General features: G+C 43.9%; 2 protein-coding genes across 6 annotated transcripts in view; both read left to right on the top strand.

Annotated features, from left to right (window-relative positions):
- The window catches only part of SLC35E3 (solute carrier family 35 member E3), a 17,790-nt gene extending 12,057 nt beyond the window's left edge, over positions 1 to 5,733 (top strand). Inside the window, exon 5 of the mRNA XM_062203268.1 lies at positions 2,510 to 5,733. Within this exon, the coding sequence (XP_062059252.1) occupies positions 2,510 to 2,696 (187 nt within the window). The 3' untranslated portion in view covers positions 2,697 to 5,733. The remainder of the gene's footprint in view (positions 1 to 2,509) is intronic.
- Positions 5,734 to 32,403: 26,670 nt separating this feature from the next.
- Positions 32,404 to 64,575, top strand: MDM2 (MDM2 proto-oncogene). 5 transcript variants are annotated; one of them, XM_062203265.1, is made up of 11 exons: positions 32,404 to 32,744; positions 33,456 to 33,540; positions 36,535 to 36,609; positions 40,437 to 40,570; positions 45,501 to 45,550; positions 48,319 to 48,386; positions 48,522 to 48,618; positions 55,732 to 55,886; positions 59,807 to 59,962; positions 60,595 to 60,672; positions 62,496 to 64,575. In XM_062203265.1, exons 2-11 carry the CDS (start codon positions 33,460 to 33,462, stop codon positions 63,069 to 63,071), a joined length of 1,470 nt encoding a protein of 489 aa, XP_062059249.1. In that variant the 5' UTR covers positions 32,404 to 32,744; positions 33,456 to 33,459; the 3' UTR covers positions 63,072 to 64,575. The 5 variants fall into 5 exon arrangements, with proteins under 5 accessions (XP_062059249.1, XP_062059246.1, XP_062059248.1 ...); XM_062203262.1 differs by having other exon boundaries at positions 55,729 to 55,886; XM_062203264.1 differs by having other exon boundaries at positions 32,404 to 32,755; positions 55,729 to 55,886.
- The last annotated feature ends 341 nt before the right edge of the window (positions 64,576 to 64,916 follow it).

The raw sequence follows: 64,916 nt of genomic DNA, 5'->3' as shown, positions 1-64,916 counted from the left end.
AGGAAGGCAGACCACAGCAAGCAACAGTTGTAAATGTACATACGAGGGGCCTTCAAAAAGTTGGTAGAAAATGGAGTTAAAAAACTCAGCCTATTTTGGTGCAAAAAACTTTTGAAGTCCATGCATATGAAGGAGTCTTCAAAAAAAGTTCATAGGAAATGGATATTCTGAAAAAACTGCATGGACTTAAGATGGAGCAGGAAAGACTATGCAAACCACTCCAGTCAGGGCTGAAGGAGCAGGACCAGCGGGCTCACAGGGACAAAGGAAGAGGGGAGAGCATCCGGAGGCCCCGCCGTGGGGAGAGAGAAGGGGCTGGATTCGGGGTCGACTTGCCAGGAGAGCCCGCAGGTTTTGCTGAGCAGGTGTCTGCAGAGAGCAAGAGAGGAAACAGAGTGAGCTCACCCGGCTCTTGGCTGCAGCCCCTCGTCGAGCGGAGTGGCCATCCATGAGATGGCGGGGGTGGAAGGGCGGGCGCTCGGGTCTGCATTGAGTGTCCAGGCTCCAGGGTGGCGTTCTCCGCTGCAGGTGTTACAGTCCGCATGGTGCTGCTGTGACTTAAGGTAGTGAGATCAATCAGCGAGGAGCCGGGCCGGAAACAGACTATCCGGGCCTCATTGAACCGGCTCTTATCCAATATGGGATGTGGACATCCCAGCAGCAACCAAACCCACTGCACCGCGCGGCCACGCTGCCTTGCGTTTATTAATTTAATCTTCGCAGTCAGACCGTGAGGTGTGTATTGTGTTGTCCCCCATTTTGTAGATGAGGAAGCGAAGGTGCAGGGTGGTAGCTCTTTCTAGAGCTAATTTAGGAGTAGATAAGTTCATGTCACAGAGCACAATAACTACGAGTTTATATAGGAAGAACATTTAAAATGTGCTGAGATCATTGAATTATTATTATTTTTTAATTTGAGAAGCAGAGAGAGAGCTCCCATCCCCTGGTTTACTCCTCAAATCCCCACAATGACAGGTGAGCCAGACCCAGGAACTAAGAACCCAATGCCGGTCTCCATGGGAGTGGCAGGAATCCGGTAACCCGAGGCATCGCTGTACCTCCCAAGGTTCACTTTGGCACGAAGCTGGAGTCAGGAACCCAAGCCAGGAATCCTTCTTAAGGGGGAGGCTAAGAGAATTTGTAAATATGCACGTGGGCTTGTGTGCACACACGCGTGTTTATTTTTTAAATGAACATGATTAGTGAAACCTTTATCCAATACCAAGTTACTGGCAGTGTGCTAGATTAGCCCATGGACTTTGTAATTAAATACATCTACCCATCTGGACTCCAATTCTGCCACTTGACACTGCGGGGCAGGCGGATGACTCAGCAGTTAAGACACAGCTTGGGGGACAGGCATTGTGACTCAGCAGGTTCAGTCACCACTTGGGACACCCACGTCCTGTATCCAAGTGCCCATTCCACATGGCAGACCTGGATGGAGTTGGCGCCTGGCTTTAGCCTGACCCTGCCCCCAGCTGTTGAGTGAACTGGTATATGGGAGATTTTTCCCTTTTGTCTCTCTGCCTTTTCAAGTAAATAAGTAAACAATGTAAAGTAAATAATTAATGGAAAAAAGAAAGCCTGTGTAATCAGAGGCCAAATTACTTAAAATCCCTGAGCCTAGGCTGGATGTTTCCCGCCCAGTGGCTGGTTCAGGTCTGCCTGTCTGACCCAGCTTCCTGCTAATGCATGTTCTGGGGAGCAGGTAACTGCTCAAGCACCTGAGTCCCTGAGGGGGACCAGGGTGGCGGTCCCGGCTCCAACCTGGGCCTGGTCCAGCCCCGGCCATTGCAGCTGTTTGGAGAGTAAACCAGCAGATGGAAGATCCATCTGTGTCCCTTATCTCTCTCTCTGTTACTCTGCCTTTCAAATAAAGAAACATTAAAAAAAAAAAAAAAGGGAGCTCTTATAAAAAGCCTTTACCATGATCACGTGGGACGCGTGAGCCTGCAGTGAAGCTCAGTGCGCAGCCGCAGTCCAGGGGTGTTAGGTCAGAGTCCAGCACAGTGCCTGGCGTGCAGTTGGTGCTCCGTGTGACCCCCTCCCCCACTCTCCCTCTCCTCCCAAACTTAAGCATTCTGGAAGTGTTGCACTGAGTCAGCTCCCGGGCAGCCTACGTGTCTCATGGCAGGTGCCGAGGGACTGCTACTGGAAGTAGCGCTATAAAACATAGTCATCAGAGGGTCTACAAAGTATCTCCTCCGGGCCTCCTGCTGAATTTCTCTCCTAGCCTCCTTTGGAGAGGCCAGCCGGAAGAGTGGAGGCAGTTTCTTGTCATTGCTGGACCGCTGTCAGGGAAGCCAGGACCGACAGCGTTTCTGTGGCTGCCGTTCCTGTTGTACCGTAGGTGGGGTAGCGGTCGGGGAGTCTCTGTCCTTGCAGCTCTTCCAGCTACGGGAAGCCCGGATGTGTGTGCATGCGAGTGGGCACTTGGGTATACACGTGTGTGTACCAACATATTATCGAGCTTGTTAATCCTTTGTATCCTTAGCCAAAACCTCAGCTATAACATGTTTGGACACTTCAAGTTCTGCATTACTTTATTTGGGGGATGCGTTTTATTTAAGGATCCGCTGTCCATTAATCAGGGTCTGGGCATTTTATGTACGTTGTGTGGCATTCTCGCTTACACGCACTTCAAACTCAGTGAACAGGAAGGAAGTAAGAGTAAACTGGCACAGCGTCCTTGAGTGTCTGGGCAAAGTGGAAGCTGCCCCGGGGATAAAAAATGCACAGTGTGCAAGGGGAATAAGGAATTCTGGTGCCAAATGCAGTGACCAATTTAATGCAAGAAGTGACGCAAAGGAGATTTTATTCACAAATAGGACTTTTTTTAAAAAAAAGAACATTTTGCTTTCCTTTTTAAATGTAACTCTCTAAAGCCAAAAAGGTTTATGCTTTTTTTTGAAGATGATTATATGAAGTAGATGGGGTGGTTTGGTTGTACCAAGTAAGCACATGACAATGACAGTTCTGACGTAAGGACAAGGGAGCTGTGCGGCAGGACTGTGTGTGTGTAAGTTTGTATGACAGCCTACAGATGGTGGCTTTCCGGGTTCCTGCGCTCCTAAGGACAGACGGGAGTCTTCTGCCTGCTAGTAGATGCTTTTCCTTTCCCAGGGTGAGATGTTTTACAGCTCTGGTCAAAGTGTTCAAGTCAGAACTGAAACCTAGCATTTCTGTTTTAGTTTCATTTTTTACTTTGCTTTAGTTGGAATTTCTGATTATTTCATTTATAGAAATGAAATATCTATAGAAAGCAAAGTATAATGCAGAAGATGATCATTAGACAAAACAATTCTCAAAGTACTATTTTTCTATAGGAAATGGATGTCAGAAGTCAGACATTATAAAAAAAAAAAACGCTACTGTTTTATAGGTCTTCTCTTGTTTTGGGGCTTTCAGTGGATTCTGGAAAGTCCATGTGGAGTTAAGAACCAAAATAACACTGGTTATTTGGACTGGCTCAGAGCAAAGAGTGGATGGGATGGAGCAGGTTTCTCACGATCCCAGTAGCTGCCTTCCTGGCTTCTCTAAGCGTTTCAGGGTGATCACATCTTCATCTCACTCCCCCCCCACTCCCTGCCCCGGGCGTGTGCGGCATCCCTGCAGCGGCGTGACTTTGAAGAACTCCTTTCTAAAGTGACCGAGGAAGATCGCTACGCAGCAAGTGAGGGCCACCACCCTGCAGACCCTGGGCAGAAACTCCATGAAAATAGGAGGAAAGGTGTGGAGGAAGTGAAAAAATCAGTTAATATTTAACTGGTTCTATGAGTTTTTAAAGGGATGATTTTTTTAAAAAATTGGGGTGCAGAGTCTGGTGCTGTGGAGTAGTAGGTTAAGCTTCTGCCCATGGTGCCGGCATCCCATATGGGCACCGGTTTGAGTCCCAGCTGCCCCTCTTCTGATCCCGCTCTCTGCTATGGCCTGGGAAAGCAGTAGAAGATGGCCCAAGTGCTTGAGAGACCCAGAAGAAGCTCCAGGCTCCAGACTCCAGGCTCCTGGCTTCAGATCAGTCCAGCTCCAGCCATTGCAGCCATTTGAGTAGTGAACCAGTGGATGGAAGATCTCTTTGTAACTCCGCCTCTCAGATAAATCTTTTTTAAAATATTGCAGTTCAAGAGAAATCCAAGATTTCCACTTAAGGAAATCTAGTGCCACCTATTTAATGGTGAACTGTATTTCTGCCTTCGGATCCTTGACATTCAAACATTAAAAGTAGTTGTTGATAATCTCACAATAAATTGATCAAAACCATTCATTCATTTTATAATAAGTAATTCCTTTTCCAAATATTGTTTATAAACTCTCGATGAGAAAATAGCTTAAGATGACAAAGAGCTCTACATGTATGATGCTCAATTCTATGTTATGTGTTGTTTATCACAATAAAAACACCCACAGAGACACCATTTAGATTTGTAGGATTTTTTGCTCCCCGGCCTATTTAAAATGAAAAGTCTTACTGAATATCTGTTTTTCTTTGGTTCTTCTCTATTCATAAAGGTACTTTTTATTGTCCGGAACAATTTGTGTTTTCCATAGGAACTCCTTGCATCACGTTTGTGGTGTATGTTTAAATTAACGTGAAATTATTTCTCCAGCTCCCGAGAGGAGTATCTCAGCACAGTGCGGATGATTTGATTTCTGTGCGCTGCAATCTGAGGGAGAGGGTTAAAATAAACGTGGGGTTGATGATAAATGCCTGGTGTGGAGAGGAATGTGGTGAGGAAGCCGGAGCGAGACGCAGCAGGGTGCACGTGTGAAAGGCTGGTAAACATTCTCTGTGTGAGCATGGCCCTCCCACTGCAAAGAAAGTTCTGAAGGAAGACACCCTATGACAGGAGCCAGCACAGGCCAGCCGGCACAGTGCTTTGGAGGGACGCATGTTTCTCACCAGTGTCCCTGCACTGACTTTTTCATCCTGCGTTCAATGACTGACGCTCAGTGTTGAGCACCTCTTGCTTTTGCTTTTGTGTTGCACATCAGAGCTGCTGGGGTAGGGGAGAGGTGCCTGATCTCGCTGGCAGGTGCAGCACCCAGGGAAACAGCTTCGTCTCCCTGTAAGATGGCAGACAGCAGACATCTGTGGAGTGAAGCAAGCTCTCTCCTGGTTCATTTTTTTTTTTAAAGTATTTATTAAGCCTTGTGGCTTTTGTCTTCTCTTTTTTATAATTTATTTCAAAGCAGCAGCATCCAACAAACATTCCACATCCACTCTACCAGTAAATACTTGTGCAGTGAATGACCATGCAGAACAGCCAAAGGTGAAAGTCTAATTTAGAAAATGAAAGGGCTGGCGTTGTGCTGCGGTGGGATTGGCCACCACTTGGGACACCTGTCTGCCGTCTCCCAAGTTCCAGTTCAAGTCTCGGCTGCTGCTCCGCTTCTGATCCCGTTCCCTGCCAATGCACCTGGGAACCAGCAGTTGATGGCTCAAGTACTTGGAGTTCCTGCCACCCACGTGGGAGACCCACGTCTCCTGGCTCCTGGCTTCAGCTTGGCCCAGCTGTTGCAGCCATTTGGGGAGTGAACCAGTGGATGGAAGAACAGAAGTTCTGTCTTTGTCTCTTTCTCTCCCTGTCTCAATCTGCCTTTCAAATAAGTAAATAAATCTTTTTAAAAAATGGAGAACACGTTCATTAATGTATTCTCTTTTTTTGCCCCCAAATTTAAACTGAATTAAGCCTGCTAACATCGAGAATATAATCATAATTTCATTTACTCAACAGATTTATTGAGCATATGCTTGGTGCCAGGTACGTGGTAGGCACTGTGGATATTAAAGATGGTGCTTTTAGACAAAGGTGGTTTGTCTTCTTTTCCTTATGAGCTTAAGGAATATTTGTCTTAAAAGATAGATACCAATTAAACAAAAAATGAAGTGAATTTCTTGTTATAAACTCCAATAAACGTTAAAGGGAATGTTATTCTCTGTAAGCAAATCAGAATCTAGCCAAGGCTTGGCGGTTGAGGAAGCTGTCCATAGAAAGGTAGGCTCAGCTGACATCTGGTGGATGATTAGAAGTTAGCCAGGCACAGGGAGGGAATTGCATTCTGGAAAGGGGGAACAACACATACAAAGGTCCACTGTTCAGAGGAATCATGATGAGTTTAAAGACATGCAGAAAGGATGGATGAGGCTTGGGCTGGAATGGTGTGATACGAGCCTGGGAAGCTTAAATGGGCCTCAGCCCATAGGATACCTGTACACAGTGCTAGAAGTCTTCAGTAAGGGCAGGGGGGAGTGTTGCGAGCATTGCTACAGCCAGCCCCTTAGATGTGAAATAATTGCAATAGAAACAGAGATGCCAGGAGACCCAGTGGGAGACAGCTGTAGGGGGAGATGGTGGTGTGAAAGCGTAGTGGTGAGAAAAGTGAATATTAGGAGAACTTAGTAGGTGGGATCAACTAGATTGCAGGTGGATCACACATGGAGGATTTGGGAAGGGCTGAGGTCAAGAGCCACACGTTGCGGGGGAGGGTTGTCTGTCTATCTGTTAAGGTACTGTGTAGGCTTCCGGATCCCACATTGTCGTACCTGGTTTTGATTCTGGCTTGAGCTCCTGACTTCAGCTCCTGGCCAGTACAGGCCCTGAGAAGCAGCGTTGACAGTGCAAGTAGTTGGCTTGCTGCCAACCGCGTCAGAGACTTGGCGTTTCCAGCTCTCGGTTTCAGCCCTGGCCCAGCCAGGGCTGTTGACATCTGGGGAGTGAACCAGGAGGTGGGAACTCTCTCTCTGCACCTGTCTCTTTCTCTCAAACAAATGTTTTTAAGAACGATTACAAGCCCACTAGGAGTGATCAGTCACGTGCTTGCTTCCTGTTCCTGCCATGAAGAAGGCCAGTGTCTGGGAGCGAGTCCGGCACAGGGAACGGCCTGGCCTGGCTGTCAGGATCTTGACTTCCAGTCCAGCCTCTGCTGTTAGCCAGCATCACCTTTAGCAAGTCCCTTTTTAAAAAAAATTACTTTTAGGGCCGGTGCCGTGGCTCAATAGGCTAATCCTCCACCTAGCGGCGCCGGCACACCAGGTTCTAGTCCCGGTCAGGGCGCCGGATTCTGTCCTGGTTGCCCCTCTTCCAGGCCAGCTCTCTGCTGTGGCCAGGGAGTGCAGTGGAGGATGGCCCAGGTGCTTGGGCCCTGCACCCCATGGGAGACCAGGAGAAGCACCTGGCTCCTGCCTTCGGATCAGCACGGTACACCGGCCGCGGTGGCCATTGGAGGGTGAACCAACGGCAAAGGAAGACCTTTCTCTCTGTCTCTCTCTCTCACTGTCCACTCTGCCTGTCAAAAAATTAAAAAAAAAATTAAAAAATTATTTTTTATCTGCTAATGCACCTGGGAAGGCAGTCAAAGATGGCCTGAGTGCTTGGGGCCCTGCACTCATATAAGAGACCCAGAAGAAGCTCCTGGCTCCTGTTTCATCCTGGCCCAGCTCCAGCCATTGTGTTCATTTGGGGACTGACCAGTTGATGGAGGACCCCTCTCTCTCTGTCTCTCCTTCCCTCTCTCTAATAATACCTTATAAATAAATATTTTTAAACTGTAATAAAAAGATTTTATTTACTTGAAAGGCAGAGTTAGAGAGAAGGAGAGACAGAGCTCTTCCATCCACAGGTTCATTCCCCAAATGGCCACAAGGCCAGGGCTGGTCCAGGCTGAAGCCAAGAGCCTGGAACTCTATCCAGGTCTACCACATGGGTGTCAAGGATCCAAGTACTTGAGGTGTCACCTGCTGCTTTCCCAGGCGCATTAGCAGGAAGCTGGATCGGAAGTGGAGCAGCCTTCTTTTGGAGCAGCGCCCGTATGGGATGTAGGCAGAGGTTTAACAGCTGCACCACGACACCGGCCCCAACCTTTAGCAAGTCTCTGAGAAAGTTATTCCGCCCTTATTTCTGCTTCTTCATCTGTGAAAGGAGAGCTCTGATCCAGATGATTTCCAAGGGACCTTCCAGCTCCAAGATCCCCTGATTAGGCCTTTTCAGATTAAAGTCATAATTTCTCTGTTGCTTATATTAAGAGTAGATCTGATTAAATTAATTAGATTAATTTGGCCCTTAAAGGATCTATTTTGTTTATGTGCATTTCTTTACCCATTGATTGTGTTTCTGGAAAGTACATGTAAAATAATACATGTGATTTATTTTCATATTACTTTGTTACATTAGAAGACATTTCTTTTAATTTAATCAAAGCTGCTTTATGCTTCATATGAAGTCATTAGGAGGCAGATTATTGCCAGCTCAGTGACTTATTTGGGGGTGTTTGGGGAAAGTTTTTGCTAGGCTGTTTTTATTTTTCTTAAAGATTTATTTATTTATTTGAAAGTCAGAGTTATACAGAGAGAGAAGGAGAGGCAGAGCGAGAGGGAGGTCTTCCATCTGCTGGTTCACTCCCCAATTGTCTGCAATGGCCGGAGCTATGCCAATCAAAAGCCAGGAGCCAAGAGCTTCTTCCGGGTCTCCCATGTGGGTGCAGGGGCCCAAGGACTTGGGCCATCCTCCACTGCTTTTCCAGGTGCATTAACAGAGAGCTGGATTGGAAGTAGAGCAGCCAGGACTTGAACTGGCACCCATATGGGATGTTGGCACTGTAGGCAGTGGCTTTACCTGCTACACCACAGCACAGGCCAAAGGCTGTTTTTAATTTGAAAAAGGGCACGTTACCCATCCCTTAGTAATTCACATTTTTCTATTTAGCTAAAAATACCACCTAGATACTACATTTGTCACAAGAACAAAAGTGTGTGTTTATTTAAACAGCCAGGACTATGCATTTCTAAATTTGTAATGTTTTTACTAACTCCTGGAAACTTATTTTTAAAGTCAAAAGATCTGTGCCAACCACATCTTTATTTTCCTTTTCCTGTTTGTCTTACTCTCCCCACAAAAGAAGTCCATTTCCTGTTTTCTCAATTCCTCTTTTCCCAGGTTAAAATTAGAGCCTACCATTTGGTGCAGGGGAGGGATGGGTGAGCCTTGGCTCAGGAGGCGGCAGGTTCAGCAACATCCGTTATCCTGTGAGGCAGGGGCTCCCCTGGACCCTCGACAACCAGGGCCTCCTGCAGGAGCGGCCGGGCCTCCCAGTCTCTCTTCCTGGAGCGGAAAAGCAAGACGAACCTCGGTGGGCTAAAGTTCTTAGAGAACTATAGACTGACTCATGGATCATATTTGTTCGAATCAGAAAGTTGTAGGCAGGGGCCGGCCCTGCTCCACTTCTGATCCTGCTGCCTACTAATGTGCTTGGGGAGGCAGCTGAAGATGGCTCATGTACTTGGGCCCCTGCAACCGACATGGGAGACCCAGATGGAGATCCAGACTTCTGCTTCCTGACCATTCTGGCCATTTAGGGAGTGAACAAGCCAGCAAATGGAAGATATTCTCTCTCTCTCTCTCTCTCTCTCTCTCTCTCTGCCTGTGCCTGTCTGTAACTCTGCCTTTCAAATAAGTAAATAAATCTAAAAAAAAAAAAAAAAAAAAAAGAGAGAGAGAGAGAAATGGAGCAGCAGGGACTCAAACTGGCACTACAGGCAGAGCTTAGCCTACTATGCCAAAGCACCGGCCTACTAGGCTCCCTCTTTACCACATTGCCTTGTAGTCAGGGGCAGCCATATGGCCTGCCACCAGGGAGACCTAAAAGCCTTTGCTTTGCTGCTAGAAGAGCTGTGGCTGGTACTGCTCACTTCCTGCCTTGAATGGAGCTGTGGGTGCCCAGAACTGCTCTGAGCATTGGGTGCCTGTGCAGGAGAGGCGGGGAGAATGGGATCCGAGGGTGGAACTGCTAAGGCAGTGCCAGCAGACACTCGTTGCCAGTTTCTTGCAGCTGCGGGCTGCCAGTGAGCTTCTGGGGGTGAAAGGGGGCAACAGCAGGGGACAGACGCCATCTGCAAGCTTAGGGCTTGCGCAGGCTCAGCCCGTCATCTGAGCTTTGCTCACAGCTCTCCCTCCCCAGCTACACATTCAGCTTACTGTCTCTTCCTAGCAGCCTTTCCTTTTTTTTTTTTTTTAAAGATTTATTTATTTAGGCCGGCGCCATGGCTCAATAGGCTAATCCTCCGCCTGCAGCGCCGGTACACCAGGTTCTAGTCCCAGTCAGGGCGCTGGATTCTGTCCCGGTTGCTCCTCTTCCAGTCCAGCTCTCTGCTGTGGCCCAGGAGTGCAGTGGAGGATGGCCCAAGTGCTTGGCCCTGCACCCCACGGGAGACCAGGAGAAGCACCTGGCTCCTGCCTTCGGATCAGCGCGGTGCGCCAGCTGCAGCAGCCATTGGAGGGTGAACCAACGGAAAAGGAAGATTTGTCTCTCTCTCTCTCATTGTCCACTCTGCCTGTCAAAAAAAAAAAAAAAGAAAAGAAAGAAAAAAGAAAAAAGAGAGAGAGATTTATTTATTTGTTTGAAAGTAGAGTCACACAGAGAGAGGAGGAGAGGCAGAGATGGGGAAAGAGAGGTCTTCTGTCTGCTGGTTCACTCCTCAATTGGCCTCAATGGCCAGAGCTGCACCAATCTGAAGCCAGGAGCCAGGAGCTTCTTCTGGGTCTTCCACACAGGTGCAGGGGCCCAAAGACTTGGGCCATCTTCTACTGCTTTCCCAGGTCATAGCAGAGAGCGGGATTGGAAATGCAGCAGCTAGGACTCAAATTGGTGCTCTTATGGGATGCCAGTCCTGCAGACAGCAGCTTTAGTCGATACGCCACAGCGCCAGCCCCATGTAGCAGTCTTTCCTTAAAACCTCACATTTTTTAAAAGATTTATTTATTTATTTGAAAGTCAGAGTTACAGAGAGAGAGAGAGAGGTCTTCCATCCGATGGTTCACTCCCCAATTGGCTGCAACGGCCAGAGCTGCGCCGATCCAAAGCCAGGAGCCAGGAGCTTCCTCCTGGTCTCCCACGCAGATACAGGGGCCCAAAGACTTGGGCCATCCTCTGCTGCTTTCCCAGGCCATAGCAGAGAGCTGGATGGGAAATGAAGCAGCCTGGACTAGAGCTGGCGCCCATATGGGATGCCCACACTTCATGCCAGGGCATTAACCGGCTGCGCCACAGCGCCGGCCCCAAAACCTCACATTTTTACTGAAGCCTGTCCCGCCCTTCTGTATCACTGTAGTCTCCCTGTTCAATTTACTCAGGAATGCATTGTTTAGTGTGTATCTCCCCCCACCGGAATGTGAGCTACACAAGGGGAGGGGTCTGTTTTATTCGCTGATGTATCCAAAGCCAGGCATTTAATAAATACTCCGCTAATGAAAGAGTGAAATCTCTCTACAGCAGGGGTGAATGCCCTTGAAGAATCCCAATGAGGGGCTGGCACTGTGGCGCAATGAAGCTGCTCGGGATGTCCACGTCCCGTATCTGAGTGCTGCTTCCAGTCCCGGCTGCTCCACCTCCAGGCTAATTCCCTGTTAATGCACCTAGGAAGGCAGCGGAAGATGGCTCAAGTGCTTGGGCTCTTGCCACTCACGTGGGAGACCCTGAGGGAGTTCTAGGCTCCTGGCTTCAGCCTGGCCCAGCCCTGGCTGTTGTAGCCATTTGGAGAGTAAAGCAGTGCATAGAAAATCTCTGTTTCTCTCTCTCTCTCTCTCTCTCTCTCTCTCTCTCTCTCTCTCTCCCTCCGTCCCTCCCTCCCTCTCTCTATCACTCTCTCTCTGCCTTTCAAGTAAACAAATACATCTTAAAAATAGATAAAAAATAAAGAATTTCCTGAACCTTGCTGCTACAACAGTGGAAGGAACGCAGAGGGAGGAAGGAGGAGGAATTTGTGGCTGTCAAAATGCAAGGTCGGTTACCCCCAGACAGCTGCGGGAGCTTGTCCTCTGGCATCACCTTCCCAGTCGCCCTTGTCTTCCAGTCCTGTGGTTGGGACAGAACCACACAGGTGACAAATAAGGGGTCGGAACTCAGCTGCTGACAAACTGGAGGACTTGTGCAGAGAAAGCAGGAGGCGCGCGTGAGTGGCTAGGCTGTTTCCCCCCCTTTAAACACGCCCTTGTGCACGGAGCTCCTGGCTTTTCTGAAGTAGAAACAGTTTGGTGAACAAAGGCAACCTCCAGAGTCTCCCTTCCACTTCTTCAACAGCGAGTGGAAAGGAGGAAAAGAGAAGCCAAGAGAAGTGTAGCAGAGAGAAAACACAAATTTGGGGGGTGGGTGGGCATTGTGGCACAGAAGGTTAAGCAGCTGCTTGGGACGCCCACATTCATGTCTGAGTGCTGGCTCGAGTTCAGCTCCTCTGCTTCCAATTCAGTTCCTTGCTTAGTGCCTGGGAAGGCAGCAGAAGATGGCCTGAGTGTTTGGTCCCCTGCACCCATGTGGGAGACCCAGATGAAGCTCTTGGCTCCTGGCTTTGGGCTGGCTCAGCCCATGCTGTTGCAGCCATTTGGGGAGTGAACCTGCAGAGGGAAGATTCTCTCTACCTCTCTCTCTCTCTCTCTCCATCTCTCTCTCTCTCTCCCACTCCGTCCCTCTCCCTCTCCCTCTCCCTTTCTTTGTGTCACTCTGCCTTTCAAATAAATAAATACATCTTAAAACACACACACATAAACTCAGACGCCATAATCCCATTCAAAGCTATTAGTAATCAGAACTGTATTTATATTCAATTCATATTAAATTAACCTACATAAAGACAAAGACTTCTAGATAGACAAAAATCTAGCCACACACACATATATATATGCAAATATATATATGTGTGTGTGTGTATATATATATATGTGTATGTATATATATATATACATATATATATATATGGAGACTTTTCTACAAAGAGAAGAAAAAAGGAAATCTAAGGTAGTAAGATAAATATAAAACAAACTACAATTTAAGGCAAAAAGTGTGAATAGGATCAAGTCGGGGTGTTTGGCACAGGCCTTAAGATGCCATTTGGGGTACCTACATGCCATCTCAGAGTGCCTGGATTTCAGTCCTGGCTTCACTCCCAACTCTGGCTTCCTGCTAATGCACACCCTGGGAGACTAGATGGTGGCTCAAGTACTTGGGTCTTGCCACCCATATGGGAGACTCAGAGTTCCAGGCTCTTGGCTTTGGCCTGGCCCAGCCCCAGCTCTGCCGGCATTTGGAAAATGAACCAGTAGGCAAAAGATCTCTCTCTGTCTCTCAAATAAAATAACTGTGCCTAATGCCGAACATTTGGTTATCTTTAATTAGTTATTACACTTTATTTAAATTTGTCCTAAAATTTTGTTTAAAAATCTGATCCTGTATTTCTGAAATCATGTTTTTATTAAATATTTTTTAAAAATGGGTGCTATTCTGAGAACCTTGCTTCTCTTCTAATGTGAAGATCTTCTCTGTCACACACAAGATTGAAGGAATGGAGTTTGCCACCCGCCAGCCTCTGAAAAGGAGGCTTGTCTTCAACAGCTCTGTGCTAGACAGAGTGCTGATTCACAGCGGACAGACCAGGAGAGTGAACACACAGTCCCAGACGGGAGGCAGGAAGCCCAGAGCCTTGTTTAAATGCTGGTTGGAGCGGATATCTTTGGGGAAGAAAAATTCAGACTGAGTTCATTAAGAACATAGCTTTTGAAAGCATAAGACTCATAACTGTAAGGGACACTGTAAGGGAAACCTAAATCTCAGAGAATGAATACAGCAATGTGCATGACACAGGGCCAAGTCAATCATCATCCGCATAAAATCAACCACGTGTTTGGAGTCGGGAACATCTGTGGGTAGTGCCACTGGCCAATTTATTCTGAATGCTCTGAGGTTCAAAGCCCTCTGGGTAAGCAAGGATTCTCCATAAAAGGAAAAAAGTCTTTATTGGTGGAAGTAGAATATCATTTTCCTGAATAAAGCCATTACACTTATAATAGGATTGTTCCTGCATTTTGGGATATACCCATAACCACTGTGGTTTGCAAAAATGTTTCTTTAATTAAGATATTGGGGAGGGTGAACCAACGGCAAAAGGAAGACCTTTCTCTCTGTCTCTCTCTCACTGTCCACTCTGCCTGTCAAAAAAAAAAAAAAATTAAAAAAAAAAAAAAGATATTTCCTCAATTGGTCTTTCTCCTCCCAGCCTCTGGCTCTTTCTTTAGCCTCTGAGTAGCTCCACGGGAGCAGAAGACTTGTCTGTGCCTAGTGGGCACAGAGTGTGGGGCACGTATTGGATGTTGTCTTTAATGATCATCTCCAAGCTGATAATTCTCACAACTGGGCCTTTGATTCTTGGCTCTTGGCTGTAGTTTATTGTTGTTTTTCAAGTAAAAATGGTTCATGAGATGCACTTTACCCCAGCCCACAATTCAATCACAAGAGGGATTTTCCTAGAGATGATAACTCAGGGTGCAGCAGTACACACGGGGTGTGTGCTTCCTAGTTCATACAGAGTGTAATGAGCATGCGCTTGGCAGCCAAGGCTAAATAAAGGTAAAAATTTTGATTGCTTCTTCAAGGACGTTCTTAAGTGAAGTTGGCTTTGTTTTTGTTTTGTTTTTACTGTTGAATATATAGTGATAAAATATATGAGGGATCTTCAGAGAGTCTAGGGAAAATGCCTATTATGACAACATTATGCATGGATTTCAAATTTTTGCCCTAAATAGACATCTTTCATTTTTAGTTACTTATTCATTTGAGCGGTAGAGAGAGAGCGCTCCCATCAGCTGATTCATTCCCTGAATTGCAATGGCAGGGGCTGGGGAACTCAATCCAGGTCTCCTAGTGAGTGGCAGGAAGCCATTACTGCCGCCTCCCAGGGCCTGCACTGACTGGAAGCCGGAGTCAGGACCTGGAGCCAGGGGAGGAACCAGGCACTCCAAGATGGAATGCAGGCATTTTTACCTTGAACTCCGTGGCCAAATGCCCACGTTAACTGCAGGATTTTTTATGGCTCTTAAAATTTCTTGGTTGGGGGGTGGAGTGGGTGGGAAGGTGCAGCTACCTACAATGCTGGCATCCTGTATCAGAGCAATGGTTTGAGTCCTGGTGCTTCTGATCCAGGTTCCTGCTAATGCACCTGGGAAAGCAGCAGAAGATGGCCCAAGTGCTTGGGCCCCTGCCACCCATGTGGGAGACCTGGATGACATTCCAGGCTCCTGGCCTTGGCCTGGCCCACTATCAGTCGTTCCTGGCCATTTGGGGAGTGAACTGGTGCATAGAAGATTTCTCTCTCTCTCTCTCTCTCTCTCTCTCTCTCTCTCTCTCTCTCTTTCCACTTCAAATAAATAATTAAAAAAAAATTTTTTTTTTACAGGCAGAGTGGATAGTGAGAGAGAGAGAGAGAGAGAGAGAGAGAAAGGTCTTCCTTTGCCGTTGGTTCACCCTCCAATGGCTGCTGCGGCCAGCGCATCTCGCTGATCCAAAGCCAGGAGCCAGGTGCTTCTCCTGGTCTCCCATGCGGGTGCAGGGCCCAGGACTTGGGCCGTCCTCCACTGCCTTCCTGGGCCATAGCAGAGAGCTGGCCTGAAAGAGGGGCAACCGGGATAGAATCCGGTGCCCCAACCGGGACTAGAACCCGGTGTGCCGGCGCCGCAAGGCGGAGGATTAGCCTGTTAAGCCATGGTGCCGGCCTAAAATATTTTTAAAAATCCTAAAGGGGGAATTCCATGTTGTTATCATTAAAATGGTGTTGGGTTGAGCCTTGTGCATCAGATGTTGGTTAGGATGCCTGCATCCCACTATTGGGTGCCTGGGTTCAAGCCGAGATCCTGCTCCAGTTGCAGCTTCCTGTTAATGCAGATCCTGGGAGGCAGCAGTGATGGCTAAAGTAATTAGGTTCCTGCCACCCACACTGGAGACCTGGATGAGTTCATGGCTCCTGGCTTAGTCTGGCCCAGCCCCAGCTATTGTGGTTTTGGGGGAATGAACCAGCAAATGGGAGCATTCCTTTCTCTCTGTGTCTCCGATAAAAAATTGAAATATAAAACAATGCTAACAACAACAGCAAAATGCTAACAGCATATTAGTAACTCATTTAGTACTTGAAAAGTCTTATTTTATAAAAATTTTATATAAAAGAGACAGATTCGATGTACTTCATAAATACAGTTTAAAGAACATAATGCTAGTTTCCACCCTTGCTCCCATCCTCCTTTCTCGTTTCTTCCTTATTTTCCTTGTAATTTTAACAATGACGCACTTTCAGTTTACTTCTAATCACAAACTTAACCCCCCACACAGTAAAGATTCATCATGTAGTAAGCAGGAAAAAAACCACTGTTTCTCAAGAGCATAGACGAGGGCCGTAAACAGTCACCAAATTTCAAAAGCAACAGCCTTATGATCAGCCCATTTTACAGATGAGGAAACCTGTCAGGACTAGAACGCCATTGAACCCACCCTCAGAACCCTTAAAGCCTCTTCTGGAGAGAATCACTGAAGGGAGCAAGGGTTCTGTGTGTGTGTGTGTGTGTCTGTGTCTGTGTGACATTGTATTTATCCTCCTTTGCTTTGGATCTGAGAACCAGAAGCTATGGAAGGCACCCTGACACCTCATTAGACTCTCCTGGGAGGGAGGGAGCACGAGCCATTGGGTTCGATGGAAAGGAGTTTAACTCGGTTCCCCTGGAGTTGATACTGAGCAGTCAGGGATGCCCGGATGCTCACTGAAGCCTTTGTCTTACTCTAAGGAGGGCGATGCGCTGTGTGACCTGGCTGGCTGCTCTGGGACACGGTCCTCCACGTAGGTTGGCTGTGAGTGGCTTTCCTCACTTCTGTGACAATCCAGCAGGGTGTTCGAAGCTAACACTATTGCCAGCTCTCCAGAGAGGCAGGGAGGTGGCAGCCTCCCTTTGTAGGCGCAGCCCTCCCCTGGGGCTTCAGGAACGAGGGGCCTAACTGCCCACTATGGGAGGAGGGAGAGGCCTTCTCCCTAGCAGGCAGTAGGAGCACAGTCACACTTCTTGACGTGTCTGTGTGGCTCTAGCGTCCTCCTTCCAGCCTCATCTTTGTGGAATCTTCCTCTCAGCCCGCCCCGCCCCACCCACAGGCACTGGGTGTATGGAAGCCAGCCCAGAAGGTAATTGTCACTGGAGTTCAGACAGCCCCTGGCTGTGAGCATCTGTCCCTGGCTTGCAGCAGAACCCAGAACTTCCTGCTTTCTAAGAGACAAGTCCCGTCCGTCCAGGGTTTAGGCACCCACACCTCAGTCCTCCTAAAAGACTCCAGCATCTGCTCACCAAGGAGCCTGCTCTGTCCTTTCAGAAAATCTGTGGTTAAATCAAAGTAAAGACACCTGCCCTTTCTCCTCTGATGATAAAGGAGCGACAGGGAAACGATAAATGTATGAGATGATGGATATGCTGCTTACCCTATATGGTCATTACACAGTGTACACATGTATCATTCTACCCTGTAAATATGTATAATTATATGTCAATTAAAAATAAAAATCAGGGGTGGGCGTTTGGTGCGGCAGTTCAGACACTGCCTGTGATCCGTGCGTCTCACGTTGGAGTGCCTGGGTTTGGTCCCAGCTGCCTGCTAATGTGCACCCTGGGAAGCAGCGGTGATGCTCAAGTACTTGGGTCCTTGCTGCCCCCTTCGGAGACCTGGATTGAATTCCTAGGCTCCTGACTTTGACCTAACCTAGCCCTGGCTGTTGCAGGCATTTGGGGAAGTGAACCAGCAAAGGGAAGATATTCTCTTTCTCTCTCTTTCAAATAAAATTTAAGTAAATAGGATTTTAATTTTAAGAACTGCTAAAAATAAAAACCCCAGGGAATCTGATTGCACCCCACCTCTGGCTTTTGCAGCACTTGCTAGATTGTTAAGCTCCACAAAGGCAGGGTCTGGTTGGTTTCTATCCACTTTTGTATCTCCAGCACAGACAGAGTGCATGGCACATGGTCCTGTACATGTTCAATGATTTTCTGTTGATGGATTGAATGATTAAGTGAGTGGCTTACCTGGCCATATGAAAGTGGACCTATCAGTGCAGTAAAAAATGTACTCATTCTCTTGGTCTTCTATTCGCTACTCTACTAATATTTATTGAACACCATTTATGTATAACAAGCACTCTGTGAGAGGCTAGGAATGCAAAATCCATGGATGGCGCAATCTAACAGAGAAGGCTACCCCAACACACTGGACTCCAGGCAATAGACCGGTACTCAGTTGGTGGCTGGAGCTGAGAGTCGCCTGAATGCAGAGCAGTGTACCAAGAAAGGGGAACGGAAATGGAGGACAGTTCCCTGTACAACAGAGCTCTCAGTGCAGAGACCAAAGAACATGACCAACTGCTACGATGCTCCGCAGTGACTAATAGACAAAGAGGAAAATACTAGCAAGGGTAGCCAGATGCTGGGCTCTGAGTCATGAGTGAGCATTACTCATGGGATGAGGACGAGCCTTCGTCAGTCTTGCTCACAGGGAACACAGTTCTTTTCCTCCTAATGACTTGTCTCAATTTGCAATTAAATATGTACTTGTCTCTAGTATTTCCCTTTCACGGTACCACAAGTTTGAAAAGGGAAAGACTGATGTCTGAGGGTTTGGGTCCTTTAAAAATTGAATGGAAATGGAGTTGAAAGATGAGTTTATTTTGGTGCAAAAAAATTGGAAATCCACGCACATGAGGGGATCTTCAAAACTTCATGAAAAATGAGTCCAATGAAAAAACTATGCATGGTTTCCAATTTTTTTTTGCACTGAGATAAACATGTTTCAACACCATTTCCCACAAATATTTGGAAGTATCTTTATGTGTTTTAATCAAGCTGTCTTTGGAATGCCTTTCACTGTATCAAAAGATGTTTGTTAAATATATGAATGAAGGGCCACAGTCAGATATTTTAACACCTGGCCAAGAGGACTGTAGTAATCTCTCAAGAAACGAATTGACAGCGTGCCCTGATGTGACTGGTCGCACAGGATTTCTTTGTGCACTGAGCTAACAGGCTGTTTTCATTTTTACTGGGCACAGTTCTGGTCTATGCTCTAATTTACTTTTTGTTTTCTTCTTTGTAACCAATATTTATCCATCTATTTATTTGTAACTATGGTAAAGACTCTAGTTTACTTTAGGAACAAAGTGCAAGCTACTTTTGTAATTATGCATTTTTGTTCATATTTTCCTAGGGTGTTTTTGGATATTTGTCTTTAAGTAACTGAGGTGTGCTGAGGATAGTTTTAAGTAAGGTGATGAATGATAAGAAACGTTCTGTCTTATCAAGATTTGTCAAGCGATGTGAGCTGCTCCTCTCAAAAACAAAACCTCAGATTGTGTCATTTTCTGGTCGTTAGGTGGAGCCACTGCTTTCTAAATCTAAACCTATTTTCGAGAAACTTCCTCTTTGGACATTTTATACCCAAAACTTCTTCTCTGACTTGTGGAAAGGAAAATTCCATAGACTAGTTACATCTAGTGGAGTTTATTTGACCAAAGCAAATCAAAACAAAAACAATTTGTGAACTATCAGCTCCCAGAGCCAGAGCAGGTTCTGAGAACTTTGGCTGCAATGTGATCAGACAGCATTTCTAGGAAAACTGAAGGGAGGCACGGAAAACTACTGACTTGACTACAGCTAAACCAGTTGCAGAGTCTCCTTCAACCAACCAACCAAGGCTGAGCTGATGCGACTAAACTCTACACTGGTTTAGTCCATTGGCCCCAGTGGAGGTGCCCAGCCCAGACCCTTTATTTTATTTTATTTTATTTTTAAGATTTATTTATTTGAAAGTCAGAGAGAGAGAGAGAGAGAGGTCTTCCATCCGATGGTTCACTCCCCAATTGGCTACAACAGCTGAAGCTGCGCCAATCTGAAACCAGGAAACAAGAGCTTCTTCCAGGTCTCCAATGTGGGTCCAGGGGTCCAAGGACTTGGGCCATCTTCTACTGCTTTCCCAGGCCATAGCAGGGAGCTGGATCAGAAGTGGAGTAGCCGGGTCTCGAACTGGTGCCCATATGGGATGCCTGCACTTCATGCCAGGGCTTTAACCCACTGCGCCACAGCGCCCGCCCCCTTGATTTGCTTTGTTTTTTGTTTTTTAAAATTTTTTTTTGACAGGCAGAGTGGACAGTGAGAGAGAGACAGAGAGAAAGGTCTTCCTGTGCCGTTGGTTCACCCTCCAATGGCCGCTGCAGCCAGTGTACCACGCTGATCCGTGGTCTCCCATGGGGTACAGGGCCCAAGGACTTGAGCCATCCTCCTCTGCACTCCCGGGCCACAGCAGAGAGCTGGCCTGGAAGAGGGGCAACCGGGACAGAATCCAGCGCCCCGACCGGGACTAGAACCTGGGGTGCCAGTGCCGCTAGGTGGAGGATTAGCCTGTTGAGCCACGGCGCCGGCCGATTTGCTTTGTTTTAACAATACTTAACATTACACTCTGTGAATTCCCTCAAGTAGGAAAGACCCTGAGAAGAAAAGATAGAAACCACGTAGTCAGTTCACGCACGTGCTAACATTCAGAAATGCTGCTTATTAGAATGTGAGTGCATTTTCAGATTTGGACAGGGCCCCCTGTGTGGAACCCACGGTGAAGGTTAGAGAACTGGGCAGGGGACTGTTGAGAAGGACCCATGACTAACGTCTGAAGGTCCGGGCAGTGTAACCGAGCGAGTTGCCACACATGGGGTTTCCCTTTCAAAGAAGAGCGGCTCGGGCTGACTTCTTGTTTGGGCCCGGTCATTACCCCTCAGCCTGTAATCGTGCTTGCTCTCTCATTTCCTCCTTGATGGCAATGGAAGCTGCAGTTGCTGAACATTTGGACAGAAAACATGGGACTGGGCCAACCCTACAGGAAAATGGGCAAGCGGGGCAGAGCCCTTGTGTCCGAGTCTGGGCCCTCTTGCAGAGCCATCACTCTCCCTTCTCAGTTTTGCTCGTTCATCTTCTGCTCTCATCTGATATGCTTCGCTTTGCTTTTCCCACCGCCTCTCGTTCCTGCTCTCACACCTCTCAAAGGTAAAGCACTGATGAGCATTTCCGTCCCAGCTCAGGAGTATCAATACAATAAAAAACAAGGACCCCGTGGTCACTGCAACAAGTGCAACGTGAATTCCTTTACTTCTATAAGGGTAACGTGCAGGTCTGTCCAACTGATTAAAGTTATTCTCAAATGAAAATGAAAAGAGTTTTATACATAGGAGGGAGGATGGGCATTCGGCGTAGCAGTTAACTACCACGTCCCATGGTTGAGTGCCTCTGTTTGAGTCCTGGCTCCGCCCCTGGTTCCAGCTTCCTGCTAATGTACACCCTTTGAGGCAGTGGGTCCCTGCTACCCATGTGGGAGACTTGGATTGAGTTGCTTGCTCCCAGCTTCAACTTGGCCTGGCCCCAGCTATTGTAGGCATCACAAACCAATGAACAGGAATTTTCTTCTTTCTCTCTCAAATAAACAAAAAAAATTTTACCAACAAAAAAAGTGGAAGATGGCATTTAAAGATGTTTATTTTTGTGCAAAACAATTTTCAAACCCATGCCTATGGGTAACATTTTGTTTTAATTTTAATAGAGACCTACAAACCCATCGTTTTCCAAATTTGTTCTAGCCAAGGATATAAGGCAAACGAGTACTCTCTTGTATCAATTCTGAGACTGTAAATAGAATAGCCTTTCTGGAAAGCATTTTGGCAAAACCCCAAAACACTCTGGACCTTTGACCAAGGAAATCCATGTGTAGTTTAACCTAAGTAAAGATTTATACAAGGATTTTTGTATGGGGAAGTTTATCACATTATTGAAAACAGAAAAAAATTGGAAAGTACCAGAATGTCCAGTAGTTCTTGGTTCACCCATCTGTGGGTTCCCCAGACTTCTGGGAAGGCCTGGGATTTTTACCTTGTACTTATTACTTTAGCTGGATGGGGAGAGCCTGGATGTCTGTGGACCCGTCCAGTTAATGATTGCTAGTCTTCCCGCATTTCCAAGTACAACTAGGTTTTCCCAACTTTTTCAACATGCAGCTGAAAGTAGCAGCTGCTATGCTTTCTACCTCATCCCTTCTGCCTTCCATTGTGATTAAATACAGCAACTGCAACTGGGTCTTGTTTTCCTTCTTCTTAAACGGTGTTATTAGCATCATGATTAATAGGCACTTAACACATTTTTGTTTTCAAATGAGTGAATAAATGAGTGAGATGTTTGCAATCTAATTTAAGTTGTAGGCCTCTATTCTTCTGCAGAAAGAAATCATTTACAGAGTAAAACTATGGGGAAAAAATGATTGTGGTTCATAGCATTTCAGATTTGTTTAAAGTTTATTTATTATTTGAATGGCAGAGAAAGAGAGAGTGCTTCCATCCATTGAGACACTTGCCCAGTGGCCATAACAACCTGGACAGGTTGAAGCCTGGAGTCAAGGCTCAATCGGTATCGCCCATGTGGGTGGCAGGAATCCAACTGCCTGAGCCACCACTGCTGCCTCCCAGGGTGTGATTTAGCAGGAAACTGCATTAGAAACAAAGATAGGACTCCATCTAGACACTCCCACATGGGATCCAGGTGTCCCACGTGGTAGCCCACTATACCACGATAGTTGCCATGTATATCATTTACTTTTTTAAATGTTTTCCCTTCATTTTGAATATTTTCATTTTGTATTTCTAGCATTAAAATTTTTATCCTAACAAAACAACGATGGTTTGGCCATCCGTTGAGCAAAGGTACTGAGTACCTCCTGTGTACCAAGCACTATGCAAGTCCTGGAGATAGAACCACAGAATTAGAAATTAAGACATTTCTATGGATTGATCTGTTTAAACTGTACAGTCAAACCCAGTTTCTCACTTCAGAAAGATAGTTACGGAGGGGCTGGTGTTGTGGCATAGCAAGTAATGCTGTCTGTAAGGCTGGCATCCTATATGGGCACCGGTTCGTGTCTCAGCTGCTCCACTTCTGATCCAGCTCCCTACTAATGCGCCTGGGAAAAGCAGTGGAAGATGGCTCAAGTACTTGAACTCTTGCCACCTATGTGTGACCTGGATGAAGCTCCTGACTCCTGGCTTTGGCCTGGCCCAGCCCCAACTGTTGAGACCATCTGGGAGTGAACCAGAGGATGGAAAATATTCAATCTCAATCTCTCTCTCTCTCTCTATCTCTCCCTCTCTCCCTCCCTCCCTCCCTTCCTTGCTTTCTGTAGGTTTGACTTTCAAATAAAGAATAAATAAAAATATTTTTAAAATAAAGATAGATAGGTACTTGAGTCCCTGAAATATTACTCTCCATACGATGGGCATCCCCTCCTTTGTATCAAGTCATGATCAAATTCTTACTATCTAATGCCCTTTTTATATACTTCCTGTACATAAACAGATCCCAGTCTAGCTCTAAAATAACTAAGGAACAAGTTTCATTTTAAGGCTCCATCCTGCTCACTTAGATGATAATGGGCTGTTGGCCTGATTCCAGCAGCTTGTGTGAACACCTTTCTTAACGTGGGTTATTCCTGCAGATGTCCAGGTTCACTCACATTCAGTGATATCTATCTACAATCCACATGGCACCCCCTGTCAGTGAGAAAGTACAAAGAATTCAGTAAATGATGTTAGGCAATTGATCATTTGAATAAAAAAATGATATGTTCTATCTCACCCCATTCACAAAAATTAATTCAGGAGTGATTAAAGACTCATAGGTCAAGTAAACAAGCAAATAAAGAAACATAATGCCTAAATATATCAGAAGAAAATATGGGAGGATATCTTCATAGCTGGGATATTGGAAGCCATTCTAGGCCAGACCCCAAATGCAAAAGACAGAAAGCAATAGATTGTTAAGTTTGCCTCCACCAAGACTGAAAAATCTGAACACATGTGAAAATTCTCTGCAACCAAAGTTATCATAAACACAGCTGAAAGAGTGCCACATTTGAATAACAAGTGAATGGTTTACGCAAAGTTAAGACAAATGACATATTAGAAGATAACATTTGTCACACATGGAACACTAAAGAGAACTGGCATTTAGATTTATAAAGTACCTCTGCAAAAAAGAAAAATTCATGGGAACATGGACACATGATAGTACAGATTTATAGGAAAACAATTACAATTGGCCAATGAAATAGCGCTGAAGGGTGAGCCTCACCAATTAGTAAGAAAAATTAACTATATGTCTAACACTGAGATAATTTCAACTATTAGCAAAAAGGAAGCGAATGGATTAAATGTGATGAATGGGTGTGGGAGAACAGACTGCTGGCCGTTCGGTAGTGTTGACTAATATAAACACACGTGTACACTGTGACTCAGCAGTTCCAGATACTGATGTCTGCTTCTTAAGATGACCGACACTTGTGCACAGGAAAACATGTCCAAACATGTCCATGACATGTCCTCCAAGGGGACACATTGAGATTATCCATAAGTAGAAGAATGGTTAACAAAATATACGCTCAGACTGTGTATGCAATGCCATAGCACAGGCAAAACAGGGGGTAGGTCTTTGCCAGCCTGGATGATTCTCTGGCATCCTATTGGGCAAAAGTACAAGTGACAGATGTAACACTAGGATACTTTTTTACGAAAAAAGAAAGGACCACCACAGAATAATACATTATTGTATTTTGATATATATCATGTGAAATATAGTTCGTGTTTGTCTTTGGTTCCCATCACAGAGCTGCCAAAACCTCTGGAAATTCTCAAGTGACAAGAGTGTGTTTAGTTATTCTCCGTGAGTCTCTCTGGATCACACTTGAGTTTGTGCTGATGGCATGACTTGGGCTGGGGCCCCTACTTAGCTCAAGAAGGGGTTGGTCCCCAGGAAGACCACATGATTAGAGAATTAGAGGGTTGGAACCTTTAGCCTGTAACAAAGAGTGTAGGATTTAGCAAGGGGGCAGAGGGCAGAACATTGGAACAGGATCATCCTTTCTGGCTTGAGCTTGTTTTTAGGAGAATGTTTCAGGAAAGCTTATCTGGCAACCTTGTACTCAGAGGGGGCCAGGGCACTAGGCACCCAAGGAAAACTGCAGGAACCAGTCTGAGTCCGAGTTTGGAACACACAGCGTGTGAAGATGGCTGTGTTGAGCAGCCAGGGCCCCCCAGCGCCCCTTTCCCTACATCCTGGACACTCCCCCAACTTGTTATAAGTGTCCTAGCAATCTGCTCCTTGGGGAGGCAGTTCCTGTAGTTTCTATAGGGAACCACATCTTCCCACTCTCTTGCTTTAGCACTCACAAGTAAATAAAACTTTCCTCTGAGCAGCACTGGCTTGAAGCTGATCATTTGGTGACACCCCAAGGGAACAGACCCGCTGTGTTCACTAACACCCACCCACCTCAGGAAAGGGGAGGAGTTGGAGGTCAAGTTCTAAAATACCTTCTGGACAAGGCGATTTGGTGAGCTTCCTGGTTGCTGAACACATGGAGGTGCTGAGAGAGTGGTGGGTGCAGCAAGGATGAGGGAGCTCTGAGGCCCCCGCCCCCGCCCCATGCTCTGCCCTGTCCATCTCTTCATCTGGCTGCTCATCTGTATCCTTTATAGGAAAACAGTAAGCGTAAGTAGTTTCCTGGAATTCTAAGAACCCTCGTAAGAAGTTATTGTAGGGAAGTTTTCAATAGACTCTTTTCCTTTGGAGGGTTTCATAATTTCAGTCTGTAATACAAACTGATAGTAGATAACAGGGAAACGGAGCACACAGGTTTTATTACACTCCCAAGGCAGAGATCATTTGTACTAGAAATGAAGAAGCAAGGGTGGGCAATTGGCTCAGCAGTTAAGATTCTGCCAGGGATGCCCCCATCCCATACTGGAGCACTGGTTTGAGTCTCTGCTATTCTGTTTCCGATCAAGCTTCCTGCTACTGTGCCTGAGAAACAGTGGATGATAGCTCAAGTACTTGAGTCCCTGTCAACCACTTGAGAGACCAGGATGGAGTCCCTGGCTCCTGGCTTCAGCCTCGCCAAGCTCCAGCTGTTACGGCAGTTTGGGGAATGAACCAGCAGTTTGCTCAGTATTTTTGCTGCTATTCCATCAGGTGATTTTTGTTTCATTGGCTCTCAAAAAGATGAAATAAGAAGTTTTATAGGGGCCAGCACCGTGGTGCAGTGGGTTAAAGCCATGGTCTGCAGCGCTGACATCCCATAAGGGCACCAGTTCAAGTTCTGGCAGCTCCATTCCCAACTCAGCTCCCTACTAATGTGCCTGGAAAAACAGTAGAAGATGGCCCGGGTGTTTGGGCCCCTGCACCTATGCGGGAGACCAGGCTAGACTTCCAGGCTGCTGGATCGGATGTGGAGCAGCTGGGAATTGAACTGGCACCCATATGGGATGCTGGTGCTGCAGACTGCGGCTTAACCAGCTATACCACAGTGACGGCCCCTGGGTTTCAATTTGAATTGCATTGGATGGTGGCTGGCCTGGGCCCCTGCACCCACATGGGAAACCTGGAAGAAGCCCCTGGCTCCTTGCTTTGAATGGAAGACCTCTCTCTGTATCCTCCTCTCTTTCTGTAACTGTCTTTCAAATAAATAAATAAGTCTTAAAAAACAAAAAAGTGTAAGAGAGAAAGAGATAAGTTTTTGCAAATGATATTATTCTCCACATAGAAAATCTAAGATAATCTACTGAAAAGTGAATAGAATATACAAAATGTAGCAGTATTGTTGGCTGTAAGATCAAAATACAAAAATCAGTAATAGTTCCATGTCATCAATAACCAAATGAAAAGAAAATAGAAAAATTATGTAATTTAAAATAGTAGTAAAATTATAAAGCACCTTAAAAAAGCTAGTCAAAGATAGAAGAGCTTTAAGGAGAAAGTGATAAAACATCAAAGGATGCCAAGGTTGGAGCAGGCATTTGGGGCAGCAGGTGAGATACTGCTTGGATGCTCACCTCCCATATTGGAGCACCTGAGAGAAGTCCTGCCTCCACTCCTCATTACAGTTCCCTGCTACTGAGCAACTTGGGCAGCAGCACATGGTGGTTCAGATACTTGGATCATTACCACCCATGTGGGAAACGTGGATTGGTTTCTGGGCTCCTGGCTTCAGACTGGCCCAGTGTTCACTGTTTTAGTCATTTGGAGGGTAAATTAGTGGAGGAGAGTTCTGTCTCTTGCTGTGTCTTTTTTCCATCCAAATAAAATAAAACCAATTAAAAAAATTTTTAAAAGTAAAAGGGTAGACCCCCCCCAAAAAAGAGCAATATGTTATTGTTCTTACATGGGAAGAATCCATACTGAAAAGACGCAAAATTAATCTATCCATTCAATGCAGTTCTTTTTAAACATTTTGTAAAGATTTATTTTATTTATTTATAAGTCACAATTACAAAATGAGAGTGACAGAGAAATTGATCTTCCATCTGCTGGTTCACTCCCCAAATGGCCATGATGGCTGGGGCTGGGCCAGGCCAAAGCCAGGAGCCAGGGGCTTCTTCCAGGTTTCCCACGTGGGTGCAGGGGCCCAGACCAGCCACCATCCAATGCAATTCAAATTGAAACCCAGGGGCCGTCACTGTGGTATAGCTGGTTAAGCCGCAGTCTGCAGCACCAGCATCCCATATGGGTGCCAGTTCAATTCCCAGCTGCTCCACATCCAATCCAGCTCCCTGCTAATGCCCCTCAGAAAGCAGTGGAAGATGGCCCAAGTCCTTGGGCCCCTGCACCCACATGGGAGACCTGGGGGAAGCTCCTGGCTCCTGGCTTCTGATAAGCTCAGCTCGGCCTCGGGTTGGCCAGGCTCCAGCCATTGTGGCCGTTCTGGGGAATAAACCAGCAGATGGAAGACCTCTCTTTCTCTCTGCCTCTACCTCTCTCTGTAACTGTTTCAAGCAAATAAAACAAATCTCTAAAAAAAATGCAATTTCACCTTTTTAGATAACATTCCATTTTTAAGTATATTGGAGGCAATAATGACGGATGTGAAGTCTGGGCAGTAGTTACTGACGCGATTTCTTTTCAAAGAAGAAATAGCTTCAAAGTGGTCAAAAAAGAGCAAAAATTCTTTTCTGAGCCTTACAGCTTTTTCTGACAGGAAGGAGATTGCCACATAGACATTACGTTGGGAACACAGTCTGCCAGAAGGAACAGTTTTCCAGAACCTAACAATATCTTACAAGGGTCAAGAAATAGCAGACTGAGCCATTTGCCTCTGACCTGGACATTCCAGTGGGGTTACTCAACTCATGCCCATCCTGGTTTGCTCTGGCCTTACTCCTGTCCTTTATCTTCCCCAGCAATGCTCAGACACACGCACCATTCCTGCTAGGCTCGTTCTGCCCACCACAGGCCATTTCCCTATTGTAAATCTATTCTGCACCCAAATCAAACTGCCTTCACTTTGATTTCAACCTTGTTTATTTCTTGGGTTACATGACGTAGGATGTAGCAATTGTCCTGTGAAGGTTTCTGCATTCTCTAACTTGTCAAAATCAAAAGCTAGTTGATCGCATTTCCAGAACAGAAACAAAAAGCCTATATTTCTGTTCACCATTTGCTGCCATTTTGCTCCTTAAATAATACTGTTCATGGTACAGATATTTGGAAAGATGGAGGGAATTTGAACTATCATTTTATTTCTTTTTTTCTTGTCTGAACTTCTATAATTTTACATGGTCTCATAAATATTGTGAAACTCTCATAATTCTGCAGTCTTGTTTATTTCTCATCATGCTATAAAGATTAGCCAGTTGTCATTAATATATTTGTGAATTATTTGAGAAGTAGAGAGAGGGAAAGAGAGAGAGTGAGTGAGAGAGCGAGTGAGCTCTCCCATCCTCTGGGTCATTCCCCAAATGCCCCAATGCTGAAGCCAGGAGCTGGAAACTCACCCCAGGTCTCACACATAGTTGTCAGGAATCAATGACTTGAGCTAGTGTCACTGCCTCCCGGGGTCTGCACCAGCAGGTTACTGAAGTCAGGAGCTGGAGCAGTTACTGAACCCAGGGGCTTCAATGCGCGGTGTTGGTCTCAACTGGCATCTTAACCGCTGGGCTAAACTCCCATCCTAGCTGGCAATCTCGTATATACTGGCAGGGTTATATCCCAAGACTATAAAGACCCTCTAAGTATGTATCTCCATCCTTGGAATAGGAGTGGGAGTCAAGAGCAATGCAGCTGGGGGGAGTGAGTGGTGCTATAGTGAAGATGCTGCTTGGGACACGTTTTCCATATCAGAGTGCTTGGGTTCAAGTTCTGGCTTTGTTCCCGATTCCGGTTTCCTGCTGTTGCCCACCCTGGGAGGCAGCAGGTGATGGCTCAAGTACTTGGGTCTCTGCTACCCACATGGGAGATCCAGATGGAGTTTCTGTCTCCTGGTTTCAGGCTAACACAGCCCTGGCAGGCATTTTGGGAGTGAACCAATGGATGAGAGATCTCTATCTCTGAACTCTGCCAAAAAAAAAAAAAAAAGCAAAAAGCTACAAAGAGAAGTAGAAATTCGCCCCGAGAAAAGCCTGGAGAGGGCTCGGTGACGGGCAGAGTGGCCCCCGCAGAGCTGTGGAATGCAGGCCGACAGCAGCAAGGGAACAGCATGTTTTTCTTAACAGTGTGGTGGCGAGCAGTGGAGATAGCCTCCAGAGACAGCAGATGCAGCTGGTTTTCTGCTCCTTTTCCTAGACTCCTGCAGTGCGTGGAGTCATTACTTGACTGGTGTTGGAGACTCTGCTCTCTGGCCCTGGGGTGCCTTTCTTATGCTTCCTGTCACTGCTCTGCTCTTTCAGGCTCTGCCTCCAGCCTGAGTTTTAGTTCCACATTTCTACCCCGAACTCTCCATCCGGTGACGTATCACCTAAAACTCAACCTAACTTTTCATTCCCCCCAGGCTGATTTGTCCGCAGTATGACCACCCTCTGTGTGGAAACCTACTCATTTGCTTGGGATCCACTTGTTCACATCTTGGGGCCTGCAGTTGCACTTAGAGGAGTTAAAACATTGCTTCTACTCTCCAAAGGTTCAATGACCCAAGTCCTTGGAATAAACTGACAGAAGACAGAGTACCAGGAAAAAATTTCTTCCTGCACATTTATTATGTGCACATGCAGGAAAGCCTCACAAAACGTAAGACTCAAAGAAGGGCCAGCTGCCTGTGGCTTATATGATAATATAGTAGGGTGGAGCTTCTGGGAGGAGGTGCTGCTGGTTGTGGGAGGCTGAGGCAGGGAGGGGGGTGGACTGTGAAGAAAATCAAGTCTCTAGTAAGCTCAAAGCTGTCCCCAGAAGAACCGGGGGCACCCCGTGGCCGTCCCTGAGTAGGGTGCCAGATCTCCTTTCCTCCTGTGAAATGATCCTGCCTAGATCTGCCCTCAGGCAGAGAAGGAGGGCCCCAAAGGGGAAGCCCTTTGCTTGCACCTGCTGTTTACGAATGTGGCTAGATGCACACTTTGCCTGTGTCTGCAGTTTCTCTGAACAGCTATCTCAAAACACGCCAAAGAAATGTATTTAGGAGACAGAGATTTTGGCCGTCCATGGTACACACGGTAAGTTTTAAACGTCAGCTCCTTGAAAGAGTGAGTCTTGGCCGGCGCCGTGGCTCAACAGGCTAATCCTCCGCCTTGTGGCGCCGGCACACGGGGTTCTAGTCCCGGTTGGGGCGCCGGATTCCATCCTGGTTGCCTCTCTTCCAGGCCAGCTCTCTGCTATGGCCCGGGAAGGCAGTGGAGGATGGCCCAAGTGCTTGGGCCCTGCACCCGCATGGGAGACCAGGAGAAGCACCTGGCTCCTGGCTTTGGATCAGCGCAGTGCGCCGGCCGCAGCGGCCACTGGAGGGTAAACCAACGGCAAAAAGGAAGACCTTTCTCTCTCTCTCTCTCTCTCTCTCTCACTATCCACTCTGCCTGTCAAAAAAAAAAAAAGAGTGAGTCTTTGCTTTATCTCTTTTTCTGCTAAACTGTGAATCCTATCACTTCTTCCTTCACTTCTGCCCCTTTTCATTAGGTAACTTGATTTTTTTTTAAAGACTTATTATAGTTAGGGAAGAGCGGGGGGGGGGGGGGGAGAGGGCGCTTCCATCTGCTGGTTCACTCCCCCAAAGGCCCCAAGGGCTGGCTCTGGGCCAGGCTGAAGCCAGGACTAGAGCAGGGGCTCCAACACTCAGCATCTTTTGCTGCTTTCCCAGGCGCACCAGCAAGAAGCTGGATGCGAAGCAGAGTAGTGTGACCCTGAACTGGTGCTCATATGGGTGGCTTGGTGGCTCTACCTGCTGTGCCACAACAGCCCTCTGTCCCTTCTTTCCTGTTTCTGTTAGAAAAAGGCTAATCCCGGGGCCTGTGCTGTGGCACAGCTGGTTAAAGGCCTGGCCTGGGGCGCCAGCATCCCTTATGGGGACCGGTTCTAGTCTCGGCTGCTCCTCTTCCGATCCAGCTCTCTGCTATAGCCTGGGAAAGCAGTAGAAGATGGCCAAAGTCCTTGGGCCCCTGCACCCTTGTGGGAGACCCGGAAGAAGCTCCTGGCTTTGGATGGGTGCAGCTCTGGCCCTTGACCATCTGGGGAGTGAACCAGTGGATGGAAGACCTTTCTCTGTCTCTACCTCTCTCTGTAACTCTTTCAAATAAATAAAAAATAAATCTTAAAAAAAAAAAAAGTCTAATCCCATCTGTTCTGGCCTTTGTGTAGAGTCTAACAAGAGGCAAAGTTGGTCCAGAAAACCGTTGGGCCAACCATTTTGAGCCTGTCTGCTCTCCGCGGTCCCTTTAGGAGTTGGAAGCAAATCTGTTTGTATGTGCCCAGAGTCTGCCCGCTGCCCAAAGCCCAGATTCCTTTGCTTGGCACTGAAGCAGACTAAATTCTTAAAACTTTTTCTTGGCTGGTATGTAAGTCCAACTGACTTATTTTCTTTCTCAAACAGACCTCTTCCACTTTGCTGCTGGCCTCTTGATAAGTATGTTCCTTGTGTCTCGCATATTTTCCTCCGTTTTAAATCTAAGTCTCACCCATACTTGAAGGCACAAAGTACGAGAGGATTACAAGAAGTTCGTGGGAAATGTGTATGATGAAAAAAATGCATGGATTTCAGAATCCTTTTGCACCCCCCAAAAAACTTAAATCTTTAGTAAGTACCCTCTCTGCTAAGTGTTCTCGGTCTCCCCACCCCCGCCCCAGTCCCAAAGGACTTATTTCTCCAACTAGCATATTTAGATGCACCCGCGTATAAGCTGATGTCACGCGCTATTTTAATTTTTTTTTCAGTCTTGGTTCATTTGTATACAACTCCAGCGGCTGGCGCCGTGAGCTTAATATATCTCACAGCTGTTCACTTTGGTTTCTCTTCGGTGGCAGCCACACTTGGATACACAGTTGTTTCTAGACGCCCTGGCAGGCGGGAGGCGTACACGCAAAGGCGAAAATAGCACAACGGCCCAAGGAGTCTCCCTGGCAGCCCGCACCCCGCCCCCGGGCGTTGGCGGCCGAGGGCCCCTCCCGCCCCGAGAGGCCCGCGCGCCCGGCCGCCGCTTCCCCGCCCACCCGGCCAGCCCCGGCCCCGATTGGTGGAGGCGGCAGCGCCGGGCGCGCGCGCGCGCAAACGCCCGGATGGGCCGCGGCTTCCGGCGCGCTCCCCTCAGGCGGTAGGGGGCGCGCACCGCGGCACCTCGGTGGGCCTGGCTCCTTTTGGGGCCTGCGCGGCCCTACCCCTGTGTGACTGCGAGGAAGATGAAGAAAGTAGCCGAGCCTGAGGGGCGGCTGTGACTCCCTGGCCGAGGTCCTTGCCGCTTTCGCCGCCGGGAGCGTCCCTCCTCTTGGGGTTCCGTGCGTCGGAGCGCCCCAGTGGCCTGGCCCCGCCGGTGGAATGGTCGCCGAGGCCCACGGCGGCGGGCGTCCGCGCGCCCCGTAAACGGACGGGGGGAGGCTTGAGGGACCTCCGCCCCCACGCCAGGCGAGAAAGCCCCCGGCACGGTGAGGAGCAGGTACCGCGGCCGGGAAGAGGGTGGTCAGTGGCGCGCCGGGGCTGCGACTTGGGTGCCCCTAGCTCGCGTTCGTCTGCGCGCAGCCTTTGTGCGATTGTGGTGGGGGGCACGTGGCTTCGTGGCGGCTTGGCTGGCGGGAGGCCAGGTGGTCGCCGCCGGGGACGCCGGGGCGGAGTTTGGGGCCCGCGCTGCTGGCGGGGGGCGGGGGCGGGGGCGGGGGTCTGCCCCGGAGCCGGAGCTGTAGGCCACGTGGGCCGGGGGCGGCAGGCGCCCGGCGGGGGGTCGGGGTGAGGAACAGGTGCCTGCCGGCCCGCGGGTCTGGACGCGACGGCGAGCGCGGGCGAGACCGGGCTGGTTCGGGCGGCAGGTTGACTCAGCTCTTCCTGATGGGCTGGTCAAGTTCGGGCACGTTCCGAGTCCGCAGTCGAGGGAGCTAAGTCCCGACTTGTCTCCAGCTGGGGGTATTTAAACCTTGACTTTTCCCAGCTGCGTTCACTGGCGATGGGGCGTCGATACCTGTGCGCATAGGCATACAGTAGGCGCTCCGGGCGGATCCAGGTAAGGACTAGTGACCTGCTGCTGGCTTGAGTTTTCCTAGAGGCATTGGTTCTCTCCTTCACATGTTGGATTTCTGTCTCTTTTCACGGATATTTGGTTATTTCGCGTTTTTATCGTGTGTGTGTTTTCTTCCTGCTTGTAGGCAAATGTGCAATACCAACATGTCTGTGTCTACTGACGGTGCTGTAAGCACCTCACAGATTCCAGCTTCGGAACAAGAGACCCTGGTTGGTATTTTTTTTTTTTTTTTGTCGCAAGTGTAACTTTTGGAAATATTTTAGGAGGTGATCAATTCATAGTCTCCAAAGAAAGCTTGGCTCTTTACATGAAATTGTACATACGTGGCTTAGTTGCTGCTTGTCCCCTGTCCCAGGCGTAACTGCGAGGAGTTTAAACGTTAGCTGCTAAACCCTTCGTCCTTCCTTCGAGGGGCTTGGAAAAGTTAAGTTCGAGTGTGCTTCTAAGTGTGCGTGCTGGGGTTATCTTTAGTGTGTGGTAGATTTTCTCTCCTTTTTGATCCGTCAGTATTTTTTTAATGGTTCCTAAAAGGCACAAAAACAGTTCTGGCTTGTTGTAAAGATTTTTAGGCAGAGATGTATAAAGTAAAAGCTAAAAATTCCAGGCTTCTCTTTCTTCCATGTACTCTGGTAATTTTGTCTGTTTGCTTACCTGCATTTCTATTAACATGAACTTAAATCTGTGTTCCTCGCTTTTCAATCGGGATTAAGATAGAGGTGCTCTACAACTTGTACCTTTTTTAAAGAAAGATTTCTTTGAGAGACCTTCCTTGTGTTGTTATCGGTAAATGCAATCTACAGAATCTTATTGCCTGCATAGTATTCCAGAACAAGAATATCCCATTTTTCTTTGATGTTTTTATCAATTTTTAAAAATTGCTTCTTGTTTTTGAATATTAAAAATGGCGTTGCTTTGTATACTCATTCCAAATGTTAAAGGTTTTGTAGAATTCGTGGGAACTAAATTACAAACATTTGTTTGCTACTAGTAGATTGCTCACACTCCTGCCAAGTTGAGTATTAGCCATCTAAATTCTTAGTATATTACTGTCATTTCTTGGTAAAAGATATCGTGCTGTTTAAATTTGTGTTTCCCAAGTCTCCGGTGAAGTTAATCATCTTTTTGTTAAATTATCTGTTTTATGGGATTTGCCAGTTTTTTTCTGTCCATTTTCCCCCCTACTTTTTGTATTTTTCTTAATAACTTGAGTAGTTATCTGTGTTTTGAGTGTGTTTAACTTGTTTATAAATGTTGAATTTAACATGTGTTCTCCCTGTTAAGATTTTTATGAAGACAAATTTGTTGGCTTTTGAATTTCCTATTCTTTGGAAGAACTCAGCCATTTGAAGACTATGCAAATATGTCCCTGTATTTCTTTTAGAATTTAACAGTTTTGACATGTAGATTTTCACCATTTTCTTTTCTTGAATAAAATATTATAAATGGTGTTGTCTTTTATAGTATTTTTGGTATTGCTGCATATGTTTTAAGTCCCGTGCCAATGGATGCCTTTCCATTACAGAGTTTTACTTTAGACTTTGTGTAATTTGAAGTTAAAATACATAAAAATTCAAGGGGTTCTTTGACAGCACATATACAACTATTGAAATAAGAGAATATTAGTATGGCCCCTATTCAAGGAAGGTATAAATTCATGAAGAAGTAAACATTTAGAAGAACAGAGTAATTTTTTTTTAACCTCCTGAGAGAGTTTATGTGGCCTGAAAATAAAATGTGTATGTAAGCAATATTTTTAAAAAGTGATCAGAAGCAAATGATTAAATCCTACGTTTGTGGTATGTTTTGTTTGAATATTAAATAATTCTTGTTCTGTTGATTATTTAGAGACAGGCAGTTTTCTTAAATTGGATTTTTGAGTGTTAGATCCCACAAAGGGATGCTGTCAGAATTCAAAGTTAGACATAGGTTAGGGGTATTTTGAAGAGGTATGGAGGCACCAGGCTGTGTGCTGGTTGGGCAAGCTGTAAAGGGACTTGAGGTTTGCAGATTTTGGTACAGCAACAGGAAGGGAGAAAAGCACCTAAGCTTATTACAGCCCATACCCCAACCAGTTATTTTATTCATACCCCTTGGAAAACTTCTAGATCTGGGTCAGGCAAACTGTAGCTGGGGATCAAGTTTGACAGTTTTTACAAATAAAATTTTACTGGAATGCAGCCATGCCCATTGGTTTATGAAATGTATGTTTTTGGGTTGGACAGACCATTTGGCATGGAAAGCTTAAAATGTTTACTGTCTGGTTCTTTACAGAAAAAAATTGGTCTCTAATCTAGTTGCAGTCTCCTTGAATACAGGCCACCCTCCAACATCACCACATACGTAGTGCTATCCAGTGCATAGCAGAAACTCAAACATTTGTCAAGTAGCTATTGGAAGTAAACCAACTTAGAAGAAAATTCTGAGTTGTAGTTGAGACATGAGTCGCAGTCTCATCTACTCTTAACTATCCTTGTAATCACGGATTAGTTATTTAAAGTCTTTAGACTTCAAGGACCTAATCTATGAAGATCCATTACAGGACCCACCATAATTCTCCTGGATTCTCTGCTCTAGTTTACAGGACACTAATTGGCTCTGTGTAGCTTAGTAAACTCATGGCTGTCAGCCATTTATGGGTGTAAGGCAATAAGCATGTGATAGAATTAGCTGGAGGGGAAAAAATAGTGGTAACAATTAGCGGCAATTTTTCCCCCCACTCTTGATCATTTGTAGCATTTAGTTCTCTTAGTCTGTTACTTTTTTTTTTTTTTTTTTAAGGATTTATTTATTTGAAAGGCAGAGTTACAGAGAGGCAGAGAGAGAGGTCTTCCATCCACTGGTTCACTTGGCTGCAAGTAGCTTCTTCTGGGTCTCCCACACTGCTGCAGGGGCCCAAGGACTTGGCCATTTTCTATTGCTCTCCCAGGCCATAGCGGAGAGCTGGATGGAAGTGGAGCAGCCAGGACTGGAACCAGTGCCCATATAGGATGCTGGCACTGCAGGCAGCGGCTTTACCCGCCACACCACAGCACCAGCCCCTAGTCTGTTACTTTTAATAAAAACATTAGAACTTCCTTTTTGAGATCTTTTTGTGAAATTGTTAAATGTAATGTCTGCTACCTTTCTTTGTGGACAACTTTGTTGCAGGGCTTAGAGTTTCGGAACAATTTTGAAAGTATAATAGCATTTTTATTTCTTTATAGGTTAGACCAAAGCCATTGCTTTTGAAGTTGTTAAAGTCTGTTGGTGCACAAAAAGACACTTACACCATGAAAGAGGTAAGCTGAATTGAGAGAGAAAGAGATAACTGATGCCTTGCTAGTTACGTATACCGCCATATTGTTTTTAAGACCATGGGATAAACGGGAGAAATTTGCAACGTAGAGAGATTTTTTTTTTTTCAGTAAGTAGTAAGATAAAGTTATGTGGTCATTTGGACTGTATTTTGAAACCGAAAATTCTAATTATATGTGTTTCATTTCTCAGCTAGGAACTCCTAAGACTGGGGGAACTCTGTGAAGGCCTTTGGCCATTTTGAGCTATAAACCCATTTGGCCAACTGGTCAGTCTTCTCAGACTGGTAACTCCTTCTCAGAAGCGTGTTTTCTAATCCATGAAGTGAAAAGCATGATTACCAAGCGGATATAATATTAAAATACAGTTTTCAAATAGTGAACAAGTGTAACATGTGATTTTTTTTCTTCCTTTTAAAAGATTTATTTATTATTCTAATTAGAGAGAAGGAGCTGCCATCCACTGCTTTGTTTCCCAAATTCCTGCAACAGCCAGGGCAAAGCCAGGAACTGGGCACTCAACACAGGTCTCACGTGCATGGCAGGGACCCAGATGCTTAAGCCATCACTTGCCTGCCAGGGTCTTCACTGGAGGAAGCTAGATTAAGGTGCTGGGGCCAGGAATTGAACCCAGGCAATATGATATAGGGCAGGAATGTGATGGGTGCAAGCTTTTTAACCTGTGGCTTAGTCACTAGGTTAAACACCTGCTCCATTTGTGCTTTTAAAATACATTAAATACTGAAATTTAGCAGCTTGTCTAATAAGTACAGTTTCAATGTGGTAAGAAACATAAGTGATATTTTGAGATGTTTTTCACAAGCATAATTTTTATTCATCATAAAATCATAGGTATTGCTTAATACTGTTGTGATTTATTGCCTACATTAATAGTTGAAGGAAAAGCTAAATTTCAGTTAGAAGGTAATGACAGTAAAGACGGGAATACATAGTTTTTTTCCGCATCCAAATTAATGGACCCCCTGAATTCTATCCAAGGACTCCTTGGGCATCCATGGATCCCCAGGTTAAGAACTTCCGCACTAGGCCGGCGCCGTGGCTTAACAGGCTAATCCTCCGCCTTGCGGCGCCGGCACACCTGGTTCTAGTCCCGGTTGGGGCGCCGGACTCTATCCCGGTTGCCCCTCTTCCAGGCCAGCTCTCTGCTATGGCCCGGGAAGGCAGTGGAGGATGGCCCAAGTGCTTGGGCCCTGCACCCCATGGGAGACCAGGAGAAGCACCTGGCTCCTGCCTTCGGAACCACGCGGTGCGCTGGCAGCGGCGGCCATTGGAGGGTGAACCAACGGCAAAGGAAGACCTTTCTCTCTGTCTCTCTCTCTCTCACTATCCACTCTGCCTGTGAAAAATAAATAAATCTTTAAAAAAAAAAAAAGAACTTCCGCACTAGAGATACGAGTACAATATACTGTACTGATCTTTCTGGGATAGAGGTGAGCTGATTCATGAACATTTGTTCCATTTAATGGATACAACATTTCAGTGTATTCTAGTTTAAGTTGTACACAGAAATGTGATTTTCAGTGAGAGATTGGTCCATTTTAGGCAGAAATTTCATGTGAATGAAATGTGCCTGCTGCCTATCTCTCCCACTTAGTTTATGGAGTTCAGATTACTTATAACACCAGTGTTAATCTCTTGCATCAGTATAATGTGAAAGGAAGAGATTCCATACCCTTTTCCTTTTCAGGTATACTTTCATAAACTTAAGGGATGTTTGGTAGAAGGTGTGGTGGAATGAGGAGGTGAAAAGGTCATGCTCGTCAACTTGGAGTCTTTCCACTCCAGTCATCTAGGAATATTTTTTTTTTAAAGATTTATTTATTTTATTTGAAAGAGTTACACAGAGAGGAGAGGCAGAGAGAGGTCTTCCATCTGCTGGTTCACTCACCATATGGCCGCAACGGCTGGAGCTGCGCTGATCCGAAGCCAGGAGCCAGGAGTTTCTTTCGGGTTTCCCACGCGGGTGCAGGGGCCCAAGGGCTTGGGCCATCTTCCACTACTTTCCCAGGCCACAGCAGAGAGCTGGACTGGAAGAAGAGCAAATGGGACTAGAACCGCCGCCCATATAGGATGCCAGCACCGCAGGTGGAGGATTAACCTGCACCACAGTGCCAGCCCCTAGGAATATTCTTTAAGGCTAGCCTTTGCTGAGCTAGTTAAGTCCGTAGACCGTGCAGGCACAGAAGTGCCAAGTCAAATGGTGCTTTAAGGATTGTCAGCTTGGGATCAGCCTTCCCATGATGTGATCAGTTTGGGTTGAACAGGAAACAGAAATGAGTGATTGATCAAGGCCATTGTAAAGACTTTGAATGCTTAGGCTAAACCATGTGACAGTAGCAGGGCATGCTCAGTCTTCCCTCAGCATCCACAGGGGATTGATTACAGGACCCCTGTGGATTTGATGCTCAAGCCCCTTATGAAATGGCCTATTTGCATGTAAACTGTGCAAATCTTGTATACTTTAAATCATCTCTAGATTACTTTTAATAGCTTACCACCCTGTAAATGCTATGTAAATAGTTGTTTACTGTGTTATTTAGGGATTGACAAGGAAGGAAATCTACATGGTCAGTCAGTATAGTGTTTGTTTTGTTTTTTGGCTTTTTAAAGATTTATTATTTATTTGCAAGAGTTACAGAGAGAGGTAGAGCCAAAGAGATATCTTCCATCTGCTGGTTTCACTCCCCAAATGACTGCATTCAGTTCTGAGCTGATCTGAAGCCAGGAGCCAGAGCTTCTTCCAGGTCTCTCACGAGGGTGTAGGGACCCAAGGAGTTGGGCCATCTTCTACTGTTTGCCCAGGCCATAGCAGAGAGCTGGATCGGAAGTGGAACAGCCAGGTCTCGAACATGTGTCTATATGGGATGCTGGCACTGCAGGCGGAGGCTTTAACCCACTGTGCCACAGCACTGGCCCCCAGTATAGTGTTTTTAAAAAATATTTTTGATTTGTGTTTGTGTGTTCTCTGATGCAGTTTTCAGTTATAGGCTCTTTGTCCTGGGGCAAATGGGACAGTGATGAAAACAAGTGTAGGCTTGTAGAAAAAGCACGGGACTGGGAGTCTAGAAGACCTGGGGTCCATTTCCTCATTTCTAAAATGTATGAAATATCAGACGATGAGACTGCTCTTGTAAACTGCAAAATGCCATACACAGTTAGGTGATTGTTAATAAATTTGTAGCTGTATATCTTAAAAGGCATATTGCCTACTTTATCCTAGTGGATCACATGGAATATATATTAATGGCACAGGACCATTTTGATTATTAATTATAGCACAAATTATGTTGATTTTTTTGTGGGTTTTATTTACTGAAATCTTCCAAACTTATAGATATCACTGACCATTTTTTTTGTCATCCTCTTTGATGAACTTGGAAGCTATTGAGATATATGATATTCATGACTATTTACTAAATGGCTCCAAGTCATGGCCATATTTCAGTGGATTTTTTGATTCTGCAACTTAATGCTGTTATCAGGGGTTTTGCATTTTGCTGCCTTTTCCTTTTCTAAATGAGTACCTACAGACCTGGGCATAGTGAAAGCAAGGAAAAAAACTGACACATTTTAAAGTTTATTTAAATCAGAGAAGCAGTTATTTCTGCATGCATCAGATGAAAAGGTTTGAAAGTTTTTTTTTGTTTAAGAGTACAAAGTGGTGGTAGTTCTGCATGGTTGTAGATATGGTTGCTGGTAATTAACCGTTTTTAGATAAATGGGATATTAGTGAATGTATTTGAAACTAACATTTCATTTTCTTTAATGCTCTGAAATCATTTTTATTTCAGGTTATATTTTATCTTGGCCAGTACATTATGACTAAACGATTGTATGATGAGAAGCAACAACATATTGTGTATTGTTCAAATGATCTTCTTGGAGATTTGTTTGGAGTGCCAAGCTTCTCTGTGAAAGAGCACAGGTAAGTTTTTCAGTTTAGTCCCTTGTGAAAAAGCCAGCTGGGCAAAATATGCCAGTTTCCCTCTACCCTCAGCCCCTTTTGTCAGAGAAAAGTTATTATTTATATTTATCTATATATATAAAACAATGCAGAAATTTAATTTTTTTTAAGATTTATTTATTCATTTGAAAGAGAGGGACAGAAAGATCTTCCATCTGTTGGTTCACTCCTCAGTTGGCCACAACAGTTGAGGCTGAGCCAGGCCAAAATCAGGAGCCAGGAGCTTCCTTCAGGTCTCCCACGTGGGAAGCAGACTATCTTCTTCTGCTTTTCCCAGGCCTTTAGCAGCGAGCTGGATTGGAAGTGAAGCAGCCAGGACAGTACTGGCGCCCATGTGGGATGCTGGTGTTGCAACAGGCTGCTTTACCAGCTTTGCCACAACGCCAGCCCCAGAAATTTGATTTCTTAGTGCTGTAGCACACTATTTGAGAACCTAAGTTCTGGAATCCCAAAAATTTTATTGAGAGTTAATTGAATTGTTTACTAGCCATGTGGCTTGGTAAACCTTAGTTTTCCTATTTGTAAAATACGGATGATATAAATGCCTTGTGGAGGTTATAAATAGCTCATGAAGCGATGTATAAAAAGTAGTGTTTGGGACATAGAAAACACTAGAATGTTAGCTACTTCCAAAGGCAGCCTTTATACCACCAATGTGGTAAAGGCATAAATGTGAGCCTTAGTTAACTTTGGAAATTATTTTCTTTTTTTAAAAGATTAATTTTTTATTTATTTGAAAGACCAACAAGGAGGGACAGAGAGAAAGATGTCTATCTTCCGTCCTCTGGTTCACTCCCCAAGTGGCCACAGTGGGGAACCTGGAGCTTCTTGCCTGTCTTCCATATGGGAAGGCCCAAGCACTTGGGCCATCTTCTGCTTTTCCCAGGTACATTAGCAGGGAGCTGGATTGGAAGTGGAGCAGCCAGGGCTTAAACTGGCACCCATATGGGATGCCAGCGTCACAGGTGGAAGCTTAACCTGGTATGCCAGAACCCTGGCCCTGGAAATAATTTTCTTTGCTACATATCATTATGTCACTTAGCCAAATTTAACCCAGATAACCTTTCTGGAATTATTCTACTGGGAACTGAATATGTTTTCAGTTTTTCTCCCCTTACACTGTAATTCCTAGTCTCATTTAGTTTAACAAAGTCAGTTTGTGTTGAGCATTGATATCAGTGTCTTAATTGGGTAGATACTATTTGTATGAGACAACTGGATTTACTAGTATTTACTCCTCAATATAATCAAAGATACTAATTAAAGGAGTGTTTTTTTTTTAAAATTTTTTATTTTATTTTATTTTTGACAGGCAGAGTGGTGGACAGTGAGAGAGAGAGAGAGACAGAGAGAAAGGTCTTCCTTTGCCGTTGGTTCACCCTCCAATGGCTGCCGCTGCCAGCGCACCGCGTGGTTCCGAAGGCAGGAGCCAGGTGCTTCTCCTGGTCTCCCATGGGGTGCAGGGCCCAAGCACTTGGGCCATCCTCCACTGCACTCCCGGGCCATAGCAAAGAGCTGGCCTGGAAGAGGAGCAACCGGGACAGAATCCGGTGCCCCGACCGGGACTAGAACCTGATGTGCCGGCGCCGCAAGGTGGAGTATTAGCCTGTTGAGCCACGGCGCCGGCCCTAAAGGAGTGTTTTTAACTTTAAAACAGCTGTATTACTGTTAACATGAGTGTTTTTAACTTTAAAACAGCTGTATTACTGTTAACATGTATTCATTATTGAACCTTAGGAAAAGGCAGAAAACTAAGAGGAGGGGGGAAAAAGTCGCTGTAATTTGTCACCAAAAGTTATTTATTTTTATATTATGTGCAGTTGTATGTTTTAACCTAGTTGGGAACAGTGTGTTAATGAGTATGTGTGTGACCGTGTGCGTGTTTGTGTGTGAAATTTGAAAGGCACAGCTACGGACAAATCATCTACCTGCTGATTCACTCCCCAAATGTCTGCAACAGCTAGAGCTGGGCTAGGCAGAAGCCAGAAGCCAGAACCCAGGAGCTCCATTCTAGTCTCCCACATTTGTGGCAGAGATCTGAATACTTGAGTCATCATCTGCTACCTCCCAGGATGCATTAGCAGGAAGCTGGACCTAAAGCAGAGTAACCAGTACTGAACCAGACACTTTGGTATGGGATGTGGAATCCCAAGCGGTGACACAGTGCTTGCCCACCCCATATAATTTTTAGAAATATTATGTATTTTTTATTTTTTAAGGCAGAGTTAGGTAGAGGCAGAGAGAGGTCTTCCATCCACTGGTTCACTCCCCAAAGGCCACAGTGGCCGGAGCTGGGTCCATCTGAAGCAGGAGCCTGGACCTTTTTCTGGGTCTCCCACGTGGGTGCAGGGGCAGAGTTAGGCAGAGGCTGAGAGAGGTCTTCCATCCACTGGTTCACTCCCTGAAGGCCACAGTGGCCGGAGCTGGGTCCATCTGAAACCAGGAGCCAGAATCTTCCTCTGGGTCTCCCATGTGGGTGCAGGGGCCCAAGGACTTGGGCCATCTTCTGCTTTCCTAGGCCACAGCAGAGAGCTGGATCGGAAGAGGAGCAGCCGGGACTTGAACTGGTGCCCATATGGGATGCTGGCGCTTTAGGCCAGGGCTTTAACCTGCTGCGCCACAGCGCCGCCCCCTCCCCATATAATTATTAAAAATATATTTATTTATTTGAGAAAGCTTCAATCTGGCTTCCTCCCCAGCTTACTGGGGCTTGGCCGAGTCCAAAGCTAGGAGCCAGGAACTCAATCCAAGTCTCCTCCTTGGGTGGCATGAACTCAATTGCTTGAGCAATTAATCTTTTCCTTTATTAAGATTTATTTTGTGTATTTGACAGGCACAGTGACAGGGAGAGAAAGATTTTCCATCTCCTGATTCACCTCCAATTGGTAACAGTGGCTGAGGCTGGATCAGGAGCCTGGAACTCCATCCAGTTATCCTACATGGGTGTCAGGGGCCCCAGGACTTGGGTTATCTTCCACTGCCTTCCCAGGTGCATTAGTAGGATGCTGGATCAGAAGCAGAACAACTGGGGCTTGAATTGGCCCTCCAGTAGCGGTGCCATGACAGTGGCCCCATTTCTGAGATTATCTGCAACTTGAGTTCTAATATTGAGAGATAAGAAACTGGGTTATTACTGTCTTGTGAATGGATTTGAGTATGAGTATTGATTTGGGGGATGGGATTTTTAATTGCTGTACTGTCATTCCTAGGAGTGAAAAGAGAAAATTGGGGTTAATGCTTTCTCCTGAACCTGGAGAATTAGAAATAACAACTTGTGACAGATAAGCATTGTCTAAAATATTTAAGAATAATTGATTAAAGTACCATGACATCAGGGAAGACTGGAGTAAATGAATTGTCTTCTTATAGTCTATAAGCTCCATGAGGGCAGAGATTTTTTTTCATTTTATTTTTCCTATCTATGGCAGTGACTGTATATTAGATATTAAGTGAATGAGTATTGCCTTATCTTTTTTTAAAAAAGATTTATTAATTTATTAGAAAGGCAGAGGCAGGGGAGGGGGGTCTTTTATCTGCTAGTTCACTCCCCAGATGGCCGCAATGGCTAGAGCTAGGCCAGTCGGGAGCCAAGAGCCAGGAGCTACTTCCAGGTCTCCACATGGGTGCAGGGGCCCAAACACTTGGGCCATCTTTTGCTGCTTTCCCAGACCATTAGCAGAGCTAGATCACAAGTAGGAGCAGCTGGGACTTGAACAGGTACCCATATGGGTTGATGGCATTGGAGGCAGTGGTTTTACCCACTATACCATAGTGCCCGCTCCTGCTTTGTGATTTTTTTTTTTTTGACAGGCAGAGTGGATAGTGAGAGAGAGAGACAGAGAGAAAGGTCTTCCTTTTTGCCGTTGGTTCACCCTCCAGTGGCCGCTGCGGTCGGCGCATCGCGCTGATCTGAAGCCAGGAGCCAGGTGCTTCTCCTGGTCTCTCATGTGGGTGCAGGGCCCAAGCACTTGGGCCATCCTCCACTGCACTCCCGGGCCATAGCAGAGAGCTGGCCTGGAAGAGGAACGACCAGGACAGAATCCGGCGCCCCAACGGGGACTAGAACCCAGTGTGCTGGCACCGTAAGGCGAAGGATTAGCCTGTTAAGCCACGGCGCCGGCCTGCTTTGTTTTTTAGTAAGTGTTGAGGTCAAGAAAGAACCCATTCTTGGGCAAGTGTTGTAGCACAGTGAGTTAAGCAGCCGCCTGGGACGCCCACATCCAGTACCGCAGTGCCTGGTATTGAGTCCCATCTTCTGATACAGCTTCCTGCTAATGGGCATCCTTGGAGGCAGCAGATGCTGGCTCAAGTACTTCTGTTTCTACCATGTGTGTGCCTGCAAATGCCTGTTACAGGCATTTGGGGAGTGAATCAGTGGATGGAAAATCTTCTTTTCTTTCTCTGTCACTGTATTTCAGAAACAAGAAAGAAAAAGAAATACGATAAGGTGATTGGCCTAAAGTTGATGGAAGTCAAGATTATAAGGAAGTTTCCATGTAGTGTATTTTGTATAACTACTACTGTTGTAGGCAGTTTGCTTATAATCACAGAGTTAGAAAATTTCTTTTCTCTTTAAAAGTGAGTATGCTAACTTGCCTTTTTCTTGCACATACATTCCATGCAAATTTCAGGCAATACAGAAATAAAATCTTTCAGCTAATGAGAACTTAATGATTATCAAAAGTAGCTGTAAGTGATCATTGTGCTACTAATTATTTTTTTAGAGCCTAGAAACTTGATAGTGATACAGTTTGTATATAGTGATTTAAAGTATAAGTTTGAGTATCTCCAGTAATTCTTACTAAATACTCATTTTAAAGTCTGGTTAAATTCAGTTTAATAAATTTTAGAGATGAACATCTCTCTCTTTTTTTTTTTTTTCCCCTACAAGGAAAATATATACAATGATCTACAGAAACTTGGTAGTAGTCAATCAGCAGGGTAAGTTAATTTTGAACACCATAAACATGCATCATAAAAACATTTCAAAGACTTTTATGTATGTGCCTATATTTATAATTCTGTTTCTCCTAAAAGTTGCTTAAATGGTATATTACAGGTTAAGTTTGCCTTATCTGAAATGCTTGGTACCAGAAGTGTTTTTGTTTTTTTAAAATTATGGAGTAGTTGCATGTACATAGTGAGTTATCTTAGAGTGGGCTTCAAGTCTAAATACAGTTCATTTATGTTTCATGGACTCCTTTTACATACAACCTGAAGGTAATTTTATAGCTTTTTTTTTTTTTTTTTTTTTAGTGTGCTTGTGACATTTGACTGTGACCCATTGTGTGAAATCAGATGTGGAATTTTCCACCTGTGGTTTTGTGTTGGTGCTCAACAAGGTTGAGATTTTGGAGCATTTTGGATTTTAGATTTTCACATTATGAGTGTTCAACCTGTAATTAAAACAAAAGTGATAAATATGATCTGAAGAAATACGCATGAACTAGAACAGCATAATACTAAGATTCTAATGTAAAGTTGAATAGCCTGTTACATCACTTTAGGCCTTGGGATATCTGAGTCAGGATTTGTTTTGAAAGTAGATAATCTGAAAAGCTCCTTCTTAGATGAATGAACAGACCTTGAGAAATGTGTTGAAAGGTTTTGGGGAGTAATACAGTTACCTAGTACTGGCAGGTAGTACATTTGAAACTTTATACCAGTTTTTGTAGGTAAATGATATTTTAATTCCTTCTGTGCCATTAATTGGTCATTTTTAGACTTGCATTTATTAACTTTTTTTTTTGGGTCACATTTTCAGTAATGAAAGCACTAGTCTTGATTTAGAAAGATGGCACATGTATATAAAAGGGCATGTCAGAAAAATTCTTTGTGTATAGAGATGTGTACTAATAAGTTTAACACACCACTCTGGGAGAAGCCTGATTTGTAGTGATTGCTGATTTCCATAGTATGAATACTCCCATTTTCAGGTTGCAAACATGCAAATGGGAAGAGACAGTGCTGGTAGGAGCTGCAGCAAAATTACAGCCCTTCTGAAGCCTAGTTCCCAGAACGAGTTGACCACTCCCTTGTGCTCCACTATTCCATGTTTAGATTTATTATTTTTTTATATTTGTTTATATTTCTGTTTTCTGTCCTGTTCAGATTTGAATTCAGTATCGCACAACATAGTAGTTTGTTAACGGTATTTAGTATTTGTGTTGAATTGAATACATTGCAAAGTTAGAATTTAAAAAGGCATCATCAGCCCAGAATAAAACTAATAATGAGGCTGGTGACTTGGTATTTTATTGTTTTAAATCTCTTTGTGAAATGAAGTTATGGCAAAATATACAATTACAGTGTCTGTAAATACTGTTATGTGAAGTATGTGTTTCTGGTCTGTTTATTCATTCATTTAAATAAACTTTGGTAGATAACTAGGGAAATTAATGAAATATTAACCTGTAGGCTGCTTTTGTTATTCTGAACTTGTTTTAGGTATAACTCATTGACTTTCAATCTTATTTTACCTAGTATTTCCTTTTTATTACATTAATTAATTGTGGTGTTTCTTATATATTAATACAATTTCTGGGTAATATAATTCATCTATATGTACAACTTAAAATTGGTATGTTGCTTTATCTGCAATAGAAGAAATTAATATGTGATACAGTAATGTATAATTTCAAAATATTAATGCTTAGGCATGACTTCATTATTAAAATGAAAATGTTTCCAAGGATGAGGAGTCAACAAGTGCTGTCTAAATCTGTCTACCCAGATTACTTTAATTTGAGGTCATTATTGTCCAACTCTGTTCACCTTCCTAAAGTTTCTTTGTTGGTAAATGCACCATCCATTTATTTACCCATGGTAGAAACTTGGAATTGCCTTAACTCCTTTCTCCTTTGCCTTGGGTATCAGACACTAGGTCTTACTGGTTTTTAGTTTTTTAATTTGTCTGGACTTGATCTGTTTTCCCTGCCATAATTATGGCTTTATTATTTTTTTCATGTGTGTTATTGCAGTTTGTTGTCTAATACTGATTTCCCTGCCTCTCCCCTCTTCAGTTTTACCGGAGGAGTTATTCTTCTGCTTAAAATGATCATTTAGGGGTTTATTACAGCCCTCGGGATCAGTTTTATTTCTTGGACTAAAATTTTGTTTAGTGGTGAATGGGCTGTTTTAGGGAAGATTCTGAAGTATCACCTGAGAGGACTGCAGTGATGGGGGGATGATGTCAAGAGTGCTGCTTGTTGAATGCTTGTGCTGTCAGCTAGAAGCACAGGACCCTTTGCAATTTCACCCTGCTTCCATTCCAGTAACAGTGAGCTACCTGTTGTTCCCTCTGACTGTGACTGGTTTGCATCTGGATGTTTACCCATGTGGTGTTCCTTTAGTTTGAAATGGCTTTTCTGTGTTCTGAAATGGCATATTCTGTGTATTATGAAACCTTTCCTGATTCTTCAATCCTTAACCCTTCCCGTGTCACTGCCTGATTGTTCCCTTTTCTCTGCTAATTTATCTTTTAATACTTTAATATGTCTATTTTACTCCATTGTCATACTTCTGTATAACTTCTGTTTCACAGAATAATTGCCTTATTTATGTCTGTATTTAGTATGGGGATGGCACCTGGGAAGTGTTAATTCTTACTTAAAGGAAAAATTATAAAAGATATTTATGTTGGACTGGTGTCTATTAAATAACCCTTTTCTTTCCTAGATTGTAAAATTGTAATTTTTTTGTTTTTTCAGAACCATCAGATTCAAGTACATCTGTGAGTGAGAACAGGTGTCACCTTGAAGGTGGGAATGATCAAAAGGTAATCTTCAAAGCAGTTTCTCGTTCTAATACAATGTGTATTGAAAATTGGAAAGGTTATGTAAAACAAGTTTTCAGCTTCCTGGTATTACAAATTTAGTTTTTGTTTTTGTTTTTGTTTTTTTTAAATACTTAGGACCCTGATCAGGAGCTGCAGGAAGAGAAACCTTCGTCTTCAAGCTTGGTTTCTAGACCATCTACCTCATCCAGAAGGAGAGCAATTAGTGAGACAGGTATATCATTTGATTGTGTGTTTGGCTTGTTCAGACAGCTTTTCACCGATCGTCATTTAATGGAATCAGTGCTTTTAGGCTTAAGTAAATTGTTCTGCTTTGGTTTAAATGAATGAATTTCTGAGTTTCATTCTTGTTTTTATGATTTTCTTTGGTTTATAAATTGCATATGCAGCAACACTTCTCTGATGGGCTATAGTGAAGTGCTCCATGTGCCTTACCGGCATTTATAGCCAGCTCTCTTGTTGTCAGGGCAGTAGGCAACAGATAAAGTGTAAACCTTATGTTTGCCTTTATTCTTAGTCATAGTAGTGGTTAAGACATTTTAAAATTGTTTTTAATAAATGCTAAAACATACTGATGAGTTTTAAAATAGAAGATAAATAGCATCTTAGAAGTCAAGAATATGAGGTAAGAAAAACAGCTGAACATTTTTTTCAAAGAGAAGATAGTAGAAACTTGCTTTGTCAAAAGTTGTATTATCTAAGACTGAATAATTCAAGTGAAGGGAGAGTTAGACCAATGAAGAAGACTAAATGAACCCATATTGGAGTCTTATAAATGAGGGCTGGGAACAGTAAGGGCAAAAGCTGTCTTATTAGTTATTTGGGCAAAAAAAAAAATCAAGTCACTGCATACCTTAGTCAAAATGAATTCCAAAAAACCTTAACAGATGAATGAAAAAGATTACAATGTATTTGACATATAGTCAATCACTTTAAATTTGACATTGTTGGTATCTATTACATAAAAAGTTCTAAAAATCAATAAAAATACTAAATTCAGATAAAATTATATGAACAGAAATTTCTCATAGTAAATACATTTGAGGAGGGGGTGAATTTTGAGATTTAGTTTTTAAAATAATAAAAAATGCAAAAAAAGGGTATCCTTTTTGGTCTCAATTAGTAAAGAACGTATCTTACTTATTTTCCGTAACTAGAGAGTTCTTAACCATTATGTGAGCAACTTCATTTCTGGGATCTATCCTAGGAATATAATTAGAAATTCAAAGGTTGGGACCGGCACCGTGGCTCACTTGGTTAATCCTCTGCCTGCGGCACCAGCATCCCATGTGGGCGCTGGGTTCTAGTCCCGGTTGCTCCTCTTCCAGTCTAGCTCTCTGCTGTGGCCCAGGAAGGCAGTGGAGGATGGCCCAAGTGCTTGGGCTCCTGCACCTGCGTGGGAGACCAGGAAGAAGCACCTGGCTCCTGGCTTCGGATCGGCATAGCTCCGGCCGTAGCAGCCATTTGGGGGGGGTGAACCAATGGAGGGAAGACCTTTATCTCTGTCTCTCTCTCTCTCTCACTCTCACTGTCTAACTATATCTGTCAAATAAAAAAATAAATTCAAAGGTTGATGTGTAGATAATGACAGTATATGTATAAGGAAAGTATACCCCATATGATGGTAGAGATTGTCATTACTCTCATGTAGATAGACCCTTGCCTGGGCTACTTGTCTGCTTCTGCAGCAGCTTTTGGATTCTCTGCTTCTGTTCTTGCTCTTGCTGTTCATTTGCTTGTTACCAAAAGGAATTTTAAAAAGACAGATTGGGTGGTTTTACTTCCCCACTTTGTTCCTTTGATTACTTACTATTGGTCTTCAAATAAAGTATATTTTTATCTTGGCCTAAAAGGCCCCTCCTTCACTGTTTCAGCTGCACTAAATGATGGTTCCTCAGACAGGTCAAACTCCTGGCTGCTTTAAGGCCATTTGCTGTGCTTTTTTTCTTCCAGAAGCACTTCCACCCCAACCCTTAGAGACTAGCTCCTTTTCTGCTGTTGCTTAAATGGGACTCTCAGAGAGGTGCTTTTACCACTCAGAAAAAGTAGGTCCCTTAACCTTTTTTGCTTAGTGCAGTGTTCGTGTACTTCATTTTTTTAAAAGTTTATTTGGGGACTGGCGCTGTGGTGTAGTAGGCTGAGCCTTTACCTGCAGTGCCAGCATCCCATGTGGGCACTGGTTTGTGTCCCAGCTGTTCCTCTTCTGATCCAGCTCTCTTCTTAGGCCTGGGAAAGCAGTGGAGGATGGCCCAAGTGCTTGGGCCCCTGAATCTGCATTGAAGACCAGGAAGAAGCTCCTGGCTTTGCATTGGCTCAGCTCTGGCTGTTGTGGCCATTTGGGGATGAACCAATGCATGAAAAACCGTTCTCTTCCTCCCTCCCTCTATCTTTAACTCTACTTCTGAAGTAAATTAATAAAATCTTTTGAAAAGTGTAATTGAAAGGCAGAATGATGCAGGGTAGCGGAGGGAGACAGAGGAAGAGATCTATTCACTGGTTTGCTCCCTAAATAACTGCAACATTTAGGGCTGGACCAGGCTCAAGCCAGGAGCTGGAACTTCATGTGGGACTCCCAAATTCTTAGGCCATAATCTACTCTTTTCCTAGGGTGTTAGTAGGGAGCTGGATTGGAAGCAGAGCAGCTGGGATGCAAACCAGCACTCTGATATGGGATGCCGGTGTTGCAGGCAATGGCTTAACCTGCTATGCCACAACTCTACCCTTTTGCTTTCTTGAACTTAACTATAACTTGTTTGGTTAAGTTTTGGTTTCCTTGCTATAAGCTTCCTTTGGCAATGGGAGTGATGGTTAACTTCATTTTTGTATACCTCTTGCCTAGTACTGTGACAGATGTGAAGTGATGTTCAAATTTGTCTACTTGAATCTTTCAGTTATGATGAATAGTGTATGAACCTATGTCATAGATAACCATATTCTTCAGCCGTTAAGAATAATATGGGGGCTGGTGCCTATGACTCCAGCATCCCATATGGGTGCTGGTTCGTGTCCTGACTGCTCTGCTTATGATCCAGTTCCCTGCTAATGTGTCTGGAAAGCAGTGGAAGATGGCCCAAGTGCTTGGGCCCCTGCCACTCTTGTGGGGAAATTCTGATGAAGCTCCTGGCTCTTGGCTTTGGCCTGGTCTAGCCCTGGCCATTGTAGCCATTTAGGGAGTGAAGCAGTGGATGAAAGCTCGATCTCTCTCCCTCTCTGTAACTCTTCCAAAGTAAATAAATCTTAAAAAAAAAAAAAAAGGGAGGGGGATGATGCAACAAAGACAAAAATAAAAACCTTGCTGGTTAAGCACATCATATTTGTCATCTTGAACAAAAAAAACATATCATCAGTAGACTCTATTACCATTTATGTCTAGCAGAATTAAATGCCAGTGGGGCCTCATAGGCATCTGTTGTTTAAGCCTGTCTCTCTCTGTCTCCCTCTCTGACTCTGACTTGCAAATAAATAAGTAAATCTTTATTTTTTATTTCTCTCTCTCTCTCTCTTTTTTTTTTTTGACAGGCAGAGTGGATAGTGAGAGAGAGAGACAGAGAGAAAGGTCTTCCTTTTTGCCGTTGGTTCACCCTCCAATGGCCGCTGCGGCTGGCGCATCGTGTTGATCCGAAGCCAGGAGCCAGGTGCTTCTCCTGGTCTCCCATGCGGGTGCAGGGCCAAAGGACCTGGGCCACCCTCCACTGCACTCCCGGGCCATAGCAGAGAGCTGGCCTGGAAGAGGGGCAACCGGGATAGAATCCGGCGTCCCAACCGGGACTAGAACCCGGTGTGCCGGCACCGCAAGGCAGAGGGTTAACCTATTGAGCCGCGGCGCTGGCCCCATAAATAAATCTTAAAAAGAATACAGAGAGTGGGTGTTGTGGTGCAGCAGGGTAAACCACCACTTGGGACACCATTGAGGGCCAGGTTCAAGTTCTGACTGTATTACTGCCAATCCAGCTTCCTGCTTATGCATCTTGGGAGGCAGCAGATGATGGATGGCTCACGTGCTTGGTCCCAGATGGAGTTTCTGGCCCCTCACTTTAGCCTGGCTCCACCTTGCTGTGGTGGGCATTTGGGGAATGAACCAGCAGGTGGAATATACCTCTGTCTGTCTGTCTTTCAGATAGATGAAAACAGATAAACACTAAAAATAACAAAAGAATATTTAAGAAAAACCCTCAAAATAAACATACAGTGTGATTCAGATTTTTTAAAAATTTAAATAGCTAAATGAAAACCATGATCATACCCTTAAAATATTAGTAATCTATCAGTAGTAGTATTAAACATAATTTATATGTATGCATTCTCTTTTAATTAGATTTCTGCAGTAATAATAAGTTTAATAATCAGAAAACTCTCATATATATTATTTTTGAAGTTATTTATTTATTAGAAAGGCAGAGTTAGAGAAATCTTCCATCTGTCAGTTAACTCCTCAAATGACTGCAATAGCCAGGGCTGGGCTGGTCCGGAGCTAGGAGCTTCTTCGGATTCGCCCACATATGTGGCAGGGGCCTTGGGCCATCTCCCACTGCTTTCCTGGGCACATTAGCAGGGAGCTGGGTTAGAAGTGGAACAGCTGGGACTCAAACTAGTGCCCATATAGGATGCTGCCATTTCCAGCAGGAGCTTTACCCACTTAGCTACAATGCCAGCCCTCAAATGTATTGTTTTTGTAAGAAATGTTTAATTCCTTTATAAAACATTGGTTATTATTATTATTATTATTTTAAGATTTATTCATTTAGAGAGGCAGAGAGAGAGAGAGAGATCTTCCTTCCAATGGTTCACTCCCCAGTTGGCCGCAACGGCTGGAGCTGCGCTGATCAAAGCCAGGAACTTCCTCTGGGTCTTCCATGTGGGTGCAGGGGCCCAAGGACTTGGGCCATCTTCTGCTTTCCCAGGCCACAGCAGAGAGCTGGATCGGAAGAGGAGCAGCCGGGACTTGAACTGGTGCCCATATGGGATGCCGGTGCTTCAGGCCAGGGTGTTAACCCACTGCATCACAGCGCTGGCCCCAGTTACCATTTTTTTTAAACATTCAATGGCAACATGTATATTCAGTTTACAGGCATCAGCAAATCAGTAATTCCTAAAACATGGATAACACAAATTTATGACGATTTATTTATTTATTTGGAAAGCAGATATTCAATCTGCTAGTTTACTCCCCCTAGAGGCTGCAATGGCCAGGCCTGATCCAGATCAAAGGAAGGAGCCAGGAACTCCATGTGGCAGGTAGGGTCCCAAGTTCTTGGGCCATCTTCCACTGCCCTCTGCTGTACATTATTAGGGAGCTGAATCAGAAATGGAGCAGCTGGGGGCCAGCACTGTGGTGTAGCGGATAAAGTCATTGCCTGCAGCGCCAGCATTTCTGTGTGGTCACCAGTTCAAGTCCTGGCTGCTCCACTTGCAAACCAGCTCCCTAATGGGAAAGCAGGGAAGATGGCCCAAGTCCTTGGGCCCCTGCATTCACATAGGAGACCCGGAAGAGGCTCCTGGCTTTTGATTGGCCCAGTTCCAGCCATTGTGGCCATTTGGGGAGTGAAACAGCAGATGGAAGACCTCTCTCTGTCTCTCTCTGTCTCTGTCTCTTTCTGTCTCTGTGTGTCTAAGTGTCTAACTGCATTTCAAATAAGTAAATACATCTTAAAAAATAAAGTGGAGCAGCCATGACTTGAATTGGTGCTCATAAGGAATGTAGGCATCACAGGCGGCAGGTTGTTCCACCACAGTCCTGGCCCCAACACAAATTTCAGATGAATGGTACTGAAATAGCTCATGTTGCATTTAGCTGCAGTCTTAGTACTTCTAATAGAAAAATATCTAATAAAACATTTCCTATTTATTTTTTTATTTGACAGATAGAGAGAGAGAGAGAGAGAGAGAGACAGAGACAGAGAGAAAGGTCTTCCCTCCATTGGTTCACCCCCCAAATGGCTGCTACGGCTGTTGCTGCGCCAATCCGAAGCCAGGAGCCAGGTGCTTCTTCCTGGTCTCCCATGCAGGGTGCAGGCGCCCAAGCACTTGGGCCATCCTCCACTGCCTTCCTGGGCCACAGCAGAGAGCTGGACTAAAAGAGGAGCAACCGGGACTAGAACCGGCACCCATATGGGATGCTAGCACCGCAGGCGGAGTATTAGCCAAGTGAGCCATAGTGCTGGTCCCAAACATTTCCAATTTAAATCTTAAATTCTTTGTGGCACATAACATGAAGTAGTGATCATAAGAAGTCATTATCTTAAAGGGAACTATTTTTCAGAAATCACTTTGTGCAACACATCATGCTAGGGTAGAATAAGATCTAGAAAAATATATATACCTGTGCTTAAGGACAAAAGGGCTCCCTTGAAAACTCATTACTTGGATGATTCATATTTTTATTGTGCATTGCATATCTTGCTGCAGTGTAAAGGTTTATATATTCCATGTTTTGGTACCTTAAGTGATTGTGTAGCTGTTCAGTTAAAGTGACAGATTCCAATAGGGCTGGATTATTTCTAAGCAAGAAAGTAAGTTGGCAGTCAGATCTTTTCTGGAGGATGGCAGCTGTCCTAGAAATTGAGCCACATGCATATCCTGTCTCATGGGTTCCATACCTCTGGCTCCTAGTTCCAGCTTTCTGCTAATGCACACCCTGTCAGGCATTTGGCTAGGCCAAAGCTAGGAGCCAGGAATTCATTCCATGTTCTCTTACATGGGTGGCAGGGACCCAACTGCTTGAGTCATCATTTGCTGTGTCCTAGGAGGGTGCACATTGACAGGGAACTGGAATAGGGAGTGCAGCTAAGACTTGAACCCAGGCATTCCAGTATTGGCATCTGAAGTAAAGGCTTAAGTGCTAGACCAAATGATAGTCTTTTTCTAGAGCAGCTTTACAGTGTTATGTCATACTTCCCCAGGACAGGATTATAAGAAATTGAATGGTTTGTCCTTTGTTTGGCTAATGTTCTGGCTTTTATTTAAGTTAGAGATAGTTATTTAAAATTGACAGTTTTCACTGATTTTTGACATCTGTTGAATATACAGGCTATTTTCTACTAAATTAAATATTTTCTGTTACTAGAAAAATCCTAGATTGGTTAATAAGCAGTAGGTTTAGATGGGTTAATCTAATCGTGCTTGTAGAAATAAAGTTCTGAAAGATTAGAGAACTTTAAAAAATGGTATTTCACTGTTTGCCTTCTGAAATAATAATAGTAATTTACTATATTTTTCTGTTTAACTTCATTGAAGCTGAATTTCAGTACAAATAAGTAACATAGGACAGCTCAGTTTCTAAATCACAGTACAGCAATTTAATTAAGCTTTTTTCTTTTATATGCAGAAGAAAATTCAGATGAATTATCTGAACGCCAAAGAAAGCGCCACAAATCAGATAGTATTTCCCTGTCCTTTGATGAAAGCCTGGCTCTGTGTGTAATAAGGGAGATATGTTGTGAAAGAAGCAGTGGCAGTGAATCGACAGAGACGCCATCAAACCTGGTAAGTTCTTGTTTTAAATAAAACTGACTTTTTAAAATCTAGTCTTGAAAATACTAGTAAGTATACAGATTGAATGCACACGTATGATATGTTGCTGCCGAACACAACACATGTTACTTTCAAATAAAAACTACTTTGAAGATCTCACTGTGTTCCCAGATTTGGGGAAAAGGTTGAAGGATACTGGAGTAGCAGTGAAGCAAGTAAAATTAATACGAACATAATATCACCCTGTGTATTAGAGAATTTTATGGTCCACAACACCAATAATATTTAGATAAATTAGAGTAGTATGGGAATGTGGCAGTTAAATTTTTTAGAAAAGAAGCAAAACTGAAAATTTGGCTTAACTGCGTATCAGAATTCTAAAACAAATTTGTGTATTTAGAATAAAAGTTTCATTACCACCATCAGGAGGTCAGTCAGCATAGTCTGTGTTTACCATTAGCCATACATAAGTCTGGACCATCAGTTCAGATCTTTTCACTAACACTGTGAATACAGGTGTATATTGCATGACTGGTGAGAGAATGTCATAGTACCTTCTGTTATTGATAGAGTTCCAGTGTATAAACCAGGAGTAAGATTTTCTTAAGAGATGTCACTGAAAGAAGTTGGCAAAAAAATTTTTGGCTAATGAGAATGCTTCACATATGGAATATTTCCTCCTTCAGCAGTCAACGTGTCTTTAGAATGTTAATAAACTTGGAATATTTGTGATGTGGCAGTGTCTCATGGCCATTATTCTAGAATTAGCACCATTTTATAGTTGTCTAGAAGATATAGGAGACTTAGTTATGATAATAATCATATTCTTAACAATTTTGTATTCTTGTTACTTCATGCATTTGCACATTTTTCTGCCCCATTGTAGTGATTGTATGACTATGAACTATCCTCCTTAGTGTTTAACAGAGCTGTTGCTCACATAGGCCACTAGATGGCACAGTGAGCTTCTACTCAGTTCTTTATTCAATAGTTATAGAAGTTCTGTCCCAGGTTCCCTATTTGGCACTGGAGGAGTTAACAGTGGTAGTCAGCACAGAAATGGCTCCTGTGCTCTTGGGGAGATAGACCATCAACAGTTACATAATAAATGATTTTATAAATCCTGTGGGGAAAGGATACAGGTTCTTGAATGAATTCATGTGACTTTAAATTGAACCCAGCTAACGAAAACTTGAGTTATATGAACTTCAAGTTTGATTACTTTTATTCCTTACAAATGGCTTTGAAAAATGGAATTAGTATGTTCCATCTAACTTAACAGTCTTTGTTCAAGCCATGTTGGAATTCTGGCTAAATTGACACTTGGAATCCTCGTTCTTGTTGTATACCTGAGACAGAGCTTTGTTATCAAAACAAGGTAGAAGGGTATTTCTTTTTTTCTTTGTTAATTCTGTTCTACACACCTACACACCTAAACATCCTGTATATTAGAAATCTGTTTTTCAGGCTGAATCCTTAATTGTGAAACTTTTTTTCCCTTAACATCTTTACCTCACACAGAATATTAGTCAGCATTTGGTGTCTTCATTCACCATATTGTGAAGAGAGTTAAGGGAAATGGATTCCTCTCCTATTTTCTCTTGTTTTTTTTTTTTTGGACAGGCTGAGTGGACAGTGAGAGAGAGAGAGAGAAAGGTCTTCCTTTACCGTTGGTTCACCCTCCAATGGCCGCTGCGGCTGGCTCACCGCGCTGATCCGATGGCAGGAGCCAGGTGCTTATCCTGGTCTCCCATTGGGTGCAGGGCCCAAGCACTTGGGCCATCCTCCACTGCACTCCCGGGCCACAGCAGAGAGCTAGCCTGGAAGAGGGGCAACCAGGACAGAATCCGGCGCCCCGACCGGGACTAGAACCCCGTGTGCCGGCGCCACAAGGCGGAGGATTAGCCTGTTGAGCCGCGGTGCCAGCCCTTCTCTTGTTTTTTTTTTTTTTTTTTTTTTTAAACTTTTATTTAATGAATATAAATTCCTTCTCTTGGTTTTAAGAAAGAGAACTAGCCGGCGCCGTGGCTTAACAGGCTAATCCTCTGCCTTGCGGCGCTGGCACACCGGGTTCTAGTCCCGGTCAGGGCACCGATCCTGTTCCGGTTGCCCCTCTTCCAGGCCAGCTCTCTGCTGTGGCCAGGGAGTGCAGTGGAGGATGGCCCAAGTGCTTGGGCTCTGCACCCCATGGGAGACCAGGAGAAGCACCTGGCTCCTGCCATCAGAACAGCGCGGTGCGCCGGCCGCAGCGCGCCTACCGCGGCGGCCATTGGAGGGTGAACCAAATGCAAAAAGGAAGACCTTTCTCTCTATCTCCCTCTACTGTCCACTCTGCCTGTCAAAAATTAAAAAAAAAAAAAAAAAAAAAAAAAAGAGAACTAAGGTTGTATTCTCAGCTCTGTAGTAGGCAGCTGATTTTATCATGATATTTTATCACCGTAGCAGCCTCAAACTACATTACAGTTGGAAAACAAACTTGAGAGTTTAAATATCTTGGTTAAGATTTCTGCAACTAATAATTGGGACATTTGGAAATTGGACAAAACCAGGTATTTCTGGCTACAAAATCTAAAACATCTCCAGACAAGCCTGTCTGATACTTTTAAAATGTTAAGTAGTTTCTAGGTCACTCTTTTTTGAACATTAACCAAAACCTTAAAAAAAAAAAAATTAATGTTCAGTGCTGCATTCTTCATTGTATCCTGGCATAGGGGTTGCCAAACTGTCTGCAAGTGGCCAACCAGTTAGTCATCTGAGCTCTGTGGGCCCTTGGTGTCCGTCACAGCTTCTCAGCTGTCCCATTGTAATGTAGCAGCAGCCATAGACAACAGGTAATGGATGGGCACGGCTGTGTTCAGCAAAAATTTATATGAAATGTAGGTGGGTGCTAGGTCACAGTGTGCAGGCCCTGCCTTAAAAGATTCTTTCTGAGACAAAATTAGTATTGTGGCTACTCCCTTATTTTAAAATTAGGATGCTAAGATTTTTGTGAAATGTCCCATTGATTTGTTTTAACATTACATATGTTATGTATTTTAGCTTACTACAACTCATAGATTTTTTTTTTTTTTTTGACAGAGTGGATAGTGAGAGAGACAGAGAGAAAGGTCTTCCTTTTTGTCGTTGGTTCACCCTCCAATGGCCGCTGCGGCCGGAGCATCGCTGATCTGAAGCCAGGAGCCAGGTGCTTCTCCTGGTCTCTCATGCGGGTGCAGGGCCCAAGGACTTGGGCCATCCTCCACTGCCTTCCCGGGCCATAACAGAGAGCTGGCCTGGAAGAGGGGCAACCGGGATAGAATCCGGCGCCCCAACCAGGACTAGAACCCGGTGTGCCGGCGCCGCAAGGCGGAGGATTAGCCTGTTAAGCCACGGCGCCGGCCTAAATCTTTTGTTAGAGTTAGATTTGTAAACTTGGTGAATGTTGCTTTTACTGCTGTTTTCCTAACACCACTTTTAAAAAACGCCTTACTTCAGAGGTTGTAAAGTAGTCTGCTCTTTTCACTGTTGTTTTTAGAATGATGGAGATACTAGAGATCATTTAATCCAAGATGAGTAGATTTTAGAAACTGTCAAATTTATCTCAATTGGAGAGGGAAAGTGTGGATATTGAAGTGTCAAGATTGGTTTAGGAAACAATCTAGATTTTGCTGGATCATCCGTGTTAAGGGAGAAGAGAGTATCGTTGGAGATATGAGAATGTTAATATAGTCAGATTGCATGTATCTTCAATGGCAAGGGGCTTTGGCCTTTTTCCTTTGCATGGTGGAATTTTGAACAGGGAGAATAAAATTGATACCAAAGTAACCTTAAACTTCAGTATCAGTGTGCTGTATGGATCTGAGGAGGAAATGGAGACACAGGGATAGTTAGGAAGAGTTCCAGAGACTAAGAGCAATTGTTTATTAAGTTGATTTTATTTTTTCTTATTTTAGGATCTTGATGATGGTGTAAGTGAACATTCAGGTGACTGGCTGGATCAGGATTCAGTTTCTGATCAGTTTAGTGTAGAATTTGAAGTTGAATCTCTAGATTCAGAAGATTATAGCCTTAGTGAAGAAGGACAAGAACTCTCAGATGAAGATGATGAGGTAATTTCTTACCTGTGATTGTGTCAGGAAATTGTTAGGTATTTTCTGTATTCATTGATTTCACTGAGATTGCAATAATGATATATTCAAATTTTACTTGAATTCATTTCTTCTGGATTGTTCAAATTACAGTGTTTTGTAAACTCGAGACTTTTCATAGTCCTTGTCTGATTTACATTCTTAAATTATTGCTTTTTGTAAAAGTTAAATATGCACATAGTCAAATAGTATTTCCACATCTGTTGCACAGAACTGCTGAGGAAAGCCAACCAACAGGGTGTTTCAAGTGGGCAAAGCAAAATATCAGGGTTTTTAACTTACAAACACAAAGGTATCAAATCACAAGGAAACAGCATATTTCAATATTTCTGTCTTTTTATGATTTGATACCTTCATGTTTATAAACTATAAATGCTTGTGTTTTGCTTTTGTTCATTTGAAACATCCTGTTGGTTGGCTTTCACCATAGCATTTTTGTCTATTTTTCCACCTTATTCCATTTGACCTTTGTCTTAGAATTTTTATACATAGTAGTACATGCTCTTTGTTTAGGATTTACCACTGAGAAGCTTTTCTTGGTTGAAGAAAAAAAAGGTGGTGAATTGATGCTAATTTAGAGTTTATCTTATTAGGTATATCGAGTTACTGTGTATCAGGCAGGAGAGAGTGATACAGATTCATTTGAAGAAGATCCTGAAATTTCCTTAGCTGTGAGTATATGTTACTTTTTTTAAGAAATCAAAAAATAATACTGCAGTCAAGACTAGAAAAATGTGTCTAGTGTACTTCCTGAAATAAGATGATTTTTATAAAGTTGGAACATTTTTAAAAGTCTGAATCAGAGAGGGTATTTGGCCTAGTGGTTAAGACTTTGGTTAGGATACTTGTATCCCTTGTTGGAGTGCCTAGCTTTGAGCCCCAGCTCCAGTTACTGATTTTACCTTGCCACTAGGACTGTGGGAAGCAGCATCATGTGCTGACTTAAGTAGTTGGGTTCTTATATCCACATGGGAGTCCTGGATTGAGTTGCTAGCTTCAGCCTGGTACAGCCTTGCTTCTGCTATTGTGGGTATTCAGGAAATGAACCACTGAATAATTCTGTTTCTCTGCCTCTCAAGTTAACAAATAAAATTATTGTTTAAAAAAAGGTATGGATGATTTAATGTGTTTTTGTTCTTGTGGGATTTGTTATTTTTTAGTTTTTATATGCTGGAATTTGAACTTTTTAAACCTTCATTATAGGGAATTTCAGGAATGTACAACATAGAGAATAGTAGAAGGTATCTCCATTCTACTGGTCTCCTAGCTTTAACAATTTCAGTATTTTATCAATCAAAAAATACCGATCTTGTAATTCAACTCTTAGAAGCATTCTCCTCTAGCCCCCATAATGTAAGGCCTTTATCTTTGGCTTTTTGAACTGGTGGAAACCACCATTTGTGAAAGAACCATTGTGGGAGAGTGAATAGTCTACCCTTGTTTTTGCCCTCATGTCATTTGCCAGGGAACCTAAAAATGATTGTTATTCATGGCACAACAGGAAGGAACCCTTATGGCAAGCTTAACAGGTATAGTATCCTTGGGCAAGAACAATGTTTCATTTAATAGAAGATGATGTGTTCAGTAAAGAGGCTGAGGCTCCACGGGAGTCTGTTACCTAAATTACATGGTGGAAAGGTTTGGGATAGAAGTTGAGATAAAGCAGCAGCACTGAGTGGTTAGAGCAGAAAACACAGGAGAGGATAAAGAAGGGCTATGTTTTGGATGGTGACCAAGGGTGACATGTTTCAGCTAAGGTTGGTGAGAAGAATGTTTCAGCAGTTCCCCTGTGGATGGTGTCAGAGAACATTCAGCTGATCCCTGGTTGTAGAGCATTTCTAAGAGAGTCCAAGTGGCTGTTGCATTGAGAGACGATTCTCCAGGAGGCAGGTTTCATCTAGATTGATTGGACTCTAGGTAGTGTTGGGGTTGAGCCTTTAGGGAGTGGTAGGTACAGACCTCACTGCAGAGTAAATGACCCACGGTACTTTATTCAACTAAATGGATCAACTATTTCTGTGTCCTTGAAGAGATAATTTTGTACATTTTAATAGCATACTGTGTACATTTTCAGTTTCAGGATTTTTCAGCATGGCATGGCTGGGAAAAATGTATATAAAAATCTTATATTTACAGAGGTTAGACTCTTAAAATCTTTTCAGTTGTGTATATTTAAGGTATATACAACATGGTTTTTATACATATGTATGGTATAGTCATGAAAATTAATGTATCCATTATCTTGCCGAGTTAACCTTTTGTATACATGCATATGTGCTGTACCTAAAATCCCTCAGTAATTTCCAGCGTGAAGTACGCTATGATTAACTGTGTTGTCATGCTGTACATGTTGACTATTGTATATAAAACATGAAATGCTAGAAATTGAGCTGTGTGATACATTTTAGAACTTTGGACGTATGGGAGTTGCTGGCATTGCTATGACTAGCAAGTAGAAGGTTATAGAAACTAACTCTGTCTTATATCATTGAAGGACTATTGGAAATGTACTTCATGCAATGAAATGAATCCTCCCCTTCCACCACATTGCAACAGATGTTGGGCCCTCCGTGAGAATTGGCTTCCTGAAGATAAGGGGAAAGACAAAGGGGGAATCCCTGAGAAAGCCAAACTAGAAAACTCGACACACTCGGAAGAAGGCTTTGATGTTCCTGATTGTAAAAAAACTACAGCAGATGATTCCCAAGAAGCCTGTGTTGAGGAAAATGATGATAAAAGCACACAAGCCTCTCAATCACAAGAAAGTGAGGACTTCTCTCAGCCATCAACTTCTAATAGCATTATTTATAGCAGTCAAGAAGATGTCAAAGAGTTTGAGAGAGAAGAAACACAAGACAAAGAAGAAAGTACGGAATCTAATATTCCCCTTAATGCCATTGAACCTTGTGTGATCTGCCAGGGTCGACCTAAAAATGGTTGCATTGTTCATGGCAAAACAGGACACCTAATGTCATGTTTCACATGTGCCAAAAAACTAAAGAAAAGGAATAAGCCCTGCCCAGTATGTAGACAACCAATTCAAATGATTGTGCTAACTTATTTCAACTAATTTACCTGTCCATAGAAATGGAATTATATATTTCTAACTATAAAGTCCTAAAAATTTAGACAACATGGATCTATTTTTATTTACATATATCAAAGTGAGGCATTGTCCTAGTCCACCTAGATTGCCCTTTTACAGTGTAATTTAACTTTGGGAGGGGCAAAGTGAATATTTACTTTTCAAAGGAAAATTTCACTTGGGTTGTAATATGATTTGTGTTGGATAAATGACTATAGCTCATCCTTTACCCTTACTCTTGACTTTAAATAGTTGCAGTGCCACTTTCTTCTAAATGTAAATGATAAGTATTGGATTTAAAAAAATACATATAAATAGGACATTGAAATGTAAATTTAGTATCTTTTGTGTAAGGGGAGAAAATATTTGTGAAAGAGTTAATATTTAAGTTTTGGATACTGTTAAATTGTCTGAGCCTTAGTTTTTCTACTCTCAGAGCTTAAAATACTTTTTTCAGATAAAGAAGTTGGTAGCTATATTTGGTGCTCTGTAAGTGAAAACTGTACTGATTCTTTAAGTCTTTTCAGTGTGAACATATGGTAAGGAGTAGTTGTGGTATGATGTTAGTTGAGAAAATAGCCATCATTTACCCACACGCAAAACCTTTCCAAGCCTCCCTAGTAAACTCGGATTGTTCTGGGTAGGCAGGTATACTAGGCCTTTTCCACACTCTCGGAATTTAGTGGACTCTCTTGTTTCCTCTAAGTTGGAAAGAATTCTGAGACACTTTGATCTTCTTGGGCTGGGTTACATGGTTCCTGGTAGTTGCCTAGGTTTCAGACCAGTTTTAGAAACTAATGAATTCAGAAATTTGGTAAACAGAACTATTCATTTTAAAACTAGCTGGGAGGATTGCAACTTACAAGTTATGCAGAATTTATTCATTCTGTTCCTTCTAAGAATGACAGGGTCAGAACACGGGGATTAGGAAATTCTCTCAAACTGTAGATTAATTTATTATGGTTAAGTATGAGTCTTCACCAAATACTGAAAATAACTATTGACTTAAGATAGTTGACAGTTGTGCAGATTCAGATGAGGGCTATAAAACCAACTGAACTAACTAAATTTTAGAACTGAGGGATAATTTATGTAGCTGATTACTAACAGAACATTGTTGGTATAAGCTTTATAAGCAAAGGTCACATCAATCATGATTACATGTGCATATCTAGGTAGGAAGCGATTGACTGGCAGTACTTTATCTTTGGTCCTCAAATACCACGAAGCTTTATTAATTTGTGATTTGTAATTTTTCAGCTAGAGCTATATACATTGATTCTGAAAGTTGGTAGTACATATGAGATGATAGATGGTGTATGCAACAGTTGCTGTTCACATAACATTCAGCTCTGCACATGGAGTCGTTCTGCGTGCTTCTGGATTACCAATGTAGTCTTGATTGTCTAAATTTTTAAGTTTCATGCACATACATTATTTATTGATTTAAAAATAAATGGCTTATTAAATGTTAAGAATGTTTCAAGAATGTGATTATTGGATCTCAAACATTTGGTTTTCTCATAATGCTGGGTTTTGTTAATATAGAACTTAACATTTAATGCAATCTGTTTGGGTAAACACAGGCACAAATTTGTATTTCCTCTTCTGGAATGGCTTTGCCTGCCTGCTTTAGAAGCATGCATATCAGGGGACAGCTTGATGTAGTTGGTGGCCTCCAAGATGTTGAGTAAGACCAACTCTGGAGAATGGTATTCCAGATTAGTGGGGCCAGAGAATGCTGTTTTTCATGATGTGGCAGACTGGCTTAAAAAGTTTCAACAAGTGATAATGAATTTTGTAAAAGGGATGTAGCTGGGGCAGGCAGAG

This window comes from Lepus europaeus, chromosome 10 (genome assembly GCF_033115175.1).
Source record: "Lepus europaeus isolate LE1 chromosome 10, mLepTim1.pri, whole genome shotgun sequence".
In the NCBI taxonomy this organism is placed as follows: domain Eukaryota; kingdom Metazoa; phylum Chordata; class Mammalia; order Lagomorpha; family Leporidae; genus Lepus; species Lepus europaeus.
The sequence above is the reverse complement of the archived record's forward strand: the minus strand, read 5'-3'. Positions and strand labels throughout refer to the sequence as shown.

What these genes read in the sequence shown, in the direction of transcription:
- MDM2 (XM_062203262.1), top strand. Translation starts at nt 33,460, where the DNA reads ATGTGCAATACCAACATGTCTGTGTCTACTGACGGTGCTGTAAGCACC. An exon ending in ACACTTACACCATGAAAGAG is followed by an intron (nt 36,610 to 40,436) that starts GTAAGCTGAATT and finishes TTTTTATTTCAG; the next exon opens with GTTATATTTTATCTTGGCCA. An exon ending in CAGAGACGCCATCAAACCTG is followed by an intron (nt 55,887 to 59,806) that starts GTAAGTTCTTGT and finishes TTCTTATTTTAG; the next exon opens with GATCTTGATGATGGTGTAAG.